The sequence below is a fragment of the Perognathus longimembris genome, chromosome 28 (assembly GCF_023159225.1).
Source record: "Perognathus longimembris pacificus isolate PPM17 chromosome 28, ASM2315922v1, whole genome shotgun sequence".
Taxonomy (NCBI): Eukaryota; Metazoa; Chordata; class Mammalia; order Rodentia; family Heteromyidae; genus Perognathus; species Perognathus longimembris.
The window spans coordinates 16,163,878-16,235,966 of record NC_063188.1 but is presented as its reverse complement, the minus strand read 5'-3'; the positions used below and the strand labels follow the sequence as shown (position 1 = coordinate 16,235,966).

The following is a 72,089-nucleotide window of genomic DNA, read 5'->3' as shown; positions in this document are numbered from 1 at the left end:
AGAACAACTTTCTAGAGCTAAGGAAGTTTGCAGAACATGTAAATAAAAATATTTTCTAAATTGTATAAAATACTTTGGAGATAAATAAAATACTGAAGTCCTAACAGAAAGCTGTTTAATAAAAGCAATCATTCAGCACCACGAGACAAGGTCTATTCATAATAGATAAGCTCTATTGTGATTTGTTTTCCCCGTACACATCACAGAGAAAATATCCAGTATTGTGATTACCAAGGTAATTTGTCTTAAGGCTAATAGGTGGTTGGAGAAAAGGATGTTTGGTTGTGTTCCATTCGACAGGGGCCAAAAGGTTCTGTTTGTCCTATATAACATTTATAAAGGTGGTACTGATCTAATAATCCTCAACTGAGGATCCCTGTAACATCAGAAAATGATTTGTATTGTTGGATATAACCAGTGGGATTCTAGATAATAGTGGAGATGACTACCTATGCATTACTCCCTGGCCTGAAAAGACCAGGGTCCTGGATTCCAATTTGATCTTAAGACAGTCACCAGCTTTCCTAAGTTTCCTCACTTATAAAATGTCAAAGCTACAGTAGAGTCCTTGTCTGGCCTTCATATCCCTTTTACCTTTTTCTTCTTCTATACTTTTTCAATACAAATTAAAATTTCTCTAGTACATCTGGATCTTTTCCTATTGTAACAATGTTAAATGATATGAAAATCTCTTTTCAGCTGTCTACTTCACAGCTCTTCCAAGGCAGAAATTATGTTTGTGTGTCATTTTCCAGATGATTGCAATGTGTTTATAAACATAAAGATGTGTATAATTTTGTGGATGGTTATTTTGAAAATAAATTATATAAACTGTATGCATTTTTCTGCAAGTTGAGTTTTCATTCAACAGTATGTCTTGGGGATGTTTTCTTGTGACACATATAAATGCATCTGATTTCTTTTTAATTGCCCTATTTAGCTAGTTTCAAGTAGTAAATGTTTAACTTGTTTACAAATCAGTTACAATTCTGCATGGGACAGCCATGGGATGGATCTTCTTGTAGGCATGGACTTGTTTGTCTTGAGGGTGTACTCTTTTATTTGGAATTGCTAGGTTTTAATATTTCAGTTTTATAAACCATCGTAAAATTTCTCTTTAAACTGCTAAGATAGCTTTATTTCTACTTTATCAATCCTTGATGTGATCATACTTGTTGACTCATTGTTCCTTAGGGAAAATAGATCTCTGGCTACTTCTAAGATTGAGTATTTTCTCCTATGCTATTGTCTGTTTGGTTTTCCTTTCTGTTGGTAGGTACCTCGCTCATATCCCCTGCCCATTGACTTTTATAGATTGTTTACCTTTTTAGTACTGGTAAGAAACATTACTTTTTGTATTCATACATCTGTGTCCATAAATGTAAAATGGTATCTAAATTGCAATTGTTATTTTAGAATGCAAATTTATTTTTTATCTTTGCCTATAGTGAATATTGTACAAGTGAAAAATTCTTGATCCTATCAAATTTATTCCATTTTTTCTTTTGAGTATTCTGTAAAAATCTTTCTCTTCCCTTAAACTTTCCCCAGTGTATCTTCTAAGAAATAGCGTTGCTTTTTCAAAATCTGTTTAATCCAGCACAACAATGTTCATCATAGCACAATTTGTCATTGCTAAAATATGGAGCCAACCCAGATGCCCCTCAGTAGACGAATGGATCAGGAAAATGTGGTACATATACATATACGGAATTTTATGCCTCTATCTGAAAGAATGATATTGCCCCACTCCTAAGGGAATGGAAGGACTTGGAAAAAATTATACTAAGTGAAGTGAGCCAGACCCAAAGAAACATGGACTGTATGGTTTCCCTCATAGGAAATAATTAGTACAGGTTTAGGCAAGTCATAGCAGAGCATCACAAGGCCCAATAGCTATACCCTTATGATCACATAAGATGATGTTAAGTGAAATAAAATCCATGTTATGGAAACGACTGTTATATCACTGTTGTAATTACTTTCAACATGCGATGTGAAGCCGTAGCTTCTATTGTTGATGATCCTCTTGTATCCCCTGCCTGTGGTTGTCCCTGCACTATCACTGTATCTCATCTGAGTACCCTGGATACTGTATATACTTTTATTAGAACTAGGGAAGGAAAAGGGAAAGGGAATATCAAAATCAAGAGACAAAGGATAAAAAGACAAACAACCCCAAAAGCAATACTTACAAAACCAATTGGTGTAAACCAACTGAACAACTCATGGGGGGAGACGGAAAGGGGGAGGGGGAGGGAGGAAAAAAGAGAGGAGGTAACAAATTGTACAAGATATGTTCCCACTGTCTTACATATGAAACTGTAACCCCTCTGAACATCACTTTGACAAAAAATAAATAATTATTCAGAAAAAATTATTTTTGTTTATATTGTTAGGTATGATGTGTGTCCTAGTCTCTGTGCATCTCTATCTTTTTTGTTTGTGTTCATATTCATGTATTTGTATGCCTATATACACTACACACAGATACACACATATTTTTTTCTTCTAGGTGGCTATGCTCTAACAATATTAAGTAACAGATTTTCTTCTCCCCCATTAATTTGAAATGCTCCAAATACTGAATTCATATGTTGAAATTCCTCTCGGACAAATCTAGTTTAGGACCTTATGCTCAGTTTCATTGATCTCTTTATTTTTATATCAATACTGTACACTAAATAGCTGTTGGTTTCAGACATGTTTTGATATCTTGTAGAACAAATTTTCGTTGCTTGTTTTCTGCCTACATTTGTCTGGGCCATTTCCATAGTTTTTATTTTTAGATGAATTTCAGAATCAGCTCCAAATCTTAAAAATGGTCCACCTATAGTTTGCTTGTAATTATATTTACTTTATGTAATAATTTGGGCAGAAATGACATTTCTGTAATTGTGATGAATTCCATCAATAAGCATCATAAGTCTCTTGATTTATTCATTCTTCTTTCAATACCTTCAGTAAAGTTTAGAATATCTTTAGATACACATTTAAATATGTCTTAGAATTTTTAATATGATTTATAATATTTCTTCCTAAGTGTTTCATCATTTTTCTTATTGTGAGTGAGCTATCTTTCTTATTGCATTTTCTAATCCGTTGCTTTATAGTATTCATTAAACAAATATTATTTGATTTTTCACAATGTGCCACACATTGTATTTGATCCTAGGAATGAAAAGGTATAAACACTTTTGCTCAATGAAAAACATACTAGCTTTTTTTTTCCTGTTCGTAATATTTATATTGGTTACTCATTTTCTCTGTATCACAAGTTGTCTTGGACTTCCAGCACAATGTTGGATAAAAGCAAATATAATGGTTATCCTTTTATGGAAAAGTTTGTTTCATCATTAAATGTGATGTTTGTTCCATATTTATGATAGGTCACAAATGAAAGGATTTACATAAAACTTTCATTACTAAAAGCAGTGTTAAATAGGTGGATGAAAAATGTTCAGATAGTTTTTGAAAATCCTACGGAGCCTAAAGTTTTACAGAGTCACTCCAATCAATGAATTTCTAACCATACAGTGCTTCTGATTATATTGATAGTGCTACATGGTTCTACATATTCATTATTACATGTATTAAATGTTAATTGCATTTGAAATTTTTTGGTGGTACTGGAGTTTGAAACTAGAGCCTTGAGCTTAAGTCGAGGTCTCATAACTAAATGATGGCTGATCCTAATTTTTGCTGGCAATTTTTCAGATAGATGCTCACTTCCTGTTCAAGTGTTATCTATCTGTTAGTCTTCCCAGGCATGTACTGCCTGTACTTCATTGACAAGCTCTTGATGAGCCTTTTCCTCTGCCTTGGGTGATCATGATCTGGGATCCTCCAAATCTCAATTCTTCCAAGTAGCTATGAATACATGCACATGCCACCACTTTTAACTGTTTAATATGCTTACATTATTTATGATTTCTCATGGAAGAAATGCAGTAATAGATTAGTGGAGACATATAGTAAACTCTAAGATAGAAATCATACTCCTAAAACAACAACTTGAACTTTAGCAAAAGAGAAAGGAAAAGGGTGAAAGTCCTTGAAATTGGTACCCGATTCAAGTAGTCATTGAGGTAAAATCAACAAGAAGAATATAACTTGAGAAATAATGCACGTCAACCTTGAGCTCAATCTATTAAATGAAAAAGTAATGTTTTATTAAATCTAAGATAAGCTCTGCTAGAATAGTGTGTATCAAGTTGTGAATATCAAATTTCATGAAGTAATTTGAGGGCATTTATTGAGGTGATTATAAAATTTTTATCTTTTAATCTCTTAATGTAGTGAATAGCATTAATAAGTCCCTTAATATTAAACCATATTTATTTCATGAGAAAAGCCTTATTGGTCATGACTCATAGTTTATTTTTCTTTTAATACATTGCTGGATTTGAATTGCTAATATTCTATTTAGTATTCTGCATCTATCTTCATAAGTAAGATTGGTTCTCTAGTTTTCATTTTTCTGCTATATTTGTCCAAGTTTTGGAATAAAAATTATGCAAGACTTGCAAAATGAGGTGAGGATATTTCCTTCTTTCTCTATGCCCCCAAATATTTCATGGAGTATGAGAATTTGTTCTTTGATTTGTGATTTGTTTGTGATTTGTGATGTGTTCTTTGATTTGTTCTTTGATGAGATTTGTTCTTTGATGATACGGTAGAACTTGCTGTCTAAATTATGCCCTGTGCCTTTTTGAAGGGGGTATATCTATGACTACTTTCCTTGTGGTAAGTTCAGGTGTTCTACCTCTCCTTGAGTCAATTTTAGCAATTAATTTTTTCTGTAGAAGAATTCATTACTGATTTTCAAAACTGTATCATATACAACATTATTCATCCATATACATAGATATTTTAACTATTGATAGAAACATTATTTATACACTGTATCTAACTTTTGGCAGTACTGGGATTTGAACTCACAACTTTGCCCATGTCAGGCAAGTGCTCTAACACTTGAGCCATACCTCTTACGCGGGTACTAATACCTTCTATCTGATTTTATTGCTCAGATTTGCACAAAGCTTTATGTATTTTAGTGCCTTTGAAAATTGTTCTAGATTTTTCTGGATTCAATTTACATACTCCTTCCTGTTAGATTTTATACTGTCTAAATTTTGGCAGTATATGCTTTTATTGATGAGTTAACCTTGTTCTTTCCCTAACATTTTTGAGCTTTCTAATAAATTTATTTAAGTTATTTTTTTGCCATTTTGGCAATGTTCTACTTACTATACAATGCTCTCTTGCCTATTTCTAACTACTTTTAGGTTTTAGTTTTTTTGCATTTACATAAATTTAATTTTCTTATATTTAAGTAGTTGTATAAAGAGATTTCTAATAATACAACATGAGTATAATGCATCTTGATTAGTATAACTCCATCATTCTTCCCATCTATCCCAAACCCCGTGTATCTCCTTGACTTACCTGATTCCATTTTCACATTAAGCAGTATGACCATTTTTACTCACCATTTCTCTCTCCATTTGTCCACATCAAATTTAGTGTGGATGTTTTCTTTGATCTAGATGCTGAGAACAAACTTTGAAAACAATTATGCTGAAATCCATTAACTATTTCTGGTTAATTATTACTAATTTATAATTATAGTGAAGTGTTCAGACACATGGCCTGAAAGTTGTATGCTTTTCAGAATTTACTGAAATTTGTTGTTATTCTGTAACTTTATGAATAATTATAGTCAAATTCTGGCCTCTGCTTATATATCTGTAAGTTGGATGGGCTCATAATTACACATTGAACTAGTAAATCAACTCATTGTGTTTTTCACATTTCTTCACCTTTATTCCTACTTTCTACTTGATTTTCTACTGAATTTATATTGTAAATTACCAAATTCTTCTTGTTTTCATATCCATATTTACTTTATTTCCAAATTGTGTTTTCCTGACTAGCTAATGACTTGCATATACTTGTAATGGATTATCCCAAGATGAAATAACCCCTTTTAAACTTTGTTGTTGTTTTATTTCTTTCATATTAATAGTTTTATATTTACATTATTTTTATATGTATTTTGCTCATGTATTTTTCTCATTTTATTTATTTCCATGTATTCCTCTTTTAAGTAGGTTAAATCTTGTTTATTTGTCCAGTGTCAGATTATCTCTAATTTAGGAAATTCAGTTTATTTTGATTTTGTTTCTTTTTATGAGGATCTCTACTTTCTGTTTTATCTTTTTGATTACCATAATTCTTGTCTTTTTTTTAATCCTCCTAGCAATATACCTGAGCATGGTAGTGTCCTGTATTAAATTATTTATTTATACAAAAGTAAATGCAAAGTAATGAGCTTGTTATGCGAGTGCTTTGCTCTTTGAGATACATTCCAACTTAAACTTGAAAAAAATTATTGTGAAGGTGATGTACAGAGGGGTTACAGTTACATATGTAAGGTAGTACATTTCTTGTCATTTTTCTCCCACCTTTCTTCCTCTCCAATTTCTGCCCCCCTTTTATACAGTTAATTTCTAACATTGTTTTGTGAGTATCTCTGTTGCACTGGTTCACCTATTAACTTTGATTTCACCATTTTGATGTTCCCCTTCCCTTCCCTAATTCAGAAAAACATACATAAAATACCCAGGGTACAAAAATCAAATACAGTGACAACAGGGGCTAAACCACAGGAAAGATAAACAAAAAAAGGAAATAATTACACATAGTACATTAAAAATAACAACAACAATGATAAAACCTCTTGTTTCCGTAACTGCAAGTTCATTTCGCTTACCATCATCTTATGTGATCATAGGTACATAGCAATTGAGGTATTGTGTTCATCTGTTAGAACTATCTTAGACATTTACTAATAATTACCCATGAGGGAAACCACAGAGTCTATGTTTCTTTGGGTCTGGCTCACTTCACTTAGTATGATTTTATTTCAGGTCTTTCCATTTCCTTATGAATGGTGCAATGTCATTCTTTCTGATAGAAGCATAGAATTCCATTGTGTATATATACCACATTTTCTTGATCGATTCATCTACTGAGGGGCATCTGGGTTGGTTCCATATTTTAGCTATGGTAAATAAATAATGCTGAAATGAACATGGTTGTGCTGGTAGCTTTAGTATGCCCTTGTTTGGGATCCATTGGGTAAATGCCCAAAAGTGGGGCTGCTGGATCATAGGGGAGCTATGATTACCCTTTTGATGAACCTCCATTTTGCTTTCTAGAGTGGTTGAACAAGTTTACACTCCCACCAACAGTGTAGTAGGCTTCCCTTTTGGCCACATCCCCACCAGCATCTGTTGTTATTAGGTGAAATCTCAATGTTGTTTTGATTTGCATTTCTTTTATGGCCAGATATCTTGATAATTTCTTCATGTGCCTATCCTCATTTCCTCTTAGGGGAAATCTCTCTTCAAATTTTTAGCGTGCTTATTAATGGGGCAGTTGTTTTTTGAGGACTTGTTTTGGGGAACTTAATTTTTTAAGTTATAAGTATATTTCAGATATGAGGCCCTTGTCTGTTGTATGGCTAGTAAAGATCTTCTTCCACACTTTGGGTTTTCTATTTATCTTGCCAGCGATTTCCTTTGCCATGCAGAAGCTCTGCAGTTTTATGCAATCCCATTTGTTCAACCTTCCTTTGATTTGTTTTGTTTCTAGGTTTTTATTAAGAAAGTTTTGACCTGTGTCAAGCAGCCATAGTGTTTCTCCTATTTTCTTCTATCCTGCAATGTTTTCAGGGTATCTGCTTTTCCTTCAAGGCCTTTGATTCATTTGGAATTGATTTTGGTGCAAGGTGGTAAACAAAGGAAATAACTTTAGTCTTTTACAGATGTTTAACCAATTTTGCCAGCACCATGTATTTAAGAAGATGTCTTTTTTCCATCCTATTTTTGGCTCCCTTATCAAGCATTAGGTAGCCATACGTCTGTGGGTTCATTTCTGGATCTTCAATTCTATTCCCTTAGTCCTTAGGTCTGTTCTTGTGCCAATACTGAGAAGTTTTTTTTTTTTATTATTATTACTATAGCTTTGCACTAGAGTTTAAAGTTTGGTATTGGTACTCCTCCATTCCTGCTAAGGATTGTTTATGCTATTTGGGGTCATATGAATTTTTGGATTGCTTCCTTTATTTCATTAATGAATGGTGTTGGGATATTGATTTATATTGCATTGAATTTGTAGATAGCCTTTGGCAATATTGCCATTTTCATGATGTTAATCCTCCCAATCCAGGATCATGGGAGGTTTTTCCACTTCCTTAGTTCTACTTTAATTTCCTTTTTCAGGTTTTAAAGTCTTCATCATAAAGGTTTTTCCCTTCTTTGTTTAAGTTTCTTCCTAGTGTTTTTTTTTTTTTTTGAGGCTACTACAAAAGAGTTGCTTTCCTGTTTCCATCTTGCTCTTCACATTGTTGGCATACAGAAAAGCCATTGATTTTTGAGGATTAGTTTTATATCCTGCTACTTTGCCAAAGTTTGGGATCAGCTCAAGTAACTTGGAAGTAGAGTCCATGGTGTTCTTTAAATACAGGATCATGTCATCTGCAAAAAGAGAGAGGCTGAGATCTGAGGATCATGATTCAAAGCAAGCCCAGGCAGGAAAGTCTGTGAGACTCATCTCCAATTCACCACCAGAAAACTGGAAGTGATGCCGTGACTCAAGCAGTAGAGTGCTAGCCTTAAGCTGAAGAGCTCAGTGACAGTGCCTAGGCCTAGAGTTCAAGCCCCATGACTGACAACCCCCCCCCCCCCCCCGCCAAAACATAGAGCTCCCCTATGACCCAGCAATCCCCCTCCTGGGCATTTACCCAAAGGATCACAAACAAGGCCATACTCTAGCTACCACCACAGTCATGTTCATTGCAGCATTATTTACCATAGCTAGGATATGAAACCAACCCAGATGCCCCTCAGTAGATAAATGGATCAAGAAGATGTGGTATATATACGCAATGGAGTTCTATGATTCCATCAGGAAGAAAGGCATTGCCTCATTCATAAGGAAATGGAAAGTCCTACAAAAGAATTGTATTAAGTGAAGTAAGCCAGATACAAAGAAAAGTAGGTTGCATGATTTCCCTCATTTGTAAGAAGTAGCATATGTGTATGATTTTCTTAACAGGGGATCTCAATAACCCAATTGTTTAGTACATTGGACCATATATAATGCAGTCTATCAACTGGATTCCAAGATACAGAAACAAGAGGTTCTTTTTTAAAATTGAATTTTATTGTCAAGGTGATGTAGAGGGGTCACAGTAAGGTAAGGTCCTACATAAGGTGGTAAGTACATTTCTTGTCAAACTTGTTTCTTTGTCCTTCATTTTTCTCCCACCTTCCCTTATCCCTAATCCCCCTAACCCAAGTTGTATAGTTAATTTCCAACATATTATCTTATATCAGTTGATTGATTCACCTTTTATCCTTTGTTTCACCATTTTGATGTTTCCCTTCCCTTTCCTAATTCAGATAAACATATATGCAATACTTAGGGTACCAAAATAAAATACAGTGACAACAGGGGCTAAACCATAGGGAGGAAAAATGAAAAAAAAAATCATCTTACTATGTCCTGTACATAGGTTTTTATTTCTTTCTTGTTCTTTCATTTCTTTTAGTTTTCTGTACCTTGTGTCTTATATATAAGATTATTCCACCATGGAAAGGGAAAGAGAATCACAGAAACAGTAAGACAAAGGATGAACTAATGCAACAATGATACTCACTTGACACTAGGTTGGATATGAACCTTATACCTTGAGTGGGGGATATAGGAAGGACTAAGTGGGATAAAATGAAGGATGGGGTAACTGTTTAAAAACAAATGTAATCATTACCTTACTTATGTAACTGTCACTCCTCTGCTAATCACCTTTCAATAAAGATTTTAAAAAAGAAATACTACAAGACCAAAAAGGAATTTAAACTAATTTTGTCATGTAAACATAGCTTAAGTTCTCTGGATATTTGATTAAAATTTTTATTGTTATTATTAAGGTGATGTACATTGGGGTTACTATTTTATGTCAGGAAAAGAGTACATTTCTTTGGGGGCAGTGTCACCCTTTCCTTTGCTCTCCCTCATCATTTGTTTTATTTTATTACAATTCAATCATCAGCACTTCAGTGAAAAAAAAATCAGTTGGTGAAATTATTGTCTTTGCATGTCTGACAAAAATATCTTCTGCTTTCAATATTTCTCACCCCCAACTAAATTTTAGTCATATTCTTATCTCCATTATGTTTTTCTCATAAATTTGAAGCAAATGTATTACTTCTTATCACTTAGTATTATCAATGAGCAGTGTAGCAGTGTAGTACTTGCATTCCTGGGTCGGCAGCCTGTTCATTGCTTCAGACATTTTCATAAATTGCACTTTATAAAATTTAACCATTATTTGGGCACTTGTGGCTCATGTCTGTAATCCTAACTACTCAGGAGGCTGATATCTGAAGATTATGGTTGGAGGCCAGCCTGGGCAGGAAAGTCTGGGATACTCATTTCCAATTAACTACCAAAAAAGGAGGAAGTGGAGCTGTGATAAAGCACTAACTTTGAGTAAAAAAGCTCAGGGACAGCACTCAGGTCCAGAGTTCAAACTGGCACAAAAAATTTAACCAGTATATATCTCAGGTATGACTGTCTTTTAAAATAGTTTCTAATTTCTTGTTGTTACATAGTAAAATCACGCATATTTATAGAGTGTACTATGACATTTTACCACATTAATATATGTATAATATCACTCAGGTAATTGCTTTCCATATCAATTCAGAAATGTATCATTTCTTTGTTTTGGAAATATTAGGTTATCTTTTAAATGATTTTTCCAACAGAGTGGTATGTAATTGCTATCTTTCTCCAACTGTCAGAAATTTTACTCTTTTTTTTAATTCTTTAAGTAGTTGTACAAAGAAGCTGACTTTTTAAAAAAGCAGTTTATGAATAAAACATATCTTGATTAGTGTCACTCAGAAATTTTATTCTTAATTTCTTCTCTTCCTCCTCCTCCTCCTCCTCCTCCTCCTCCTCCTCCTCCTCCTCCTCCTCCTCCTCCTCCTCCTCCTCCTCCTCCTCTTCCTCTTCCTCCTCCTCTTCATCCTCCTTCTCCTCCTCGTTCTTCTCCCTTGTTCTTCATCCTTTCTTTCTCATCCTTTTTGTCACCTTTCTTTATATTACTGGAGTTTGAACTGAGGGCCTAATATTTTCAAAGCAGGCACTTGACCACTTGAACCACACACACCCATGCTAGATAGACCTTGCTTGTTCTAGTAATTTTTGTATACTCTTAACTGAGAATACATTAATAACATATTTCATTGTGGTTCCATACATGAGTAAGGTGTACTTTGAAGAGCCCCAATTCATAATCCTTATACCTATACCTGTCATGTAGCTGAGATTACAGATATTTACCATTACATCTGGAATGTTTATTGAGCTGAAATCTTCCTGAAGTTTTGTGATTGTTAACCTCAAACTGGTTTCTTCTTCCCAATGTCTACTTCCTTAGTATCTGTGATTGTAGCTGTGATTGTAGGTGTAAGCCACTGTGCGGTCTTCTTTGTCTTCCTTTAAACTCCTATTAGTGTTTCTTGCCGTGTTTGTTCTGATTATTGTTTGGTGATTCCATCTCATAATACTGTTTTTCTCTGAATGTTTGTAGATTCTTAGTTATTGCTTACTTCAGGTTTTGAGATTCTCTGCTTGTTGGTGTTATGCTTTTATCATTGTCCGCACACATTCCTCAAAAGTTTGACAAAAATGAAAGCATGTGGCTCAGTGGAGTGTGAAAGTAGTTGTATTGTGGGCATTGTGGCTTCCTCTTCGTTTTGGTTGTGACCAACCACTGGGAGTCTGTGTATTGCTTTTCTCACTGAAATATTCATAGTGATTGTTCTAACATGGAAAAAAAAACCAATTATGCTACCTACTACCTGACAGAGGTAGGTAAAATGTGTTATGTTAATGATAGGATATTTCACACAAAGCTATTTTTTTCCCATTCAGAGTCATGACTACCTTATTCAACCACTCTTAATCCTTACTATTTATGTTTAATTTTCTCCCCTGATCCTTTTTTGTGGTACTGAGGTTTGAAATCAAGGCCTCACTACTTCTAGGCAGGCACTCTACTACTTGGGCCACATCTCCAGCGTTTTACTCCTTCAGTAATTTTTTGAGATAAGTTTCCTGCTTACTGCCTGAGGCAGCCTAGACCAACATCCTCCTATTTTATACTTCCTGTCATACCTGAAATTACAGGCACATATTACCATGTCCAGCCTTTCATGTTGAGATGAGAGTCTTGTAAGATTTTTTGCCTGATTGCTGCCTCCCTAGTAGCTGGGATTACAGGCATGGGCCACAGGTGCCTGACTTCTCAATTAACCTTATTCTCTGTCCAATTGTGATTCAAACAGATTCCTCAAAATTTAAAATACCTAAATATACTCCTTTTTTTCAATTTCTGGGTTGGATTTGTTCATTTCAAATATATTTATTGCCATGTATGAAAATTTGGGGGCTGGAGAGGAAACCAAATATATGAACGTAAAGTCATTCTTAGTCACTTTCTATAGGAGTAACCAGCTGTTGCTATACTTTCTTGCTTCTGAGAAACACCTCTAATACTGAAACTACTTTCTAAGAAGTGCTTCATAAAAACTGTGAACTTGTGCACAAAATTTAACAACTCATAAATCAATTACTTATGAGGAATATCCTAGGTTCAAAGGGAGTGTTTCTAATAGACTTAAAGAAAAACTAAATTGCAGTCACTCTTAAGGTTTTGTGATGTTGAACAACTAAACACAGACATGGTGAAGAATGTACCAATTCTTTAGACAACTCTGAAAGCTGATTATCTTCATATAATATTGACTTAAGGAACCTATATTTTAAGCTTGTGTTTAAGAGTATTTTTTAAAGGTAGGTTAAATATTAATACTCATAAACATCCAGATTTTAAAATTTCAAACCTTTCTACAAACCTGAAATCCTATATTCAAGATCAGAGAGGACTTCAGGCCTAGAGGGCAAAGAATTTTTAATGGAGTCAGTGTATTGGAAGTGGTACTGGTCAGGGAGTTTGGTGGAGGTGGAGAGCATGTTTTCCAGTCTCAGGGAAGCCTCATTAAAAGATAGGTGATTTGCAGCTGAAAATTTCAGATTCGGTATAAAATTAACATATGTGCCTGATGGGTTCTTATCTAATAAAACTGAGAATGGATGCTTGGTATCCTGAAGGCAAAACAACTTAATAAAATGAATCTACAGTGCTGTGAGTGCTTAGGTGCTCCAAGACCTCAATGATGTATTTTTCATTAAGTGACTGGATAAATATAATTTTCTCTGTTAGAAATGATGAGTCCTTGCTTTAATTTACTGAAATTAGAAATAAAGAGCTTAATGACTCATCGATATTGAGAGACAAAAGAGAGGATATTGGTTTTATGAAGAGAAACCATGTTAGTATCTACTGTTCTTGAACCAAGAGGGCTCTTCAAGAACTTTCATTCTTCTCACACTTCTTTCCTCTAATTTGAGGAGCTAGACAAACTCTGTACTGCCTAATTAACTTTTCAAATGTATGCTGTTCTCCCTGAGATAGGAAAAGGGGAGCCAAGACAAAGTGCAACTTTTGTATTTATGCATTGTTTTGTAGAATAATTTCAGTCAAGAAAAGTATAGAGCTAAAGGCAGGCCAGCCTGGCCTATGTTTGATGAATGGGAGAGGGTTAACTAACAAGCACTTGCTTAGAGTAACATGAAGAGGACATCAGGATAGAGCTTTTAATCTCAAAGCATGAATTTCATAGGTCTGTTTCTTTTACCATAAATTTCCACCCTTAACTAGTCATTCAGTCTATTGGAAAAATTGCAAGTCTCCTTTCAATATGTAAAAATCCTAAGAATGTAAATTGTGCATGTCTCATAAGCCCTCTCAAATTCCTAAGTCAGAGAGACTTGCCTTGTCACTTGCCTTAAGTATGTTTTTAAACTCTCCTAACCATGATGTGCCAGTATGTCAAATGAAGATGAAAAATCTCTCCCCTCATAGGTTGGTAGATTAAAGGAGAAAAGGACCCAGAAACATGCCTTTCAAGCAAGCCACATGTTCTTACCTTCTTTGACTTGACCGGTATTGGTCACCTGAGGAGGAAGATGGGTAGGTGGGGTACAGAAATGGGTGTCAAATGATTTAGGGGTGTAGTATAGTGTCCAGGCAGGAGAGAACAAGATACAGAAAGGCCAAATCTGACTTAAGAATTATATTTTGGCCTGAAGTTTCTACAGAACCAAAGGCCTAGAGAGAAAGTACAATGACAGATCAAGCTTCTTAAATAAGCATGACAGCTCAGAAGAGGTGTATGGGGGTTAGCCTTGGCCTTCAACTTAGCAAAAGGGGATTCATTTATTAGTTATAGGATATTGAACAGGTTACTAATCTTGCTGAGCCTCAGTTTCTTCCTCTGTCAAATTAAGAGGGTAATCATGCCTTCCTATGAGTTGTTTTTAGATTTTAATGACTTACTATGCAATAGTGGGAAAAAAGGAAGTACTCAGTAAATGTAGCTTGTTCATCATCATTGTGTTTGTCATTGACATCATCATCATCATCATCATCATCATCATCATCACCTATGGCTGTTAAACTATTTGAAAGTTCTAGATGAATCTGATGAAAGTTGAAGTTTTTGTACTATTACCATAGGTTTTGCTTCATGGTCTTTTAGGCCTAGTGGTACTTCCTACCCGAGTCCAAGGCCCTCTTTTCCTTTGTGATCTTTCCTCTTTGCCTTTTCCTAATCTCTGTTTTCTGGGCATCTGTGTGAGAGAGCACAACAGTAACACACTAAGATATGAAGGGGTATTACTTCAAATATGGTACCTTCCATATAATTTACACTTTTAATAAGGGCAGTCCCTTAATTTCAGAGTCCATTAGTTATTTCATTCCCTTCAACTCTAGGGATAGATTAGCAATAAATAAGTGGCTCATGTACAGAATTTTATGGTGCATTTTTCATACAAAGTAGGAAATGAAAAACAGCTTGTGCTAGAAGAAGCTCAGACCAAAGTGACCAGGCCATGTGAAGAATGACCTGGGCCTAAGGAGAGAAAGTCTAATAAACTAAGAAAATGACTTTCCTAACCCCCATTGCTCATTGACGTCAAGCCACAAAGTTCCTGAGTCCAGGAGCTGAACATGCTAGCAAGTTTACCTGTTTATGTCCTTAGATTTTGTGTTTCCTTTCAGGCAAGCAAAATGTAGTAGAGGGAGTTTAGCAATATATATTTCACACTTCCCAAATCATCTGGGTATATCTTAATTTATTGTACTTTTCCCCTCTAATGTACTTTTAATCAGGTTAATGTTATGTTTGAGGTCAAGAGAGGATGTGAAGGTATGTTGGGCTCTACAATCAGTTTATTAGGTTTTTCATTTCTTTGTTAGTAGGTAACCCAGGCTGCTCTCAATCTCCTGATTCTCCTGTCTCAGCTACCTGCGTGCTGTGTATGCACTGGCCATATCTGACTGGCTGTTAGGCTCTTCAAAGAAAATTATAATATCCAAAGGCTCATTTAAGCTAAAATTCTCGGAAACACTTTAAAGAAATTACCCTTTAACTGACTCATGTGATCTTACCTAATTTAAATGGCCTCCTAGAACTATGTCGAATGAGCCTACAGCACTTAGATTGCTGAGGTGCTGAGAGAGGTGAGTGGGATGATGTATTTGGTGATTAAGCAGCTTGGCACATTAAAGTACCATTGTTAGAACATGAGTAGTAAATGACCTTCTGTGTGCTCCCTTTTTACTGCCCTTTTTCTCAGCTGTCCCTCTCTTGCACTCTGATAACCTGTGCTTCTTTTTATCCTTCCTCTCAAAATCTTGTTTTCAAAGACATGTATGCTGTTGTGGTTGTTGGCGGCAGCGGCGGCGGCGGCGGCGGCGGCGGTGGTGGTGGTGGTGGTGGTGGTGGTGGTGGTGGTGTGTGTGTGTGTGTTTTACATTGAATCAGACACCAAAAATGCATACTGTGATATGAATGAAGAAACCTTGCTTGACAAGATATTTGCATTTTAATAAAAGGAGCAAAATCCTAAAGATAGAATTTCAAGGACTAATAATTATGGAGTAGGGGGCTTCTTAGCCAGATGGAGATTTATTGTTATGTCTCTTTTACTATGTGCTGGTAATATGTAATTAGCCTCTCGTCACATCTACCTGGTCTTTTCAATCATGCAACTCAGATAAGAGGTTACAGGGACTAAGCAGGAGCTGATAAGATCAGGTTCCCACTGGGTTAGCAAAATGCTTAGTAATATGTGGAATATATATATGTGTGTGCGTAATATATATATATATATATGCAATGTATTATCTTTAAGCAAGCTTTGTTCACCAACAGAGGAAGCTGAAACAATTTCTAGAATTCATTTTATATCTGATTGGCAATCATTTTTTTCTTTTGGTGAGTCATGGGGCTTGAACTCTGGGCCTGGGCACTGTCCCTGAGCTCTTCAGATCAAGGCTAACACTCTACCACTTTTGAGCCACAGTGCCACTTCTGGTTTTCTGGTGGCAAACTGGAGATCAGCGTCTCACGGACTTTCCTGCCTGGGCTGGCTTTGAACTGTGATCCTCAGATCTCAGCCTCCTGAGTAGCTAGACATGAGCCACCAGCGCCTGGCTTGGCCAACATTCTTATGTGCCAGGAAAAGTGTTAAATGTTGGGTTACAATAATTAATAAAGTATTGGCTTATTTCTTGGAAGAACTCAGAGATTAGTAGAAGAGATAAGTAAATGTTACAAAATATGAAGTGATCGGACAACTAACAACTTGAAAAAAAAATTAATCCCTACAAGACCCCTTACTCCAAAATAATTAACAATCGGAGTGCTTTTAAAGGGAAAAGAAAACAGAGTGCAAAATTCCAATCTTGCAATCTTTCTCACTAAGAAAATCAAGAGACAAAAAACAAGCTAAGAATATATGACAATGGGATAATGTTAAAAATATACCAGAAGAAGTTACAATTCATAAGCTGAAAGACCGTAGAAATTAAATAGTTTTTAACAGAAAGATAAATATGAATGTCCAGCGGACATAGAATTTCTGGTCAAATTTGCTTTAAGTTTAAAAATTGCTTAAAGACAAATAAAAATATTTACATGAGTTTCTCTTACCAGACCTAAAACATGAGAAAGTTTCATAAAACATAATGTTCTAGAGGGACACAGTAACTGTCAGGCAGAGTCAGTAAAATTAGGAACTATAGTTTTTGGAGGACAATTTGACATATTTCTCAAGATTGTAAAAAGCCATATCCTTCAGCTGAACGATTCCAATTCCAAGAATTTATCCTAAGGGCATATTCGTATAAACAAGTAAATATGCATGAAAAAGAGGATGTTCATTGCAACATTGTTTCTAATAGTAAAGAGTATCAAAGCAAAGCAGCAAAGGATGTGAGAAACCAAGATAACAGAAAAAACCAAAAGTATAATCCCCTCAATACACATGTATATGTTTGTATGTAATAGAGGAAGGGCTTCAAGATATATGGAAGGAGAAACGCAAAGTACCGAATAGTAATGTTTCTATATGTGTGAAAACAATATGTACAAGCATTATTATATATGCATATTATATATGCATAAAATAATTCTGGAAAAATACACCAGAAGCTGTTAGTAGAGTTACCTCTGGGATTAATCCTGCAGTGGGAAGGATATGGAAATATTAAATTATATACTTCATAATTATGTCCACTCTACATTTTAAATATTTGCATGTATTGCTATTTAAGGTATTCTAATTCAAAAATGATTTTATATATAAGAAAAATACAAACATGCCACCTATAACTATACATAGTGTGTGTAATATAGGCATTATTATACAGATAGAAAGCTACACCAGCACAGAGACTATTCTAACAGCACAAGGGATGTTCCTTTAAGCTAACTGTATAACTATTAGTGAGGTGGAGGGCTGTGTTTGCTGGGAGCAATTGCCCAACAATTAAGAATTCAAAGGGAAAAATAGCTCCAAGTCTTATCTCAGGAAGAGAACACTATATACAGAATTGGTTTGAATTGGGATGGGGTGGGAATGTTAGGATGACTAGTGAGAATATTCAATGTTAAACGTACATATAGAGGCTGAAGATTGTGAACTGCTTTGCCTGTAATGTTAACTGCATTAGACTAAAGTCACAGGAACTAGTTTTCTTGAAAATGATGAACTAAAAGATTCACACTGTGGTGTAAATGAATCAAAACAGGTATTTGCATTTTAATAAAGGACAGAATGTTCCAAAGGTCCGATTTCAAGCATTAGTAATTAAGAAGGAGGAATTTCCCTCATGTCTCTCAAGTCACACATTTATGAGAAGATGACACACCTGGTTGTCTGAGTACCAGACTGTTCTACTCAGTGGGGAACCTGCCACCCTACTGGAGGTGAGGGAGGATTCTATTTTCCAGTGGCCCCCTGGACCACGTGTGGTAATAAGTATCTAGGGAGAACTGTAGCTCCCATAGTAACCTGTCCGTTGTGTCCAAAATCCTGCAGACATTTGCTAGGGTACTTAGAGGCAAACAGGCTCAATTCCTTTTCCTCCATTGCCACCACATAGTACACAAGAAAGTACCTAGACTTTAGAAGCAGATTGATTGTGCTTTTCATATTGGCTTTGTCACTTGCTAATTCTCTGACTGTGGACAGTCACTTACTGTTTCTATGTTGCAGGTCCCTTATAGGGATATGTAGAATCTGCATATTAAGCACTTGGCACAATGTATGACCTACAAGAAATGACTGGTAACTATTAGCCTTTATAATCATGGTTACTCCCTCTTCCAATGTGCCCAGTAAGGGTACTACAAGCTTGCATCTGTAGGTTATCATCCATTCTTATCTATGAGTCCTCTCCAGATTTTGTTCTCTTCTTCTGAGTTTACCAAATACTATTAGGATTATAATTCCTTCTTCCTAGGGACCCATCATGGATCACTTTTTCCTTTTATTATTATTATTATTATTATTATTATTATTATTATTATTATTATAGCAGTTACTCATTTCACGCCCCCTATTCCTGGAGCTCTAAGCACAGAAACAGTGGGACAGAGGATGAACGAATTCAGCAGTGATACTAGACACTATGTTGAAAATGAACTATACAACTTGGGGGGGTAGGATGTTGGGAGGGAAAAGAGGGGGAGAAAATGAGGGAAGAGGTGACATGGCTCACAAAGAAATGCACTCATTCCCTGGCTGCAACCTGTAACTGCAACCCCTTTGTATATCACCTTTACAGTATAAATAAATAAATTAAAGACCTAACCTCATGCTATTTGTACATCATACCTTCTCCAGGCCCTACCACTGGAGGGAGCCACAGAGCTGACACACCTTGTCCTTCCAGCTCTGCCTTGCTTCCTTGTATCAGGTACAAACAAGGGGCCAAAAAAGGACAAAATGAAAAGCTTTCCCATCTCTGCCATTCCTGTGCTCACCAAGGCCTCAGGGTCTCTTATAGTCAGGATACTGCATCCTCTGCTCCTTCATTTCCTCGGTAGAGTAATCAAAGCAAGTTCCACCAGCACATATAAGTGAGTGAGCTCAAGTTTTCCCAGAAAGCAGAGGACCCGGGGGAAGGGGAAGGTTATAAAACCCCTTAGCTGTGTCTGCAATCTCTGAACAACAGGATCCAGAAATTCTGAGAAGGTGTGAACATGAGAGAACAAGAGTCACTTTCTCTTCCATACACCACGCTGAGCACAGTTCATTCTCACTGCATTATTAATTGAGCAGTCCTACTATTCACTACCTGCAGACAAGGATACTGTGGTTGGGAGAGATTAAGGGGCTTGTGCGAGGTCACAGGCTTGTCTGACTAGAAGACAGGACCTTTCATCCGTACCCTAGGCCTCAGCTTAAAGAACAAAAATATATCCTTGAAGTTGAGCAGCCCAAGGCAGAGAGAGCTCAAGGTTATTTCTATTCATACCTCAGTGGTTATCTCAGGTTGTGATCTTTGGGATTTTTCTTCTTTGTTTTCCTTCTAAATTTGTTGTGACTTTGTAGTGTTTAATGTTTAGTTTGCAGTCCGTTTCTTTTGCACCTCATGAGTGATTTTTAATGTGGTGAGACAAGTCTATAAAATGTAATTGAAGTCATCATCTAGTGAATGCCTACTGCATAGTAGGTGCTTTACATCAATCTGAGATTTCCCCTTACACCCACTCACTGGATTGAGAACTATCATTATTATATTCACTTTTGAATGAAAAAAGATTTGAGTTTCAGTGAATTTTAATGATTTATCCAAAGATCTGCAAGAGGTAAGTGGCAAAGTGGATGATTTCAATCTGGAGCTTCAAGTCTCCCTCACAACACAGTCATGCTCTTCACAATTCCCTAACACCGAGTCTTTCTGTGCTGTGTTGGCACAAGTATTTGTGAATTGCTTTTGGTCAGACAAGAAAAAAGGAAAAGATCATTACGTGTTAGCCTTTGGGAAGAGGATGAATTGGGGCAGTTTAACACAGAGCTCCAAAAACATTGAGAGCCTAGGGAAGAGAGAGGGGAATTGTAAGATTAAGAAATCCTCAGGGCTGGGGATATAGCCTAGTGGCAAGAGTGCCTGCCTCGGATACACAAGGCCCTAGGTTCGATTCCCCAGCACCACATATACAGAAAACAGCCAGAAGCGGCGCTGTGGCTCAAGTGGCAGAGTGCTAGCCTTGAGCGGGAAGAAGCCAGGGACAGTGCTCAGGCCCTGAGTCCAAGGCCCAGGACTGGCCAAAAAAAATAAAAAAATAAAAGAAATCCTCATCCCCAGAACTTAGTGTTTTAGTTGGTTGACTCTTCAACCGCTAAGTCATTCAAGGACTTTTAAGGAGATTTGCTTATTTACTTTACACATTTCTTGCTAATGCTTTCTTTGATTTTTAAATTGATCTAAAAACATAAAATTTGTACATATTGATATGATATAATTTTTCAATACCTGTATATATTGCACAATATTAAATATATCTATCCCTTCATTTTATCAGGTTAACCATATCAATGTCTTCAAACACCATTTCTTCTTTTACCTCCTCCTCCTCCTCCTCCTCCTCCTCCTCCTCCTCCTCCTCCTCCTCCTCCTCCTCCTCCTCCTCCTCTCCCTCCCCCTTTTTCTTCTTCTTTCTGCAGGTCCTGGGGTGCTGTCCTTGAGCTTCTTTGTGCTCAAGGCTACTTCTCTACCACTTGAGCCACAACACCACTTGTGATTTTTTATCTATTGGAGATACAAGTCTCACAGACTTTTCTGCCCAAGCTGGCTTTACACCATGGTCCTCAGATTCTCAGTCTCCTGAGTACCTAGCTAGGATTACAGGGATGCGCCTCTGCTGCCTGGCTTAACAAATACATATAATGTGTCTTAAAAAGCTAAAAGAGCTTTATTTTGATTTTGTTTGTAGTTTTTTGGATAAATACCCAAAAGTGGGGTTGCTGGGTCATAGGGGAGTTCTACATTTAGCCTTCTGAGGAATCTCCATACTGCTCGCCAGAGTGGCTGAACCAGTTTACATTCCCACCAACAATGAATTAGGGTTCCCTTTTGGCCACATCCCCTCCAACAACTGTTATTGTTAGTTTCATTGATATATGACATTCTTACTGGGGTGAGATGGAATCTCAATGTTGTTTTGATTTGCATTTCCTTTATGGCCAGTGATGTAGAGCACTTTTTCATATGTCTCTTGGCCATTCTCATTTCCTCATCAGAGAAGTCTCTTTGTAGGTCTTTAGTAAAGCCACCAGCACAACAATGTTCATTGCAGCGCAATTTGTCATAGCGAGAATCTGGAACCAACCCAGATGCCCCTCCGTAGACGAATGGATCAGAAAAATGTGGTACATATACACAATGGAATTTTATGCCTCTATCAGAAAGAATGACATTGTTCCATTTGTAAGGAAATGGAAGGACTTGGAAAAAATTAGACTAAGTGAAGTGAGCCAGACCCAAAGAAACATGGACTCTATGGTCTCCCTTATTGGGACTAATTAGCACAGGTTTAGGCAAGTCACAGCAGAGGATCACAAGAGCCCAATAGCTATACCCTTATGATCACATAAGATGATGCTAAGTGAAATGAACTCCATTTTATGAAAATGATTGTTATATCAGAGTTGAAACTACTTTCAACATCCCATGTGTATCTGTAGTTTCTACTATTGATGATGTTCGTGTATCACCTTCTTGTGATTGTATCTACACTATCTCTGTAATCTTATCTGAGTGTATGGGAAACAGTGTGTACTGGTATTAGAATTAGGAAATTCAAAGGAAATACCAAAATTGAGAGACAAAGGGTAAAATACGAGAAACAACCACAAAAGCAATACTTGCAAAACTGTTTGGTGTAAGTGAACTGAACACCTCAGGGGGGGACAGAGGGAGGGGGGAGGGGGGTATGAGGGACAAGGTAACAAACAGTACAAGAAATGTAACCAATGCCTAACATGTGAAACTGTAACCTCTCTGTACATCAGTTTTATAATAAAAAACTTAAAAAAAAACAAAAATATATAACCCATAAAAACAAAAAAAGCTAAAAGAGCCAAACACCAGTGTCTCATACCTGTAATTCTAGCTCCTGAAAAGTCTGAGATCTGAGGATGTAGGTGCAAAGTCAGCCTGGGTAGAAAAGTTCATGAAACTCTTATTTCCAATTAATCACCAAAAAGCCCAAAGCGGAGACATAGCTCAAGTGTTAGAGTACCAGGTTTGAGTTAAAAAGCTGAAGGTTAGTGCCCAGGCCTTGAGTTCAAACCCCAGTACTGGCTCCCAAATAGAACAAAACATAATTGTTATGTGCAACATTATTTTTTCTCTCTCTGCCTATTAGGATGACAGAATGAACTAGTTTGGGAAGAACTGTGTAGGTTTGCAGGGGGCAAGGAGCAGGTCCAAGCTAGCGTTCAGAGGAGAGAAATGAAATCTCATTTCACCTTTATCTTCATGAGGTTCTCCGGAAAGGAATGAGTCACTGCCAATTCCTCTGCTGGACCTGTGCTGAAAAGACTTTAGGAACCACAAATTCACCTTAGGAGATCTTCCTCTTTAAATGCTTTTGTGTGTGTATGGCCGGTGTGTGAAGGGGAGGCAATTCATGAAAGTTAACTGTCGTGTTGTAGAGCAGTCAGTAGCACAATAATGGTGACCGGATTACTAGGTCTCAAAGTGGTTCTTTTTTCTGCTGCCCCAACTGGTTGTCAGGTCTGGTGCCAGCAAGAACTGCTGCTGAGGAGGAATCTTACCTAGAACTTTTTTTTGGCAACTGCCGCCATCCAGTCTGCTCTTTGTTCCTCTTTGAGCTTGGCCTCATTTGGCTGTTCTCCCTCTGGTATGCCTCTAGCTGGGGTGCCAGCCAACTTGGTGCCCTTCACACACCACACCGGCACATCGATATGCTGCCTCCCTTTGCTTAGCTGCCAGGGAGGATTTCTATCAGGATTGCTCAACTAAGAAATGCTAAGCTCCATACAATTTCAACCCTTGCTGTCGATAACTGTCTTCTTCATTACTACTGTGATCTATAACCTGGCTATTTCTACAGCACTTTCTAAATTATTGTGCAAGGATGATGTGATATAAAATGACCCACTGGGATAAAGGGGAGTTTTTATTGCTACAAAGGTACTTGTAAACTAACCTACCTCTCATGCCTGTCACTGTTCTAGCCTTTCAATTATTTTAGAAGATAAAAGCAGCAAAAGCAAAAGTAACTCTAAAAATCAGCAACATTGAGATATAGTCTCTTAAGCCCACTGATAATTCTAGTATCCTTAGTCAGCAGTATTTTACCAAAAGGAATGAATTTATGCATAGACCTGTAGTAGATAGGTGGGAACGTACCTTTCAGCACTTATATGAACCAAGGAATGGCTTTTGAGCCCTCCTGAAGAGAAAAAAGTAGCAAAGAAAAAGAAAAGCTACATGGCTTTAGATGAGTGTCCTCAACTCTTCTGAGCATGGAGATAATCCAAGAAGCTTGACTAATACTGAAACCCCATATTGCAACTCTTAATACTGTAATTCATTTAATCTGGAGGAGAGATGTATATATATTTTTTAAAAGTTCTTCAGTGATTGCTAGGTATAGCTAAGGTTCTGAAACCTTGTTTCAGATTCATACATTCCCCTGCAAATGAAACCATATCATTCTTCCATTATATGTGTATAAGTATATAGACATATATATGTATATACACATATAAGTATATATACACATATATACATATAAATATATACATATATGATATATACGTATACATATATGCATATACTTATGCATATGTAAGTATTAGCATATATGTATATGTGGTATGCACCACTTATGCATTTTTTACTTGTTAACTTTTTTTATGTTCCAATAAAACTATTTACACGAACGGGTGACCAGTCCGTAGCTTGCAGACCCTTGATAGATCATCCAAAGGCAAAAAGCAGTTCTCACTGGTTGACTTGAAGCCAAAAGTGGTGAGGGTGGCTCCCTGACTAGACCCTTCAGGTATCCCAATATTGTGACAACACCAAACTTGATGGTAACACTACTCATTTTTTAAAAATCCATTTTAGTGGCCTCATTGTAAATTGTAATGCAGTAAACATGAGTGTGCAGATACCTTTGTTGTATCTTGACATGCAATCTTTTGGATAAATGCCCAGGTAATCCAGGCTCAGAAAGATAAGGGACACGTGTTTCCTCTCATCTGTGGATTTTAGACACAAAATGCAAGTCCCCCCCCCCCCCCCGCCAGGGGCACATGCATATATACACAATCGAGTTGAATGAAGTAAAAAAGAAATAAAATTCCAGGTTTTAAATCCTTTGACTAATTGACAGTTTAACGGGATGGATAACAGGAAGCTGAAACATAGTTTGAATGAAGGAGGTAGTGGGAGGGGAAAGACGAATGAAAAAAGGAATGATGGATAAATGCAGTTATTCAGTGTACTTACATGAAAAGGAAGTGGGAAATTTGGTGTGATAGGTTACAGAAGAGGTAGGTGAGATGCGGGAGAATGATGGAAGGGGTGACTATGACACTGCACACATAAGTGGGCATATTAAACTGTTACCCTTTTGTACCGCCATTTGAAAAGTAAAAATAAAATTAATTAATTAATTAATGAAACCTTGTTCCACAAAGTATGGTCTGTATACCAATGGCACAGATATTACCAGGGAACTTATAAGAAATAGAAAAGTTTAGGCCCTGTCCCAGAGCTATTAAGTGAGCCTGCATTGTAATGGAGCGCCTTGCTGATTTACATGCACATCAAAGATCAAACCTTTCTTTGGAAAGAACACATTTGCATAGTAAGCCATCTTGCCCAATTGGCATTCTGGGTTTTTATAAAACTGACACATATACTCTATGACTTCAATTGCAGGTTAGAGATTCTGTCTCCATCTAACATACATTACACCTTCCACCTCAGAAAAAGGAAAAAAGGAAAGGTAGCTAGCTTGTCTGCTATCACTGTTTCTTTCTGGCTTTTCTTGTAAGCTTGGATAGATTGTTGGTAGCCTTCAAGAGTTGTAGATAAGAAGAAAGGTGACAAAATATTAAATAAAGCAATTCCTTTTCCCAATAAAGCAAGAGCAGTCTGCAAATGCTAGTAGCCTGGTGAGTTTGACGTAGGTCTCCAGCAAACTTCTAGGCTGGATATTAAGAAGATGATTTCTGAGTCCTTAGAAAGACATTCACTAATCACTAGGAAGCAGCATGGGTTCATTAGGAAGAAGTCATGCCAGACCAGGCTCATTTCCTTCTGGATTGGCTGACAAGAAGAAGGTGCAAAAACCATTTACCTGGGCTTCAGAGATCTTGACAATCACTTCTGTGATGACAAGACAGAGGAGTATGGATATGTGAATGTTTAACTTATAGCATGGTCATATGCAGAAAATATGAACTTAATGAATTATTGTTAACCCAGGAAGACATTTGGATGTGGATATAATATTAACCTAATTTGGAAGCATGGAAGTATATTTGTGTACATTGTACAACAGAAACCAATAGCATGTATTGTTATCACCACATTTTATACATGAGACTTTTCTAATTCTGAAGCATCTTCACATTTTGTTTGATCCTCATAATTTACAAAATTAAAATATACCTACTTTATACACATGAAAACTGAGGTTAGAAGGTTTGGTACTTTTCCATGAGTCAAATAGTTTCTGAAATTGAACTAAAAATATAAAACTACAAAAATATAATTATTACCTAATGTAGTTGATACAAATTAGAAATTGTCTACCATCTCTAAAATTAACTGCATAAACTCAGAATGAAGCCATGATGTACTAAAACTTCTTGGATAGGTATGGAGTTACCAGTTAACCTAAAAATTCATGTGAATTCACTTAATATGAATGTAATCTGGTAGCCAAATATGCTACTGAGGCCACCGCTAAATTAAGGGAAGTATAATGTCCATCATATTGGAGGTGATAGCTCTGAAATTAGAGTACCTCTAAAATATCGTTTCACTCTAGTGACTAAATTTGAAGAAATTAAGACATTTTACTTGGAAAATTAGAGTCAAGGAAGAATTTCGTGCTGCACATTTTCTGTGGACCAATAGAGAAGGAAGCTAGAAGTAGGAAGAAGTAGCTTTCAAGACATTTAACAATTTCCTCACCATTATAGGCACCTGATAATTGAAGGGGCATCCATTCCTTACAGATAGTGAGCTTCCATACAAGTGCCCTTAGAACAGTTCAAATACAGATTTTATGTTACAGAGATTTTATGTTGTAGAATGTTCATGCATTATCTAAATCTATGATTCCTTCACTCTGTCTAGATAAATATGGTCAAACCCAAATTGGGGGTCAAGATGGAACACATAATCCTGCAAATTAAAGAGACATTGGCTAGTTTGGACAACTTGCCCATCACTTACCACTTTTATAGGATTTGTCTCATGTTCAAAATTACTTCTGGCTCCTACTGAATGTTCTCCTAATCTATCATTTCAAGTGGATTGTTCTTGAACCTTTTGTATGTAGTACTGAAGATGGCCTTCTGAAATTACAAGGGATGTTACCACAAAAGTTATCCATGATAGGCCAATAACACATGTTGTGGCTTGAGGTTCCCCACAAATCCTTACCACAACCAGCTGAAAACATGACTCAAGCCAGAATACCATAGAGTTCATTGCCACATGAAATCATAGTTCTGGCGAAAGGCCCATTGATGGCAGGGGGGAAGGGCTTCAGGGAGCATCTTTTTTTTCCCTGTCTTTCTCTCTAAGCTTACTGCTACCACTCACTGAGTTTTCTTTCTAGAGACTGCCCCAGAATAAGGACTCTACATTGTCACAGCTTTTTCCTCAGCTATATAATCCTTTTACCTCTACAGGAAGGGAAGTTGAATTTGATCTACAACAGAGAGGAGAGGCATACACTCCTGGGATGGAAGAAAGAGTTAAAAGTGAGTTTGAGATCAAACATAAGTACTCTTTCTTCATTAACTTAAAGCTTCTGTAGATATGGAAAGAAAATGGGAAAAGATGAATAAATGACTGCATTCCTACAGGAAGGCTGGGGGTTTAGCATTGGCAAGTGGACAGTGAATTCAGCCCAGGCCCCTCCTTCCCTTGAGAGTGCAAGGTCAGGATCTGACAGAAACCTGAGATGGCATAGCTTAGTGGTTACAAACACAAACTCTGGAGCCAGACTGCCTGGGTCCAAACCCTGTCCCTAACACTTGCAAGCCATATGACCTACTAGCTTGCTTAACTTCTCTGTGTCTTCATTTCTTCTGTTGTAAGGAATGTGAGTGAAGATAGTACCTATTTCATAGATTTGTTGTAAGGATTAAAATTTTAAGTAAATGCAAAGGACTAGAACAGATCGTAGTATATGAGTGCTGTTTAAGAAAACCAATAAACATACAAAAAGGCAGTCGGTTGTGTATTTAAATTGGGTGTGTATAACCATGTTCTAGGTACTGTATTACTTGAAGTTTAGTAGCAGAGTCTGACTTTGGAAGCAGAAAGATTTGAATTCTGCTTATACCTTTGTCCTCAGCTATGAGCTCAAAGCCTCTCTTTTCTCATGTGTAAAATAGGAATAATAGCAAGAGGGTTATTATAGGGTTGCTGTTAAGAATAAATGATCATAGAGTCTATAGGTATGACATATCAAAGGGGACCCACTAAATGAAAATATAGATTTTTGTGAACAAGGACTTATAAAACAGGAACAAATGTTGAGTCTTAAATTTTAGTTGAAACGCAATTGCCAAATAATATATTGTACTAATGAGTAAGGGACAAGAACGAATTGAGTTGGCAAGAGCTTATATGCAAAACAGCTGTGGGTTTTAGTTGACCATAAGTTGACTGTGAGTCAACAGTGTGATCTGCTTGCCCAAGGACTAATGAAATTTTGGATGGCAGAAATAGAACTGCTGAGTTGTATGTCCTACATAATTAAGAAGAGTGAGGAAAGGAGTAGGTTTGGATGGATAAGTGAAAATGTTGAAAAGAGTTACATTGATCAAGATGCATTGTATTCATAAATTGTTTTGTTAAGGGGAAATTCCTTTGTAAAACTACTTAAAGATAATTTTGATGTAATTTTTTTTTTTGCCAGTCCTGGGGCTTGAACTCAGGGCCTGAGCACTGTCCCTGGCTTCTTTTTGTTCAAGGCTAGCACTCCGCCACTTGAGTTACAGCGCCACTTCTGGCCATTTTCTATATATGTGGTGCTGAGGAATTGAACCTAGGGCTTCATGTATATGAGGCAAGCACTCTTGCCACTAAGCCATATTCCCAGCCCTGATGTAAAATTTTTTAAAGATTGAAATCATTATGAGGCACTAAACAAATAATAAAAAGAAACTGTAGTGGAATCCTCCAAAACCTTAAAAGCAAAAGAAATGGTGAGCTGAGATTTGAGGAAGCAATTGTTTCACTCACTGTCTTCTGTACGCTGAGCACATCAGATCATTGCAGATGTATAGGCCTGTATCCTGCATAAAGAATTTGTGGAAGGACAATGACCAACTAACTCACTGACAAACTATGCAACAGTGGTAACCTAGATACTGAGAGGCATTGGAAAACTCTTTCTTGGGGATGAGGTGAAAATAGTTCAGGGAGGCAAATACCAAGGCAACATTTAAAACAGTTGTATCTTCTAATGGAACTGGTCACAGAACACACCCTACGCTCAATCTGTCAGCAAGTCCTGTTGGCTCTTTTCTCAAATTATATCAATAACCATTTCTCATTGCCTCTTCTGCTACTGTCTTGGCTTAAGCCAACTTCTCTTTCTGGGATCATTGCAACAGCTTCCTTGTAGATCTGTTTCCACCCTGGCACCTTGCACGAAGCTGGCTGGATGGCTTTATTTAAATCTATCTTCAGTGGCTTCCTATTTCATTTAGCATGTAAGTTAGTCCTTACAAAGGTCTACAAGGTCTTTCTTGGCTCTTATCCCACTACCTGTCAGACTTCATCGCCTTCTCTCTTCCTTGCTTACTCTGCTCAATCACATTAATCTCCATTCTCAGCTAGTCAGTCTCCTGTCTCAGGGCTTTTGCACTTGCTTCTCCTTCTGACAAAGACCCATATTACCTAGATGTTCACATGGCCTCTTCCTTCAGGTCTCTTAAATTATAACTCAAATGTCACCTCAAAGAGATCTTTTCAGTCATCTATCCTTTTAAAATTACAATAATCTGTCTATAAAATGTACATGCTTTCTCTGCTTTATATTATAGCATTTATCACCACATAATAATATTCCATATATTTTATTATTCATTAATATGATAGGTAATTTCTTAAACAACTACACATTTTAAGTAATAATAATTCACCACTGATTACTAAATAATTCATATCTGTTCCCTACAGTAGAAAGGCAGGGATGGTTCCATTCACTCCTGTTTCCAGTGTCCATGAGAGTGTCTGTCATATTCAAGCCAGTCAATAAATGTTCATAAGATACCAGTTATATAAGATGTATAAAAGTACGGTTCTGGTTGAATCTGGTAATGTGTGAGGTAGACATCAACTCTATTATCTCTGGAACCTAGACAATTTCTCATTAACAGCATGAATATATTTGTAAGTGAATATTGCCTGAATTCTCATAGCACCACTGAGTGAGATTTAGCGGAATCAAGAAGGATAAACCCCATTTCTAAATTTTGTAGGACTCTCATGTGTAAGGAGTGGATTTAGTCTGTGTTTCAATTTGAGCCCAAATTATATCCAATGAACATGATGAAAATACACACAGGCAGATATACGATCAATAGACCAATTTCCAATTTGAGATTCTCAAGTTGTTTCATGAAATGGTAAGCTCTATATACTTGGATATGTACAGGAAGAGGCTGTGTATTTGTCAGTTTGGCTATAGAGGGGATCCTGTACTAGATGGGGAATTACATCACAATACCATGAGAATCTTTGTAGCTCTGAGATTCTAGAGCCAAAGATGCATAAACCTAAAAATTAGAGGCAATTTGCATTTCTGAAACATGGATAAGGTCTTTGACTTTTTTTTTTCCAGAATCTCAGACACAAATTCCCTTGTCAAAGGTTCATTCCACCCTAATTGTGATTCCATTTTCCAGAAATTACCTGATGCTGGGTGGATGATTAGAGGCCAGCCAGGGGTAAAGGTACTGATTCCCATGGCAACCAGGTTGAAAAAGCATGCCATGTGGAGAATTGTCAGCAACAAGGTACGTTTGCATTATAAATAGATATGTAATTCATTGAGATAGTTTGTGACGACTTCTGAATTATAAATAGATCCTTAATTCATTGACATAACTCTGACAGTGAGTAGGAAAATTAAATCCCAAGGCTATTCTTTGTCTTTAAGTATTTCACTGTTAATTGACAACTATTTTCTTCCTTTTAATACAGGGAGAACTTGGTTCTCTAAGTGAAAAAAATGGTATATGTAAGTGTTTTTAGAAAGCCAACTAACAGTCCAGTGTCACAATATTTTTTACCATTTGGTTTTCACAAATTGTCTCACAAAAAGTCTATTTATTAGGTTTTTCTCTGATTACACATGAGTGCCTGTTTGAACCTTTTTGACACACAAGACCCCTGTTCACGTTTGCATTTCACAAGAGTCTTTTTCCGTTTGTCTTTTCTTCATCCTGCTTTTCTAACTTGCATGCTTTTCTAAATTCTGTCTTTGGCTCTGGGATGTCCAATTTCCCTTCTTCTTGGTTAAGAGCTAAAGCAATAAAGTGATCACTTGCTAATTTTTGATGATCTATCATTAGCCTTGACAATAAACACTCTGAAACATATAAAGATCAGAAACCCAAATCCAACCTGATGAAAGGACTTTTATTCTAAAACCAAGGACCAATGATGGGCTTCCTTCCAGTGTTCAAAATGCACAGCTTGATGGCTGGTTAGGGATACAGAGTTTGAAGGGAGAGTGGTGTGCACCACAAAGCAACAATTAGCTTTGCCTAAATTCAAATGTAAAAGCACTTTTGAAATGCAATTTTTAGAAATGCTATAAGAAATCAGTATAAGCGACTAATAAAATCTCATCAAATGGAAATCAAAGTGGAACTTAGTACTTCTACATTCCAAAGAGCTTAATACAAATTAGCCTATAATACCCAGAGTGTTTCATTTTGTAAGGATAAAGGAAATGGGATGCATTTTTCCCCATTAACTTAGTGGGTAAATAAGCTTCCAAATGCACGAATATAGGAGTTGCTTTTGAAAGTTTATTGTAGCCAGGGATAGATAAGTCACTGTGGGCTGAACTCTTACATAGCATCCTATAGAAGTGTTTGCTTAGAGTTAAACAGTTCTGGGAAGACAGAATCATGAGTTAAGGGATCATGACCTCTTCTAGGACCCATGGACCAATTCTTAAGAGGTCCTGAACAAAGTTTAAGGAGCTAAGTAAGCCTCGCTCCCCAATTCAACATCCTTAATAAATGCTGAATCCTCACACATGGGGGCAAAGTGCATATTAACTAATGGGAAAAGGTCCTGGGCTGAGACTAGGAGCCAACTCCCATTTGGGATCCTGGAAGAGAACACTAGGAGGTTCCATGTTCCAAATCACATTGGCTTACTCACTCTGTGATCCCATCATTTGACGCCCTTAAGTTTGGGAAAATGAGGCTGTCTTTCAGCAAAGAGCAAACAATCGACTGTTATCAACCATTCATATTTAGGACTGAATTAATTTATCTACTTTGATTGCTCCTAAGGGATAGAAAACATACTTTCCATGTATCAAAATTCTGAGGGTTTCTTGCTGTACAATGAATCTAAAAGTAACATGGTGAAGGAAAAAAAATGTAACTTCAACATTTGTTCTCTTCAGGCTCAATTTGAACAGAAAATTATCAATATTCCTTCATTGACTCCATAATAAAATGGAAAGAGGATAAAAATACTTCTCTATTCAGTGACCTTATCACAAGCCAAATAGCAAAGAGCTGTTGTGGAACCCTCCTTCCTCTCTCACCCCATCCTTAAACTTGGTTGTTATAGTAGTAGCTTTGTATCTTCATCTTTGACCACGAAGGTCAGCTTCAAAACACCAGCACTGTTAAGTTGTAAGTAGGCTTAGTAGACTGATAGAAGACCACTGCCATCACTTTTGCATTTAAATAGTGAATAGTCTCTTTATTCAGAAGAATACATTTTAATAGAATTTCATGCACCAGTAAATCAGCACTGTGAGGAGTTATAGGGGTGAGGAACCTCGCTCCAGGAAACATCTATCCTAGTAGAGCGTGTGACTCTCAGAATCCCATTGACACAACTCAGGTGGTTAGAAGCCAAGAAGCAGTAGATAGAGCTAATTCTCAGGGCAAGCAGTCAGAATCCCAGGTCTCTGAGGGCAAAGGCAGAAGAGGAAAGCTTTTTGTAAAGCAGCTTATTATACTGGGACTGACAGCTCCATTGCAATTCCCTGAGAGGTTGAGGAGGGAGAGTTGGTAGTGGTGCCCATTTCTCCTTCTTGGTTACACTCTTCAAGGACGATGGTCTGGTCCCTTCCATCTGTGTCAGAGTCCCTGTGTAAAAAGAAATCCAGGTTCATCAACATGAAAACAGATTGCATGGTGGAGTTCAGAGGCTAGAGGAGGATGTGTACCATTGTTTTCCTAATAGCCCTTGATTTTCAGGAGGATGAGATGAACATTTACCTGGTTCGAAGTCGAGGCCACTTCTTCCACTCTATGGCTAGCACCACCCCCAAGGCTACCACAACCACTACAATCAGGCTGCTTCGGACAATGTTGCCCACAGTACACTCTTGAGCAGCAGGCCCTGTGGTATATGAAAGAGCAGAATCCAAGGTTAGTGTGTCACTGTTCCTCTTGATCTCATCCCAGTCACAGTGGTCTCCTCGGGGGCACATGGGAGCCATCTCTGGGGTCCCAGATATATTAAGCCAGCACCCTTCATGGAGTTTTTATCTACTCACCTGCTGCCCCTACCAGCTCCAGGGGATCACTAGGCTCTGACCAGATATCAGGGTAGGCCTGGAGACGGTAGCTGCAGCTATAGTTTCCAATGCCTTTTCCTTCTACATTGTTGATGACAAAATCCCCATCCTCTGAGAACTGCTGAGGCGCTTCTTCTCCCTCATGTTCTAATACAAATTCCACACCAGGCAAGGGTCCTCGGCACTGAAGGGTGATGTCCTTCCCAAGTTTGAACATGGTGCTGGGCCAAGCCGACAGAGAGGGTTTGGGGGGCTTGTCTGTAACCAGAAAGAAACAGTTAAACCAAATGGCTTTAAACCTAGCCCTCTACCTCCTTACTATTAACTGCTAAAACGTTACCCAAATCTACATGCATATTGAAGTGCCCAGGACCTCTTACCAGTCACCCATATCTCCAAGGTGTCACTGTGATTGGAAGCTGCAAAAGGAGCAGAGTCCAAATAATAAACACAGCTGTAGATGCCAGAATCTTCACTCCTCACCACTGGCATCCAGAAGTCAGCCCTATACCCATTAGGCCTCTGGTGTTCTATTGGCTGGTGAGTCCCCTGCTTCAATAGGACAAATGTGGAATCTGGCATTTCTCCTTGGCATTGAAGAGTCATATTTTCTCCAGGGGCCACCATGGGAGCAGGTTGGGCTAATAAGCTGGGCTTCGGGAGTAAGCCTGGAAAAAATTAACACCTGGTCAGTGAGAAGAGGGCAATCTTCCGTGCATCACTCATGGAGCCATTGATCCATAAGAAGAAAGACAATGGCTTGCCCCTGTGAGCTATGTAAAAGCTATAGCTAACAAGCCATTCTATTCCCTCCTTTTCTCACTCCCATGTCCACTTCAGAGTATCAATCTCTTACCTGTAACGATGAGTTCCAAGGTGTTGCTAAGCTGAATCTTGATAGGGCTGGTCCAGTCAGGGTGGTAGCAGCAGCTATAACTCCCTATGCTAGCACCAGAAATATTGGTGATGGGGAACGCTCCCTCAGTACTGGTTGAGCCCCAGAGCTGCATTGAAGTATTTTCTCCTTGTTTGTATAAAATGTACCCTACGCCATGTACTGGCCCTTGGCACCAGAGAGTAACATTCTGTCCCATATGGACCACAGAACTGGGCTCAGCAAACAGCCATGGTTTGGGGAATGTGTCTGGAAAGAGAACAAATATGGATAATGGTGACTATGGAAACTTGTCATTTTCCAGATCAACTCTTTTTTTTCTAGACATAATGATTCTTCCCCATGGTTTAGCTTAATCTTCTAAGAGTAATTACTACCACCACCCCTTAGCTCTTGCTCCATTTCCTTATCCCAGACTTAGTTGCTCTTACCAGTCACCCAGATCATTAGGGGCGTACTGAGAGACGAGCCTCTGTTTGACATGGTTGTCTCATAATAGATACAGCTGTAATTCCCATAGTTCTCAGCTTCAACTGAGTAAAGGAGGAAGTCAACTGAGTCCTCAGAGGCACTCTGGAGTTGTAAGGGCATTTGAGTTCCTTCGCGTAGCAGAGCAAACCTCATGCCCTGGAAAAGCCCCTGACAATGCAGGGTCACTTTTGTCCCAGGAAGCACCACAGGACCCGGCTGTGCCAGGAGAGTGGGTTTGGGGTAGTATTCTGAAATGATAAGAGATCACAATGTAAGAGAAGATACTCCCCCAACACTCTGCAAGTAACTTTCCTAATAATAACGTTTCCTTATAATATGATTATAAGAAACAATATATTTCATTGTAGAAAATTTGAAAAAAAAATCGAGTAAAAATCCCCAAGAAAACACAATGGTACTAACCCAAAGAAAAGTATTTTTATATATTTATATTTCCCCTATATTTTGTTCTTGCTTGCTCTTGTAGCTATAACTATTTATATAATTAAGACCCTATTGTCCTCCCAGTTGGACAGTCTAATATGTTTCACTTAACTTTATATTATAAACACTTCCCTATGACGTTAAATAGCCTTTGAAAAACTGCCATTTGTAATGGCTGCCTAACATGTAGCTGACGTTTCAAGGTTTTCTCCTGTTCTCTGAGGTCCATCCAACCCACCAATCTCTGACAGTCTGTCTAAAGAAAGAGTGGACATTGACCCTAAAGCTCAAGGCCAAGGTAGAAAGATTTCAGAAACAGAGCAACTTGAACTTGGCTCTTGGATTGGACACCCCGATCTGCCTCAATTCTTTTCCTGGAAATGAATTCCTTCCCTCCCCCACATCTTTGTCCCCTGCTTCTGTAATAATATGAGCAGCTGTCCCACATGGGCTGTTCACCATGTGCCAGACACTGTCCTAAGCACTTTAAAATGAGCATTTCCTAGCCCTTTCAGAGTCCATACCACCTCCACCAGGATGTCCCCCTTCCTAACCTGTTACTACAAGCTCCACAGTGTCGCTGGGCTGAGACCAGATATCAAAGCCATAATAACGGCAGCTGTAGTTTCCTCCATCAGCAAAGCCCACTGAAAGGATCAGAAAGTGAATTGCACTTGTGCCTGGATATGTCCAAGACTGGTCACTGGATGCTATTTCATTGCCATCTTTGTACAGAATAAAGCTCATGTGTTGCTGGGGGGTGGAGCAGTTGAAAGTCACTCGGGCACCAGGCATGACCACAGGGCTGGCCTGTGTCTTGAAGAAGGGCTTTGGGTACATTTCTAGAAAGGGAGGAAAACAACAATAGCAGAAAGCCAAATTAAGAAAACAAAGCAGCCAAATGGGGCAAATGTTTGGTTCTAGGACAGGACTAGTAGCAGGCACTTTCAGAAATCTTGCAGGAGGACTTCTCACCCTCCTCCCTCATTGCCTCTGGGTGAATTCTGTCACTGGGACACAAAGCGGATGCAATGAAAGGGTGAACTGTCACTGGGGCTCTCTCTGCTGATCCTGTAAACCTATTTGCCCATTTGGATTAGAACAGGAAATGGTACCTGCTCTACCTCCCTTTAAGATGGGCTCTATAGTTAAGTGAGATAATTGATGGGAAAACAACTAGAAAAATTAAATCACCCTCTACAAACCCAAGCTATTAATAACGATTATGGCTATTAATATCGTGCAGCCAGAGGCCCTGCCTGGCACTCCCAGCGCCACGCCTGCCTGGCTCTAAGATTGGACACAGGCTCCTAGGACCAGCAGCAAAGTTTGTGGACAGGAGAGGAGTGTTTGACAGGGGCTTTGCCTTCCCCTCCTCCCACACACCCTCTTTTAAGCTCTACCTTTTATGACCAGCTCCAGGGGCTCACTGGGCTCAGACCACTTGACGGGGCTCTTTTCAGTGTGCGTGCGGCAGCTGTAATTGCCTTCGTCTTTATCCTCCATTCTTTGGATAGTAAAGTAGGCTTCTCTCCCAACGGCACCAAGTTGCTGGACAGGTTCCTGCTCTCCCTCCTTGTACAGAGCGAACTCCATGCCTGCCAGCCATCCTTTGCACCGGATTTGCAGTTCCTGACCCAGCACTGGCGGGGGAGCCGAAATAACAGGTTTGGGGAGGATGTCTGCAAAATCAAATTCATGAAGTTGCCAAGGAATTAAAAGTTTAGAAGTGCCCAGATGGGACACTCAGAGTGACTTCGTCAGGAAAAGAAGAAAAAAATAAATCTATCCTGACTGTGAAGTCTGCTCTCCCTGCCACCCCTCCCCCAGCCCTGCGCCCCTCTGGACTCCCAGCATTTTGGAGTCCCAGAGGAACAGCAGAGCACCCCAGACAGGACCCTCTGTCCTCTGCCGTTTCTTACCTCTCCCCACCAGCTCAAGTGCTTCACTGGGCTCAGACACAGCCATCTCCTCCCATGAATGGCAGTGGTAACTCCCGGTGTGGCTCTGGGTCAGGGCGCCAAGTGGGAAGGCAGCTCGGACCTGCTCAGAGGCAGGACGAGTTGCGATCCAACCCGTCCCGTCCTTCAGCAACACAAACTCCTTAGTAGAGCCAGAAGGGCTTCTGCACCAGAGGGTTAAGTTCTTCCACGGGGCCAGAGGGAAGTTCGTTTCTGCCCACAGCTCAGGCTTGGGGGTTGGTGTGATTATTTCTAGAAACAGCAAGGTTCATGAAGTCATTCTCTGAGCTCTCCCTTCTTTCCTTTCTCTTGAGTCTCTCCCCCCCAGCCCACTCCCCCCCCCAAAAAAAAAACACTGTCCCTTTCAATTCAAATACCCCTTTCCTTCCTTGCTTCCTTTTCTCAGGTACTGGGGCAAGAGAGAAGCAGATGTTTGAGCTGAGAGAGAGAGAGAGAGAGAGAGAAAGTGCAACCCCCCCTTTTTTTTTGGAGGGGGCGGGTTGCAGGCAAAAACGTAGAGTTGGAAGCTGAATTTTGCCAACAGTTTTAGCAAGTGCCCCTTCCTGGCTGTCCTTTCCTCTCAACCAGTCACTCTCACTGTCACTCTAGTTATTTCAGATCTCCAGAGAGGAATGTCCCAGGCTGGAACAGGAAAAACTCACCAGTCTCTTCTGTCGAGACACCACTGCACAGTCCTGCAAAAGAAAATGCTGCCAGTGCTCTGCCCCGTCCTCGACAGGCCTCTACCCCAGCCTTCTGCCCAGGTCCCTTCTCGAACCCTCTTGTACTCACCACAGCAGAGAATGGCCGTGACTATGAAGAGCATGGTGACCTCTTGAGCTGTTCCCAGCAACCAGGCTTCTCTAGCAAGACCAGAAAAGAGAGAAGAGAAGTTGCTGGGATTAAGGGGAGGGTGGAGAGAAGGGGGCGGCAATTTATGTCATTGGCTTGCTCACTACCCAATCAGGATTGGGTATAGCCAGGATAATGGGATCTAATCTTTTCTGACATCGATGACTTTTCCTTTTGAGGACCTAGCCACCTAGAAACTTCTTGCTCTTTCATGACCCCTCCCATTCCCCCAGCCTATATCATATGTCAGTTTCCCATGGCTCCTGATTAGGCTGTTGCTGGAAGTGAGATGTCAAATGTGAAAACGCTTGGATATCTGTAGCTCTTAGAACTCCTGGAACTCAGTGTGATAGGCAGCTCTGAGTGGTGGGTGTGAGTGTGGAGTATTTCTCCTTCATCAAGATTAAGTTTGGAAGCAGTTGTTATTTTGGCAGTGTGGGTCCTCAGACCGACCTGCCTAACCTGCCTTTGTTATGGAAGTGTTGCCTAGGCAGCCATGATGAACTACCAGAAGACTGTCAATGCTAAACTAAGCTTGTCGGAGTGGGATTTCCCCTCCCCTGACCCAGATTATGACTACAAATGTGCAGCAGCTTTGGGGTATGGTTCCTATGGAATTAGATGCTACTGATAAATGATTCTTTAGTAATGCATGTGTAGAAGACAAACTCAATAACATATTTAAGGTCTAAAATCCACTTCACAGTTTTTGGTTAGAAAACACGGATCCTATACCATTGTCCCCACTTGTCAGGAAAACATGCTTTTTAAGTTGCTTTCTCAAAGATCTGCCTTCCTCTCTCTGTCTCACTTTCTCTTTCTCTCTCTGAACACCACCCCCCGCCCCCCCAGCTGGGCTGGGCCATGTGTTACTACACTTTTTTCTAAACCCTGCTTTGGAAGTTACTCTAATACTTATGGGACACAACACAAAATCTGAAACAAACTGAACTTGGACCCCATTGAAACTTTTTGAAAAAAGGGTGAGGTGTATTGTTTTAGAAGCCTTAGGTGCCCTCCCCCCAAGCATTCTGTCCCTCAGACCCCAGTGGAAAACACAGACACACATCATCATAGTCATCATCCATTGTGTATTGAATATTCGGAAACACACAAAGGTGGCAGAAGAGCACAGCCAGAAGCAAGGGGTGGGGAAAGTAGGCAAAGCATTCAGGACATGAGGCTTCCATTAGGTTAGGAGCTGTCATTTTTCTTGTCCTTCCTAAGTGGAATAGCCTAAGACAAACCAGGAGGATCAGGGAGAAACGTGGATAACCCAGAGCACACCAAAAGATCAAAGGAAATGGCAGGAGGGTCTGTTTGGTTTGTCATTTTCTGAGTCAGAGGAAACCGTCTGATTCTTGGTTCCATCCATTGCCTCATCAGGATAAGACTCTATTCCCAGGATGATCTGCACAGGAGGTTGAACGCCAGAGTGGCAGGGAGACAGGTTTCTAAAGCAATTAGGCTGAACCACAAAGCTCTCTAGCTCTTGAGCTGGAGGTAAGGGCAAAAAGTTGTGATGGGAGTTGGATAAAGACGTTAGAAACAGCATAGCACAGCTTCTTACAGGAGAACAAATACAGAGCAGTTAGTGGGGAGGGGAGGGGACAGCAATCAAGCCTGAGGGATAGGGTGATATGGAGGAAAGGGGAAAGGTGTTAGCACTCTTGGAGGGGTAGGGTCAGTCAACGTGCTTCTGATTACTTCTGTAGCCTCTGGGAATTACGCATTTCTCCACCCTCTGGCTTGGGTGATGACCCTTCTGTGAGGTAAAAAGAGAGATATCTGCATTGAAAATATCTTGTTTGTAAGCCTAGAGGGGTGAGGGGAATACATAGGGTGTTACCCCCATAGCTTGTCTCAACCAGAGAGTGACCCATTCCTGAGACTTAAAGCACAGACTCAGTTAGCTGGAGAAAGAGGGAGCTGGAATGAGACAGTTACCTGATTCTGAGTCTCCGACACCTCCACCTTATCCACAGCACTATCACCAGCAAGGAAACGAACTGCATGATTAGGGACATCCTGATGGCTTCATTCAGAACATAATTCCAGTTGAGCAATCCTGTGGCCAGAGAAGACCAGAAACAGGGGGCCGGATGGGGGACAGGGCAGGTGAGTACATTTATGGGCTAAGAAGCTAGTTGCTGAGATGGCTTCTATTGGGAAGGGGAGGTGGAAGTGACCTTCCTTTTTCTGGAGCATGGGAGTCCTGACAGGATTGTGCTTACTGTTATAAGGTGATTGTCTGATCACCCCAGGGGGAGAGCTCCCAAAACCAAGGGTCCTAATTTCCCAGCTCCTAAATCCCCCTCCCATATCTTTCTGGGCACAGCTTTGGGACCTCCAGATCACGGGATAACCATATCACATTCTTGTGAGGGGTTAGCACCTTACCTGTTGGCCCCAATAGCTTCAGAGGCTCACTGCGATGTGCCCAGATATTAGGGTGTGCCTCAACACGGTAGCTGCAACTGTAGGTCCCTGTTCCTTTCCCTTCAGTATTAGTGACGATGAAATCTCCATCCACTGAGAATTTTTGGAATGTTCCCCGTTCTTCCCATTCCAGAGAAAATTCAAGTACTGGATGAGCTACTCGGCATTGAATGGTGATGGTCTTTCCTAGCTTGAACACAGTGCTGGGCCAAGCTGACAGGAAAGGTTTGGGGGGTTTATCTGAAACCAATCCAGAGATCAGACTAAGAAATGACCTTGCATCCAGTACTCTCTCCTCCACCAAATGTTTCTGAGCTCTCCATTTGGTCTTCACTTGCTTTTCACTCCAAGGCTGGCGATCCATTACACTCCTTTGCTCTCTCCATGCGGCTCTTCAGATTTCTAAATCCTAATTTCAACTGGTAAGACCACAAATTCATAAGCTCCTGGAGGAGAAGAATTTTCCTACAAGCCACAGCAGGGCTGAGCCATGCTTAGAGCTAGGGCTTGAGGAACAACCCTGAGAAACATGTTCTCCAAAGGATTTGGAGAAAGTTCTATAACACTCTCCTAGTGCTTTACCCTAAAGAGTACTAAGGGTTACTAGCTTCTTCTTAGAATACTGTAATGATGAAAAACAAATAGGATTATGATAAGAATAGTTTTAGTACTTGCCTACAACCGTAAGATCCACAGTGTTGTGTGTTGCCATCTTAATAGAGGTCTTCCAGGTGAGGAAATAGTGGCAGCTATAGACGCCAGCATCATTGTAGGTCACATTACTGAGGAAGAATGATTTGCTGTCACTGATACTGGAGGCATCCAAAAATTGAAGTGGTTTGTCTTCTCCTTTCTTGTAGAGAGCTAGCCCCACTCCATCCACTGGTCCTCGGCACCGCAGGCTCACGTTCTGACCCATTTGGACCACAGGACTAGGCCGAGCAAGTAGCCAGGTCTTGGGAAAAGTATCTAGGACGAGACCCAAAATATGGTCCGACTTTCCCCTCCTACTAGTTAGCGTTCTTTCCCTCTACCTCCTCCAGCCTACTTTGGTGAATCCCTCCATGAGCCCCTCCCTAATCCCCCCCCCCAAGGTACAAACTCCATTCTTAGCTCAGGCTACATGATAAGATTCCCCAGGGAGACCCAAAGGGAGTTTGCTATCCTTACCCTCTAAAATATATTCCATGTCATACCCCTCTCTTACCGGTTACCCAGATTTTCAGGACATCACTAAGGAGTGAACCTCTGTATGAGCCATCATAGTAAAAACAGAGGTAATGTCCAGTATCACTGATCTTCAGAGACTGGAAGAAGAAAAAGGCCTCATTTTTTATTGATTTCTTGTGGTAAAAGGAACTCTCCAAGTCTTCAACTCTCATTAAAGCAAAAGTCATTCCATAGATTGGCCCTTGGCACCGGAGACTCAGGCTTTCTCCAGGTGCCATCATGGGCCCAGGATAGGCTGTGAGAGTTGGTTTAGGGTAGAGTCCTAGAAAGGGAAAAAATCCTGAAGTTAGAGGTAAGATGATTGCTCTCTGTTCTATTTTTTAAATTTTCTTTGTTCTTTGGACAAAGAATAGTAGTTGAAAATTACCCTTTTCTCCCTCATTCTTTCTTGGATTTCTGCCTTCTCTAGCAAGTAATCAAGGATAGGTTCATTTATGTTACTTCCCTCTCCCTGGACTGAGATCTAGCCAAGTGTAAGTGTGTGTCTAAGTGGAATATCTACACTCATAATTTCCAGTATTTTCAGGAAGGACAGATGTAAGTTTTTATCAGCCTGAAAAACTAAACCTCTATGAATAAGTTTGATTCCATCTTGGAAGCATTGCAATATTAAAGGAGAGCATTTGAATGCATTCATCTCACTTAAAACCCTATTTCCATCATGAACTTGGAGGCCAATAAGAAGGGCTTGGCTAACAAGTCATTAAGCCAGTGAAATGTCTGTTAATAAGATCCCATCTTCATTTTTCTAGATTGCTCCTCTAAGATGAGTGTACTCTAAAAATGAGGTCAACCTTCACCCACATATGGTTCCTTCTTACCCCTATTCCAAACTCAGGAATAGCCACCCATCCACTGTGAAGCATGTAGGATTCACCAGACATCACATAGGTCTAGGGGTAAGGGTAAGAAAGACAGTCTCTTCCAGCAGAAACTTATGAACTAGAGGAGAATACTGGAGATCGGATAACTACAGAAGTGTGTGTTGGTGAAATCTATGCTGGAAGGGTATGTGTGCAATAAGCATCCATACACGCAAGTCCAACAGGCAGTCCTTTTTTCTTTAATCCTCAACAAAAAGCTACACTAACAAATTAGTATCTGCCATTTATCGAGAACTTATATGCCAGGCACTGTACATATATGATACTTAGAAAAATCCTCACAACAACCCTGTGAGGTAGGCATTATTCTTAGACCCATTTTGCACATCAGGAAACTGAGGCACAGAGAGACATTATACAATAGGTTGGATAGATATTGTTATCCTGTGTGAGGAGGAACCCAAAATGTAGAGAAGTCAAGTACTTGCTAAAGCTCATACAGAGAGGCAGTGTCAGAGGGAGAACTAAAAACTGGGGTTACTTTCTGTAGCACCACAGTTTTTTGAGCTTGATGGAAGGACTGTTGTAAGTCTGGATAATGCCATTTAGAAACATCCAGGCCATGGCGGGGGAGCGCTGAGGTTGGAGTATGTGTCTGGCATTTGAATATTGGGGAGGAGAGACGTTTTTCTGTGTTTACAGCTTGGTGCTGTGTTTTCTGGCTCTACCCAAGTAGTTTATCAAGCCATTTGAAAACTGCGACCTGTTACTTTCTTTGTTATTGGTTTTTGTTTGTTTGTAGTGGTTATTTTTGCTTTTCATCACCTGCACAAAATATCAACCCCACACCTCAAAATAATAATCATAAGTAAAATACATTTAAAAAATCCAAAATCAGTTGAAGATTGCAATGGCAGTGCCTGGCACATATTAGGTGCTCAATAAATATTTATTGAACAAATGAATGAGTGATATCCAACAACTTAAGAACAACAACGTTACAATGAGATAAAGCGCCAGACAGTTGCCTGGGCTTACTCACTAACCAAATGCTTAGCTCCCATATATTTGCCTTGAGGCATGTGTGATTCTAATTTACATTCAGGGCCTAAGACCTGGCTGAGGAAAGCAAAGCACAAAACACAAAACCCTAGCTCAACGAGCCATGATCCCAGGGATAATAATTGTCAGATGCCAGCAGCCATGGCCACACCCACCTGCTACAACCAGCTTCAGTGGGTTGCTGGGCTCTGACCACAGTGTAGGGAGCATCTGGATGTGAGTGCGGCAGATATAAACCCCTTCATTCTCAGGTGCCATGTTGTCAATGGAGAATATGGCCATTGTTCCAGTTGGGACTTGGTAATCCAGTGGCTCTGAATATCCCTCCTTGAACAGCATGAACACCAAATCTTGCAACCAGCCATGGCAGAGGATGTTAACACTACATCCAGGAAGAGGAGGGGTTTCAGCCTGGATCCAGAAGATGGGCTTGGGCAGCTGGCCTGGAAGGAAAAGATGAACTGGAATTAGTTTGAATTAGAACAATGCTGCCCAGATTGCAGCAGTGGAGAGCTCTGCTTGAAATGGCTTCCCTGTATGATTCTCATTTGTCATCCTACTTCTCATGCTTCTGTTTCAGAATCTATATCCTCACTGTGCAATCCTAATACAAAAAGAACACATACTTCTTAAGTGTAGAATACATACATGCAAGAATGAATGAATGAAACAACTCTGCCTTGGGAAGGCAACTTTGAGACAAGAGCTGGGGCATATTCTCACGTTATCTGTATCTCTGTCTTCTTACCTGGTGCCTCTAATTCTAGCACTTTACTCGGCTTTGACCAGGTTGTCTCCTTCCAATAGCAGCATCTGTAAAGACCTGTATTGGACTCAGTGAGGGCACCTAAGAAGAATGACACTTGGAAGGTCTTGTGGGAAGGACGGATCCAGGTCATCTGTGTGGTATCCTTCAGCAGCAGGAACTTGCTTGATGTCCGAGAGGGGCTTCTGCACCAAAGGGTGATGTTCTCCCAAGGGGCCTGGGGATAGTTGGACTCGATCCACAGCTCCGGTTGGGATTCCATTGCTGTCATTCCCAAAGATCACAAAGATATGAGCAGTCCAGCCCTCTCCCTCCCACCATACCCCCACGAGGTACTTTAAATCAGCCCTCAGCCAGAGCTTTCCTTTTGCCTTCCCGAAGGGAGATGAGTGTCTACTCATGTGGGGTATGGGAGAGGGACCCCAAAACATTTATTTAGGAATCTGAATGATAAATGAGCTGGAAACTAATGTGCAAATTTAGCTCCTCCATCTGAGATAAATCTCACCACTCTTCCTGGAAAACTAAGTCATGAAAGGAGAAGCACCCTAGTCTGTGGCTGGGAACTCAAGGTGGTTATATTTCAGGTCATGTAGGCAGGACAGTGTATTGGATCATTCAGGAAGGAAGATATGTGAAGGGGCAGAATTCACTTACCTGTGTAGGTCATGCTCAGACTCAGCCCTGAAAAGAGAGCTTATGGTGAAGGGAGTCCCCCTCCTCCCTCCTTGCCCTTCAACCTTAACTACCCTCCCCTTCCTCCCAAGGAGCCCACTCTGATAGAGTGACTTCACTGTCACCCCTTTGTTATACTCACGAATGCAAAAGAGCAGGAGAATGAATGTCCGAAGCATGGTGGCTACCTCCCCTGGTCTGTCCAGGGTCACAGGGCCTCTGGAACTGGATGTGCACTTGGAAGCTTGAAGTGTTTTGCTCCTCAGCAGGTGGTGGGATCTAAAAGAAGAACTGTTCTTACTTGGGGACTTGTTCCTGCTCCTTAAAGTTCAGTTGACATCACTAAACTGCACTTGACAAGCCTACATTCCATTCCCGCATAGGCACACACAGCCGTACAAAGCCACCTGCTACTTCCTCTTTGGGCCCCAGATACTTATTCCTTATTTCCCGACTCAAGGTCATTGCTGGCTGTTATTTAAGGTGTCCTTTCTTTTGAAATATCTACGAATCCCTAGGATCACCAAGGTTCAGAAGGTGACCTAAGCCAAGCCTGCAGAATTGGGAAGTAGAGGAATCATTTTCTCAGATCCTCTATACAACACACACCTACACCCTCCAACAACTTAGCAAAGGAAACATTATCATCCTCCTTTTGTTGATGAGGAAAATGTAGTGTTGAGAGAAGATATAATCTAAAGATATTATTAAAGGCAAAATTCAAATCTGTTTAACTAAATGTACTCTAAAACTAATTCAACTTCTACCCTTGTCCTCCTTCATTCCCCCTCACTTTTCCTATGTGAGACTATGAAGACTTGATTTTCCATGAGGTGCTTCAGATCTGCATGACACTTTGACTCCAGAACGTCAATACTCCATCTCACGTAGGTATTGGAGAATCAAGCTGTTTACATTTAATTAATATAAGGCATATATGATTCATTGACTACCCATCACATGAAACTAGCTTTGTTTGGAGTCAAGGAATATAGAAAAAATATATTTGAGATCAGAGAGGGTTTTGATTTTCCAGAAAGTCACTCTTAACTATAGGCCCTCAACATATGTAAGGTGGATCCCTGAGCTTTTATGCACCCTCCAAGGAGTCTGTTGCTAAGGGAAAGTGTGTGCTCCCCACACCAACTCAGGCTAAGTCTCCTCCACTAAACCTCTGTTACGAAGGTGAAATCCTGGCTGACTCCAGGTATGTGACCTTATCTCAGTAGAGAGCGGAAGAGGCAGCACCCAGAAGAGAGAAAGGGGCTGATTTTGCTTCTTCAAAATAATGCTAACCACCCCAGGGTGAATAGTCAGCCTGATAGAGGAGCAAAAAGGAATGAAAATTCATTTTGAAAACCTCTGGGCTATGGTGGTGGACAGTGAGCTATCCAAGAAGAACTGAACTCCATTTTGTATATCTTACTTTGTATTGGAGGATACTTATATTTTTCTTTTTCCCCTCTCCAAACTTTTCTTATCTGTTAACTGAAAGAATAACATGGACCCAACACTGCTGTGTCAGATGAGAGAGAATAAATGTACAGAGACAGGAACTTAAAGAACAATTCGTGTAAAAAGGTGGTTTTTTTCCTCCTTTTTTTTTTTTTTTTGCAAAAGGAGCATTCAAGTGGCCTAGGATCCTAACGACAGTCTTCCCATCTCAGTTCCTTCTGCCTCTTGTCCCCACTCCTCTCAGTGCCTGGCCAAGGCTTGGATGCCACCCTGTTGCTTTGTTCCCCTGAGGCAATGGGCCAAATCTATTGGGGAAAGCTGGGGTTTTCTGCCAAGGGGAAGGTTCAACCTGGGATTCCAACCAGGAAATGCCATCTGAGGTTCCAGCCTTACCACATGGACCCCCCCCCCCCACACACACAAAAAGCAGGATCTTTTACCCCTGGGGGCCAAGGGAAGTCATGAAAACTAGCTTTCCCAGTACAGCTGACCATACCTCAATCACTAAGGAAATTATATCATTTATATCGGGTCCAAATGATGAATCTGATGCCCTGGGAACGTGGGAATAGCTCTGAGCTTCAGGCTAATTGGTCACGCCCACCCCCACTCTCAACTTGGGCTGTCGAGCCATTTTGCCCCCCCCCCCACCCCGCCCCACTTCATCCCAAGCACTTTCCCCACCCTTAGGCAGCTCGCCGCAGTGCTTTTGAGGGTGACATACCCGAAATGTCTAGTGGCTCGCCCCCTGCATAGCTTTGAGGGCTCTAGTAATTAAAGGGGTTGGGCTCGGCTGGGGTGCCTGGTACACGCTCCGCTGAGGGCTTGGAGGGAAGACTGAGAAGAGAAAGGGAAGGTATCTAACAGTGCCTAGAGATTGTCAGCCGAGGCAGTACTGGGATTCGGGGAGAGAAGGAGAAGGCAAGGATGGAGGGGGTAGGAGGACAGATTGGGCAGCAGTTTGATTTTACAGCAATTAAGGACAACAGGAAGACTCTTTTAGGGTTTTGCTTAGGGTCTGGTGGCTAGTAATTAGTCTTCAGCCACTGGACTTATGCGCTCATTTGCAGGTACTTACGGTAGTTGAAGGCCCGCTCCGATGTTGGAGATTCTCCAGTGAGCTCCTCCAGATGCAGCAAACTGCCCCGGCATGAGAAGAGCTGTCTAAGGCCAGCCTCTCGGGCTCCGAGCCCCGCCTCCCTCGCTCCCCCGCCCGCCCGTGGGCCCGCCCCTACCTCCTCCCCTCCTTTGCCAGGCTCTGGGAGCCCACCTACATCAACTCTGCCTAGCACCTGCAGTCCTCTGACGAGCAGGATTTCTACGCCCCTCCCAACTCCCCGCCTCTCTCCTGGCTCCCGGCAGAGACGGTGGGCCAAACTCCCCTGCCCCCTGCCTGTAGCTCAGTTTCATTGGGTCACTGTATCCTAGAGGGACAGCTCTTAAGACAGCCAAAGCTGTAGATCTTCCTCTCCCAATGCCTTTAAAGGGATCTCAGTTCTTCCTCTGCTCATTCTTTGCCCACCATAGTTTAAATGCCTACTATGTGACTCCACCTCTGGCCATGTATTATTTCTAGTCTTCATATTAATCCTGGAAGAGAACTGGTTCTTCTGTCCCTTTTACAGATAAGAAAACTGTAGCGAACACACAGTTAAATAAGTTGGCTTGTCTTCCAAGTTCAGCTTGAGATATAGGCTAGGCTTTAGAGACACATAGATTGAGATTTGAATTCAGGTTCCACATTCAATAGCTGTGTGACCTTAAACAAGTGACTTGAATGCTCTGAGTCACATTTGCTCCTAAAGAAAACAGCAGAACTGAGACTACAAGACTTTAATGGGTTAATTCAAGTAAAAATCAAAGCGCAGTAGGGGTGGCACACAGTAGATGGACAGTAAATGGTAGATGCCACTACTGCTGCTGCTTCTACAAGTATTGTTAACCTGTAAAGCCTTCTTCACCCACCTAACAGGGGCATGATTTTGACAATGTGGATCATGGTGCAGTGTTTGTTGACCACAGGAGATGTTTTTCTGTTTTTTTTTTTTTTTTTTTTTTTTAAATTTTAACTCACTGCCTTACTATGCAGCCTGGACTGATCTCCAATTTGTGATACACCTGTCTCAGCCTTCAGAGTGCTTGAATTACAAGCACACATCACCAGGATACTATGAAAGACTTTTTAAAATAATATTTTATGAGTGAGACAAGACCCAAAGCTTTTGATTTATGAAATGTGATGGGAATTAAAGACAAATTGTTAAGGTATAGTCAATGTTTCTTTATCCATTTTTTTTCATAAGAGTTTACAAGTGGGCTGGGAATACGGCCTAGTGGTAGAGTGCTTGCCTCGTATACATGAAGCCCTGGGTTCGATTCCTCAGCACCACATATATAGAAAAAGCTGAAAGTGGGCGCTGTGGCTCAAGTGGTAGAGTGCTAGCCTTGAGCAAAAAGAAGCCAGGGACAGTGCTCAGGCACTGAGTTCAAGCCCCACGACTGGCAACAAAACAAAACAAACAAAAAAAAGAGTTTACAAGTTATCTAATAAAACAGGTGAATTCAAGAAGAAACTATGTAAAAAATAAAACATTAGTATTATGTTGTTATTGTTCTTATTGCTGTGTGTATGCTGCTACTGAGTCTTAAACTCATTCATGGCTTCTTGCTTTCAGCTGACATTCTACAACTTGAGCTATGCCCTGAAACTAGATTTTTTGAGCACTGTCCCTGGCTTCTTTTTGCTCAAGGTGAACACTCTACCACTTTAGCCACAGCGCCACTTCTGTCCTTTTCTATACATGTGGTGCTGAGGAATCGAACTTTTTTGTGAGTCAATTGGAGAAAGAGTGTCATGTATTTTTTCTGTCCAAGCTGGCTTTGAACGCCAATCATCAGATCTCAGCCCCCTGAGTAGCTAGGATTACAGGCTATGGAAGCCTGAGAAGGTCCTGAGGCTGTGTGGGTGAGAATCACACTTGCTCCAGCCTTTTGCTCTGGTACATTACAGAGTCTTGAAGGAACTTGTTATTCCAGGCTTCAAAAGCACTGGTACAAGCCAGTGCTTCTTAATAGGCCAATTGAATATCATATCTTCATGTATCATGTTTTATCAGTTGTGGCTTCCTCTCACTTCCAACCTGCTTGTACACAGCATTTTAAATATCAAATAGTTACATGATGATTAAAAGTCACATAAATATAAATGCTCATTTTCAGGCAGGTCATCTGACCTCTTCAACCCCCCTTTTCTTATTTTTGTAATGGTTACTAATAATTTCACTTATTAAGGGGTGACATGGCTCCAAAAGAAATGCACCCATTAACTGACTTATGAAATGGTAACCCGGGCTGGGAATATGGCCTAGTTGTAAAAGTGCTTGCCTCATATACACGAGGCCCTGGGTTCGATTAATCAGCACCACATATATTTATATAGAAAAAGCCAGAAGTGGCGCTGTGGCTCAAGTGGCAGAGTGCTAGCCTTGAGCAAAAAGAAACCAGGGACAGTGCTCAGGCCCTGAGTTCAAGCCCCAGGACTGGAAAAAAACACAAAACAAAAGAAATGGTAATCCCTCTATACATCACATTAATAATAACAACTAAAAATAATTGTACTTATTCCCCTGAAGGGTCTGGAGTAAGATTGGGAAAGATTTCCTCATGTGGAAACCACTAGATAGAGGCTAGCACACAGCAAGGAGCCCTTAGTACATTTGTTGTGGATGTCTTTGTGGCAGGCTTTGTTCTGTTTGCTGACGATTCCGAGAGGATGACGTTTCTCCTCTTAAAGAGTCTGTAGTGTGAGGATGACTCGTGACAGAGAATGAGTAGGAGGCAGCCAGAGCAGGAGCCCTAACACTCAGAGGACCGCAATAGAACAGACCAGCAAGAAAGGCCTGGCAGTCTGTGTTTAGAAAACAAGAAACAGTTGGCCCTTGCTGTGTGCCTCAGCCAGGGCAATAGTAGCAAAGGAGAGGAGAAGAATGTTTAAAAAGCTATTGAAGGAAATAAAATGGATCAAACATGATGCTTATTTGGAATGTGGTCATAATAGCTAATGCCTCTGAGAGTAGAAACAAGCATGCTGATTTTATTTAACATTTATAGAAAAATCATTGGGATCATAGGAGGCAATAAGTGCTTTATGACTCTTAACTCATTTAATCTCCATAGAAACAATGGAGAAGCTATCACTATCAGCTCCATTTTACAGAAGGAAAAACTGAAACACGTAACCATGAAGCAAACTGCCTGAGACTCCCTCTGAGGCAGCAAATGACAGAGCAAAGATTCAAATCTTGGCACTATTTATAGAACTCTATAGTCAAAGCATATGCTGCCTTTGCAATGGATAATTAAGATGGAAAAAAATGAAAATGAAAAAAAATTGAAAGTACCCCCTCTACAGATGGGAAAACACTTCTGGAATTAGAAAAGCAACAATAGAACACACTGATAATAATGTGGAAAGAAGTCAACAAGGTATATATCCCTCAATTGTTGGAAAGTTGTTGAGGAAAAACTTGGTGCTCTTAGACTAGCATCCTAAATCTAGAGCCCAGAATCGCCGTGGTTTGGCTGTGGGAAGCTTGACATGTTCTGGGGCTGTGTGGCTGAGAATACGACTTTCTATAGCCTTTTGCTCTGGGACATTACAGTCTTGAAGGAACTTGTTATTTAGGCTTCAAAGAAGCCTGTCATTCAAACTATGGCTGGCGGTTGAAATGCCAGAAGCTTCATCTCTAAGCTACTTTGGTTGGTTTTGGACCTTGCAGCTCACAGAAAGAGAAACATTGTGTACACAACAACCCTGAGGAAATCTTGAACATTGCAAAGTGTTACAAAGCTAGCAGAGGCCATTGACTTTGCTCATGTTGCTCCATCAGCAATCCAGAAGGCCTGTGGCTTTGTAACTCTGAATCTCTGTCTCTGTCTGTCTGTCTGTCTGTCTGCCTCCCTCCCTCTCTCCCTCCCCCCTCCCTCCCACCATCCCCCCCTCTTTCACACACACACACATACACACACACACACACACACACACACACACACACACATCTCAGGGAGCCTGGGCTTCTCTTCTGGTTTATTACTCTAGAGTTGGTGACATTAAACACCTTGTTTGAAGGGAGTATTTTGATTATGACAAATCTTCCTGATGGCCAGTCCTCCCTCTCACTTCATTCTCTGCACTGTCTTTGATCTGGTGGAATGGTATGGGGACTCCAACCTTCACAGTCTTCTTCTAAAGTGGTAAGACCGGAAAATATTTCTGAGTCAATGTTTTCCTACTTTCAGTCCTTGAGAACTGGGGATGGAAAAAAAAACCCCACAGCTTTTATTGAGCACCTACTACATCTTTTGAGTTATTGAATGTAGAGCATAGAGGTGAGACAAAACTGATCTGTAAGATAGTATTTTCTGAGACCCAGAGGCTCTTATCCTAGACAGAATCAAAGAGCAGCTCTTTTCTACAGCTGGAGTGGAGAGCAGAGGAGCTGGGGGAGGAGGCGTAGGCTAGTCTGCAGAAGCTTTCTCCATACATAATCAAACACAGAATAAGAAGATGAGGTTGATTTTTTTCTTATGTAAATCTATCTTGTCCTATCCCCAGGAAGAAAGATAGGGTAGAATACCTCTTCCTAGCCAACTCTGGTTCAGAAAAGCAGAATGTGTGTCTGTTACCTCCATTCAGCATTCAGTGACTTGATAGCAGTAGATTGAAATTGCTTGTGGCCAGAAGATTTTTACCACTTAAGAAGTAAATGCCACTAATCAGTCCTTCCATCCACTGTTCCCACAAAACTATTTAAAATATTGACTAGCAAATCATTTTCATACGTTTTTATAGGTTAGTATATTGAATTTCACTGTTAAACAGGAATGTTTCCAAACTACTCAAAGAATCTTGATCACTATTACATACTCTCCAGGGAGTTATGATATGAGCACCATGTTTCAGGCTTCCTGCTCCTACCTCATTGTGGTGGCAAGCCAGCTGAACAACATATCAGATCTCTGGAAAGTTCCTTGTTTTCAAAGGTTGATAATATATTTTAATATTGTTGTCAACTCTCCAGTCAAACATGGCCACATCTTTTTCTGCCACTGCTATGCTAGAATAGTGAGAAGACTGGGTCATATAAGGTAGGCTACAACAATGATAAAGGAGATGGCAAGTTAGGTGATGAAGATAGTGGAAAAATAACCTCACAGACCCTGGGTTTCAACTGAACTTTTGTGAAATGCTTCAATTATTAAGGGCAAAATTTGGGGCACTAAGTCACTGGCAAAAATCATAAGTGAACATGTTTTCACTACTGTGCAGAGAGCTTTCTAGAATAAATCAAATGCCACTGACAACCCAGAACTGAAATGTATTTAATCAAAACACTCATTGTGAGCTGTAAGGCATTAGAGGCCTATGCGATCAGGCTTCTGGGTGCCTATTACAAAGCAAATTAATAGTGTTATCACCTAGGTGAATTTAACTTAAGGTTAATGGGTACAGAGAAGGAGGTTTGGTTGTGTTCCAATCTAGCAAGGCCATAAGGTTCTGTTCAATCTATGTACCATTTACCAAGAACATAAGCTACGGATCCACCAGACCCAAGTGACAATCCTCAGGGCATCACAAGTATCTTTTTCTTACATGAGAATCTGTACTTTAGAGTGTATACTGGATAGGGGGCCGGGTCCTCACACAAGCCTACAAATTCAGGAAGATTCTTTCTTGATTGGTTGGTTGGTTTGTCAGTCGTGAGGCTTGAACTTGGGGCCTGGCCACTGTCCTTCATCTCTTCTGCTCAAAACTAGCACTCTACCACTTTGTGCCACAGCCCCATGTCTGCAAAATCTGGAGGTTGACTAGGTGCTTTACCTGTGCTGTACAAAGTTGGTGGATCCAGAAAGAAAGCAGGTAGGCTCAGCCCTACTGCCTAGACCAGGTAGTTAGAGGGTTCTAGGACCAATTTAGATATGGCTCAGGCAAGATATGTAGAAATGTCAATGTCAAGGGTCTTTCTGATTTAGTCTGTCTTGCCTCCATTGTGTCAAAAATGTAGGCATTTTACTGGGGTTGGGAAGGAACAGGAATGGAATGTCACTCAGGAATGCCCAACTGGGTTTTTCTATTTACTTTTAATCATTTGTCCAAAGTATAGAGGTCAACAATTGAGTTCTTTTATCCCATTTATTGTATGATTAACCAATTCTATAATTAAATTTAGAGATGTCTAAATTACAAAAGCAGCACAAATTAAAAATTTCAAAACAGTTACTGTAACATAATCCACTGTTTACAATCTGTTTATAAAAATATCACTTTACAGACCGTCAATTTAATGTGTATGTACCTCTTGGAATTCTGGTTTTGTATCTTGGAATATGGTCAAATTTTCTCAAATATCCATGTGCCCTTGACAGAGGCTAGAGACAGGCTTTCTATAAAGAAACCTACTAGTTTTATTTGGTTGATTGACAATAAAATTATTTATATTCTTTTTTTGATCTATACTTCATTGTTTCTATGTCACTTGTTTTGATTTTATCTTTCAATATTTATATCATTGTTCTCATCATCTTCCCGTCCTTTACCATTATCTTTAAAAACTTTTTCTCATCTTCCGTTCCCACAAAGTACTTGTGTATATGTGTATGAAGGCATGCATATATGCATACACCTCTAGGCTATGTATATGTGTTTGTGTATAAATATATGTATATATGCATAGTGGTAATTATAAGTCAGGGCAGCGTTATATTTTTACTTTCTTTTCTTCTAATCAGTCTGGTAAAAATACAGTCTTAAAACAAAACAAGATCTACCATATCGTAAGAAACTTGGCTTTAAGTCAATTAGTGACTTATCCCCAAGAGAACCTTTTCTTTGGGCCACAGCTACATTCAGTAAAGCCAATACCTTATGTCTTACATGGACAAGTGCCGTAATGTGATCTTAACTGTCAAAGACTTGGTCTTTCAACTTCAAATTGGAAAGTTGGCTTGAATGGATGGGTCACTTTGGATTTCAGAACCAGAAACTTCATCTGCAGAATTTTTTCCCCTCCATCTTATCTCCATTGTTACAATCACATAGTCAGCTGTCAGTTGTCTTTATCTTCTTAGTGATTTTTCTTTCATGTTTAAGAACTTTACAATTATGTTCCTGAGATTTGGGGGAGGGGGGGTTCTGCAAATTCTCTGTGTACAGAAGATGAAATTTGTGTTTAGCTTTGGAAAGTTTTTTTTTATGTTCATTTTTCTAAGAATGGTTTCAAGTCTGCTTTTATTTTCAACATGAAATCCTATTTGTTTTAAATTTTTGCCTTTAGAAACTGAAGCTCAGTTTTGTCCTCATTTTACTCATTCTCTCTTCCATGGTATTTGTCAATTTTCTGCTCTCAGGGTTACTTTCAGTCCCTTAACCTCCTCTCTTCAGTGCCTTGTAGTCTTTGATGTGCTTTGCCTGTGTGCTTTTGAAAATGTCCCCTGGTTCTGCATCATTTTTATGGTGGTAAATATCAGCTCCCACATATTGGCTCTTCCTCTGGGTTCTGCCTGCTACTCCTTGAGCCAGCCTAGCTCTTGAACTTTCTGAACTCCCTTGTTCCTTCTTGGCATCACAGTACTTCTTGCTTGCTACTAAACTTGTTTTCATCATTTTCTTTTAAGCTTAGGTAGTTTGAGTTTTCTTTTTTTTTCCTCTTTGTTTTGTAGGTGAGGATTCAGTTGGCTTGGAAATATTTCTGGAGCTTAACAATTGAGTTTGGACATAGCTGCTCTCTCTTTCTCTCTGTCCTCTCTCCTAGAAACTCAAGAGCTCAGGGATTTTAATTAAAATGCAAGACCCATTTTAAGCTGAAATCCTCAAAAATCCTGTAGGAAATTAAGGTATAATCAACTGGTGCACTCTCTCTAATAGCATCAGAGGTAAGAGTTTCATAATCACATGCACTAAATAAAAGAAAAAAAGCCTAAGTGCATAAGTGAAAAACAAAATGCACAGCAAATATGTAAGTATACTAAATACCTGAATACCCAAATATAGAAACATAAAAATGATGTAAATATATAGATACATACACATGGAAACAAATGTGTACATAAAAGGAGCTGCATGTGTTTACAATATTGAACTTCTGAATATTTCTTCTGATAAGACAACTAGGTATATTAAAATTAAAAAGCAGAACATGAGAGGAGCTCACACAAAAGTTTGTTTAGAGGGATTTGACTTTTTGTCAGAGGGCTTAAATTTCACCCCTGACAGAACCACTTACTAGCTATTTCACTGTGTAACATTTGGCAAGCAACTTAAAGTTATTAAAGTCTCCATCTCCTCATCAGTCAATTGAGTATTCAAAAACTGTGAGCTAAATCTGAATATAGAGCTCTTATTTGTAACAATCTAATCTTTTATCTCTCTCTTTACAGTGTATTAGATCAGTGAAGGCAGAGGCAAGACAATGAGGACTGTGACATCTGACTACATTTCCAATGAATATACTTGGGTCCCACAGCATAGTCATTTTTTGGGAGGGGGGGTTGAACTAAAAACTTGGGTGCTTTCCCCTTAGTTTTTTTAAATATATATCCCTCAAGGCTAGCACTCTACCACTTGAGCCAGCTCCACTTTCAGCCTTTTTCTGTGGTTAATTGTATGTAAGGCTGTCACAGACTTTCCTCTCTGAGTGGCTTTGAACCACAATCTTTAGATCCCAGTCTGCTCAGTAGCTACGATTACACATATGAGCCACTGGTGCTGGACTAATTTTTTTCCAGTTGTAAGGCTTGAACTCTGGAACTGAGCACTGTCCCTGAGTTCCTTTTGCTCAACGCTAACACTCTATCACTTGAGCCACAGCACCACTTCTGGCTTTTTCTGTCATTTATTTGGAGATAAGACTCACAGACTTTCCTGTCTGGGCTGGCTTTGAACCATGATCCTCAGATCTTAGCCTGCTGAGTATCTAGGATTAAAGGTGTGAGCCACCATTGCCTGATGTTTTTTTTTGTAATTTTAAACAATTAAAAATAAGCCTTCAGTTTGGTGATACTCAAACTTTGTAGAAAGAAAGTTGAGGAAACACACTCAGTCTTCAAGGTTATGATCTGGGGCTGTAAATGAAGGTGTATGGTGAGCATGTGCAAAGCTCTGGGTTCTACAGTGGCACCAAAAAGGAAAACAAAATGGTTGGGAACTAGTAAAAGATATACACGTGTTTTTACAGCTATGGATAATATAATGCAGATCCTGGTAAACTCTGGAAGGTAGAACATCTGGGAGCATAAAGGGGAATGTTTAATTCTGATTTATAACACTTAAGAGTTCTTCATTCAAGTCCATAAACAGAAGAATTCCTGAACCATTGAGTGTAAGACAGGTGCCTATAAGGTTGCATTTCCAAAATGTCTTCCTTATTCACTTGATGTTTTCCTGGCATTGCATCATGTGAGTCATTGTTTGGGGAACACATGTCAAAGAATCTTAAACTATGTGGTGAGAATGACTGAAAATGGGGCCAGTAGACAGACAGAAACCAGGACAGTAAAATTGCATATTTGTGCTAAATTGAAAGAAAGGCTGCTAAGCCAGCAGAAGTCCATTTTCTCTAACTTCTAATGCTCTCGCTGGTGTTAGTTACGCTATCCTGGGCACAGATATTTAGGACTAGGACTCAGAGGCCACTTCTTAAGCTGCCTAACAGTTCACCTGTTCTTTGAATTCAGGTTTCTACTAGTTCAGGTTTCTGTTTCAAAAGAAAACAAAAACTAGAGATAGGAAAGTTTACAATTGCAGTCACACATGATTAAAGACCCATCTATGAAAATATTGGCCTTTTGCAGAGGTCCAATAATTCTTAGACTCTAGTTTATAAAAGCAGCTAACTATTAAGGGAGTTTTGAAGAGGACAGTGTAGAAAGGAAGATAGTATGAAGGGAAAGACAAAATTAGTTCTGATAAATTCAAATTCAAAAGGTGATTTCATCAAATCCTCATATGAATTCTCAGAAATACTCAGAATTGTTGTGGAAAATTAATATAAGCACCTGATGGGATTTGCCTAATAAACTTTGAACAGGTGTTTGGTACCTCTGCTTTCAAAACAGTTAAAAATAGTCTTCGATACTTAGAATGTTTTGGTACTGTGAGGTCTTAGACAAACAGAACTTTTTTCATTTAGTTATTTATTAAAAATGTTTATTGCAAACCACTTAGCTTTTAGTTTGGAGAATGCATCAGTACACAAGGCAGAAAAAACTCCCAACATATTATTCAATGAATATTTTTAACCAAGTGTTTGGGAAGATATAATTCTATTGCTAAAGATAAATAATTTTGTGCAAACTATGACAATTTAATTTTTGGGTATTACTTAATAATACATGGATTGATTGGAATGTCGATGCCTCTGAAGAGATTTGTGGATGACACGATTATATTTTCCTTTCCCTGAACCTCTTTCTTTGAAACCCAGTGAATAAATAGGGTCAGAGTGTAGGAAAAAGCTTATCGAATGCCATCTACATATTCAAAAAGGACCACAGAGAAAGGTTTGGCATAGATATTAAAATTCTTTTCATTAACTATGTGACCTTTATCTACAGAAGTTTTCTCCTTAATATTTTTAACAATATCTCCAAAACTTTGGATAGTATAATCAAGTAGGGAAATTTGTACTGCTAAGGAAATCTACATTACAATTGCAGTTCGGCACTATGATGTTAAAAATACATATTAACTAATGGAAATAGTACTGGGCACTAATTAAAGTATCCAAATGACTTGCCATTATTAATAACCCTGGATTTCAACAAGGAGCACTTGCTGTGGAAGTTCTGTGACTATCCTGGGCACAGCATGACAATATTTTTAAAATATGTACACCCATGAAAGAATCCCACTTGAAATAGCTGTATGATGGCGCCAAAAAGTTACCAAGTAGAACTTAGTACAGGCTGAAAATGACCTGGGAATTTATTCTTATTACTTCTAATTAAACTAATAAGCAGTCTAAATTTTACTTAAAATATACAAAAGTCTTAGTAAAACATTTTTGTTAAATTTCAGGAAGGACCTGGAAATGTTCAGTGCACAAAGATGAGTAAAGAATATAGAAGAAAGGACAAATGAATGCAAAACTCTCCATGAATATGTTAACGAGGAAATGATTGCCAGCTTAATTTACAACTATTTTAGAAATTAGTATAGACACATTAACAAATAAAAGAATTAAAAGTCTAATGTGCTAAAGTTTGATAACGAAAAATAAAGGATAACACTCTCATGGAAGTTTAGTAAAGAATAATATTTTTTTCCAGCTGAGAGGATCAGTGAGCACACTGTAGTTAAGGTCACTTATGAACTGAAGTCTGAGGTAAGATTGGATTAATCAAGCAGCTGTAAATACTGCTTGGTGAGTTCTCCAAGAATACAGAGGGTGACCTATTTAGCTAGGTAGTTCCTCGGCCTGATACAAAAATGATTCTAAATATAACTTATTATTAAATGTTTACCATCTTCCAGACACCATGTTAACTATTTTTACATATTGTGATACTTATCTTCACAGCATCTTCATACAATACTTATAACAACAGCAGTAGCAATAACATTTGTATTCAACAAATGCTGATTAAGAGTCGAGCATTGCTTGAAAAGCCTTTGATCACAATTAGCATCCCTTTCTTATAAATGAGAATACTGAGGCTCAGGATGGTTAAGCATCTAACCTAGGAACAAGGAGGTTATATAGAGGGAGATGTACAATTTGCACCCTAAATCATCTGATACCCAAACATGTGGTATTATGGCTCAGTATTGATTATTTCAAATACATCATTAAAAATGGAAGGAGGAAGGAAGAGATACATTGTAAAACCAAAAGCCATCAAATCCACAAACTCTGGGGGAGAGCAAGACTGAGATAAGGGCAAGAGAAAGAAGGGTGTGGAATGTCAGATGGCCAAAATGTGACTGTATTTTGTTTTATTATTTAAAATTGTTATTGTAAAGATGATATACAGAGAAGTTACAGTTACATAAGCCAGTTAATGAGTACATTTCTTTTTGAACAGTGTCACCTCTTCCTTCACTGTGACTGGATTTTAAATAGAAGTCTACTCTTCATCAGAAAGAATATTTTATCATTTGTGAGGAAATGGAAAGAATTGGGAAAATACATTAAGTAAGCTTAGACCCAAAAGAAACATAAGTTGCATTGTTTCCTTCACTTATCGTAACTAGGATATGTCTATAAAAATCTACAAGTAACCCTGATGTACCCCGGGTATTGTATGTACATTTATTGGAAGTAGGGAAGGGAAGGGGAACATCAAAATGGAGAGACAAAGGGTAAAAGGCAAACCAATGCAACAACAATACTTACAAAACTGTATGCTGTAAACCAACTGTACAACATGGGGCAGAGGAGGGAATTGGGGAGGGAGAAAGGTGGGAGAAAAATGAGGGAGGAGGTATCACGTTTGATAAGAAATGTACTCACTGCCTTACGTATGAAACTGTAACCTCTCTGTACATCACTTTGATCATAAATAAATCAATTAAAAAATTTTAAAAAATCTACAAGTGAACACACTGGATGATAAGCAAAACACTGGGACATGATAAATTATACAGGTCTCTAGACATTCACACAGTGAGATCAAAGGAGGATATACTTATGAAAGGATCACAAAGGCTCAGTGGCTACATGCATATGATCATATAAAATGATATTTATCGAAATGAACTACAAGAAATGAAAACAAAAGATTTTTTTACTTTTGTTTCTATTTTGTTTTCTATACATTTTGTCATGTTTGTAAGTTTATCTGTTTTGGGGGATAGTAAGGGTGAAGTACAGAAATGGTGAGACAAAGGGTGAACAAATACAACAATGGTACTCACTAGACACTATGTTGAAAATGAACTACACAACTTGTGGTGGGGGATGGGAGGAAAACTGGGAGAGAGTAAGGGAAAGAGTGACACTGTTCAAAATGAAATGTACTCATTACCTGATTTATGTAACTGTAACCCCTCTGTACATCACCTTTACATTAATAATAAAAATAAAATTAAAAAGTATAAAGATTTTTCTTCTGTAAAAATGGGCTGCTATGACAGTATGAACACATGATGCTAAGTGAAATGAACTCCATGTTATGGAAACGAAACAAGTGTTATAGCATTGTTGTAATTATTTTCAACCTGCCATGTGAAACACTACCTTTTTTTTTTTTCTCTCGTATTTCCTTCCCGTGGTTTTACCCCAGCTATCAATGTATCTGATCTTAGAACCCTCGATACTGAATTTACGTGTATTAGAACTAGGGAAGGGAAAGGGAATACCAAAATAAAGAGACAAAGGATAAAAAGACAAACCATTCCGAAAGCAATACTTACAAAACCATTTAGCGTAAACCAACTATACAACTCATGAGGGGATGGAGGAGAGAGGGAAAGGGGAAAGGAGGGAGGGGGGAGAATGAGGGAGGAGGTAATAAGTTGGATAAGAAATGTACTCACTGCCTTACATATGAAACTGTAACCCCTCTGCACTTCACTTTGACAATAAAGTAAAAGAAAAAGAAGTATTTAAGTGGAAAAAAATGAGCTATCATGTATTGGATTTAAAAAATTATTTTATGACACATTTGAGAAATGTTATGGTGTTTTTAAAGTAAATACCTCATAAAGGTGTCCTAGAAAACACTTCAAAAAAACCCACAAAATGGTCACGATGTTTATTTTTTTATGTGATGGGTAATTATTGGTGATGTTTTTTTTAATCCTTGTTCTTTTGACTCTGACAACAAATACTCTATAATTTCAGAAAGAGCTTTTTTTAAATGTAGGTCATATTTTAGGGCAGATTTTTTTCTTTCCTTTATTATTTATTAGCATTTATTAGCTGTATAAGGAGATTTCATTTTGACATATTCATTCCTTACAATTCTCCTAATTAGATTCACCCTTTCTGTCATCCGACTCCTCCTTTCTCACCCCTTCTTAAAACAATTAGGAAGCTAGATCAGAAAAACATATACAGGAATATATACATATTACAGGAATATATATATTTATATATATTATGGGACTGTTTGAGTGGAATGGGGAGAGACAGGACAGAAAAGGAACTATTAGAAGATAGATAACATAAAAATGTATCTCTGTGTGAGATGGCAAAATAAAACTTACAGAACACTTGCTGAATGTTAAGAAGAATTGGTAAGGAAGTAAAACCTGTATGCGAGTAAGAGGGCAGTTTTTTTAAAATCAAATTTTGACATGATCAGAAAATACACATCCAAATATTTAGGAGTTAAATGATTATATTTTCAATTCATTCTTAAATGGATCTAAATATTTTATAGAGAAACAAAGGTATAAGATAGATGCATAGATAGATAGATAGATACATAGATCAATACAGAAAGAGAGAGACAGGGGTGGGGGAGAATCTTGAGCATTTGATGGAAAGATATACCAGAGGAACTTTCCTTAAAAGCATGACACTACACTAGGTTGAATAGGTAAAGCAAAAGAGCAAAGAGAATAGGAGGGAAATGATGTGTGTATAAAATCTATAGTTTCATTCATGTACACATATTGCAATTTTATAAACAATAATTTGAATAAGAAAATCTCTCTTTCTCCCATAGCACTTCTGTTGATTTTACTGTTTTTCCTACAGTTGTCAATTGTAACAAAAGAAACCTAGTTCTAAGTGAAATGAGGAGAATAAGGTTGGAGGGGGAGAATGTAGTCAAGAACTCTCTGAAAGAGAGTGTGTGTATATATAGAGTATTCATAAACTGCTTTGTTGACTGTCAACTCCTTTGTACAACTGTTTTTAATAAAAAAAACATTTAACAAGCAACCTAGTTCTACTTTGAACAACTGGTCTTGTTATTTACAATATGAAGTCAAAAGCTAGCTTCTGTCCAACTTCTTAAATGCTATCTTGAAAAGATCAAATCTCTGTGGTGTCATCATTTTACTGATGAGTTAAATTGACTTGAATAGTTCATCGCATACTTGGTGCAGTGCTTTTAGGGAGTGATGTGGAGAGAATGGTTGGACTAATGGAATAATCCATCCTAAAGGTGAAGTTTTTAATTAAAGAAGGAGGAACAGAAACAGGAGAAACAAGAGGAGGGGGATGGGAGGAAGAAAGAGGGGAGAAAGGGAGGCAGAGAGGGAGGAAGAGCAAAAAAGTTTTGAAGGCTTTGGGGAATTGCTTTTAGTTCTGGACTCAGTTTCTGTTAGGTCAGATCTGATAAATGTAATTATTTTTACTATACCTTTTTCCATGCATACACCATTGATTCTTTTATTTTACAGTGCTCATAGGTCCTTTTTGCTCATGTACCTTTGTAACAATGCAGCAAAATAGTCTGGCTACATGGAACCAATGCTTATTTTGTTAGGTGGCTTAGGGTACAACATGTAATTACAGAAAAACTGTCTGCATTCAGCCTGAATGTTGATATACCACATGTAATTTAGTCATTACAATCGGTAATGGGCATAACAACTTATGATACTTCTAAAAAATTATTGAATAGTATTCTTAGCAGTTATAAAGGAGTAAGCATAAACTGAAAAGGACTGGAGCTACACTAATTATGTATCCTAACATTGAGATAGTTCCCTTAGAGTTTGGGGAGAGAAACAAAAGCTAACAGCAACCCACATTTTCTCTAAAAATGAGACAACCTTTTTGTGATTTTATACATCCATCTCCTTATCACTTGATGGCATCTGGTTGAAATCATTCAAATGGAAAACATCAATATCAACTATGACTCATGTTTATCACAAGATAATACAGTTAAATTGGGTTTTCTTTTAAAATAATTTTAATTCTAGCTCTCTATAATGTGTGTTTTCCAAGGTTTAAAAAAGCAGAAAGTACACATAAACACTAAGTAAAATGTAAAATTTTTCTGAAATACATTAACCACCCCATTTATATAACAAATACCATGTTTGTTTGTGGCTGTCTCCACATTAAGCTAGATAAGTAAATAGGAAAATGAAGGGAGTTTGAAGGTTTTTGTAGCATTGCACCATTTTAGGAGGCTGGGGACAGTTGGAGCATATGCCTCTTTCGTCTCATCTTCTGTGGAAACAGACAACCCAATGAATAATTGAAATCTACTGTTTTATCAACAGGTTACTTTGAGGACATTTATATTTTAAAGATGGATTTTGAAACTCTAAATGCTCTTGAATGCTTAATTATCTGTGCTTTCATTCTGAAAAAAAAATAGAATGAAAACAAAAGAAAAGAGGCCATTTACTTAACGACCAAATTGATGAGCATTATTTTCAATAACCTCTTAAATAAGCTTAAAAAGGAATCAAAAATAATTTTTAGAATGTCCATAAAAACAGAATATGAATGTAAAATCTTGCATTTGGGTCTGAAACAAACAAGCAGAGGATGAGATGTGGCTAAGTAACAATACACATAAAAAAAAATTTAGGGCTTTTCAGGGACTGTAAGCTCAATATTATTCAGTTGTGTGTTGTGGCTGCCCCGAAAACCAAATCCATCTTCATCTGCATTAATAGAAAGATAGAATTGGAAACAAGGGAGTGCTGGTGAAGTGTAGCTCTGTGCCTGGCAAACCACTATTTGAAGTATTGCATGAAAATAGAAGGCTGAGTGTTATATTTGGGTAGCATCTCCGAGCTCCAGTGCAGCTAGGAGGGAAAAAGCAGGTTGCCAGTATAGACACCATGCTGCTTGGTTGAGGGACTGCTGAGAGAACTGGGGTTACTTAGCTTGGAAATAAGAATTCTTGAGGAGGAAGAGGCAAAAATTGTCTTTACATCCTCCCTGCCATTAATCTCTTTCCCTACCATCTTCTCTCTGTTTTGTCTTCTGCTCACTCTTTTTTTCCCTCTTCTTTCTTCCTAAAGCAGTTCATCAAAATAATGACATTCTAATTGTTTGATGCTAATATTATTTCCATGTATACCCTAAATATCACACTTGCTGGAAGCCTCCTTTTGATTTTCTCCCTTACTCTTGGGCTTCCTCGGTCATAGCCAGCAAGATGGAGTCACAGTAAGCCTACTTCCTCCCCACCCCACCACCAACCCCCCCCACCGCACTCATGTCCCTGGGAAAGGAAACAGAGTATGAATTAACCAGTACAGACCCTTAAGCCAAGGTCTTGTGAAAAATGGCCTAGGTACAAAAGAAGCAATTCTAATAAAGCTGTGAAATGAACTGCTTTGGTCCCCCTAATGCTCACTGGAATTAGGCATGGGAATTTGAGCACAGCTTCTCATGGGTGGGCTAAAAGTGCACCTGTAACACTAATCTTGGATGCTTAAGCATCAGGTTCCTATTTAACTAAGAAAAAAGAAAAGACGAGTTTGTTAATATAAAAGTTTGAACAAAGAGCATCAGCATCTGAATGATTAAACGTATTTCAGAGGGCTGAAAAACTAATGACTCTAATTTGTCAAAACAGGAGTTTGAATGGGGGCAGGAAGGGCTGGCAGTGGTATGCAGGGTAGGAATCAACGACTTCATACTTTAAAGCAAAACATAAAAGCTTAAGCAAAACATAAAAGCTCCATCCGGCTGAAATTCTCAGAATCACTATAGGAAATTAGGTGTAATTGACTGATGTGATCTCATGTAATAGAAATGGGAGTGAATGTTTAGTATCCTCACAGTTAAGACAAGTAAATAAAATGAGTTGGCAGTGCATAAAATGCTTATGGTGTGTAATAGTTCATGCAAATTGGCCACATCTTTCATTTAAACATTTTGCAAACATAAACTTCTATGCTAGAAGATAACAGATGGAAGGAAAGAGGAAAGTGAGGAGAACATTTCAAATATGAGATGAAAAAGAAAAGAAAGAACAAAAGTGATCCCAAGAGGGGGAAGTGTATAAAAAGGAAGAGAAGGAGAAGAAAGGTTAAGAAATAGATTAAAAACAATTTTTCATCGCGATATAGGTGAAGCATGAGTAGTTACTATTTCATATTAAAATAAATTTAAATAAGCAAATAAAGAAAACAGAAGGCAGAGAAATGTAAATATTCAAATGACTAAAAATTATACTTGTATTCCCGAAAATCTCCAACAAAGTAAAATATCACAATTTTTTTCCAAGTTGTGATAAAAATAACAATATCCTTCTAATAGTGCCCATGGATAGTGGATATATGGCTCAAGTGGTACAGCACTAGCCTTAAGTATAAAAGCTAAGGAAGAGCACCCTGATGGAGTTCGAGCCCCAGGACACGCACTCACTCACACACACACACACACACACACACACACACACACACACACTAGTGTCCATGAACCATCTTTGATGAGGGAGAAGAAGAAAAAATGAGTCCTGATGGGTTGATGGACAAGTAGTCTCCCAGGACTCAGTCATCTCATGCCAAATATCTTCAGAGGATAAACAGGCACTCTACCAGTGCTATCAAATGTCCACTGCAATGTTATTCATGAAAGAACTGAACTAAAAACATTTCATATGTCTATCAACTGTTGAGTGGATAAATTGTATTGCATTCAATTTATAGAATATTACTCAGCAAAAAATTAAAAGTTATAAAGGGTAGGAAAGAGCCAGGCATGCAGTGGCTCATACTTGTAACCTTAGCTACTCAGGCGGTTGATATCTGAGGACCAGGGTTTGAAGCCAGCCTGGGCAGGAAACTCAGTAAGACTCTTTATCTCTAATTAGCTACTTAGAAAAAGTTAGAAATGGTGCTGTGGCTCAAGTGATAGAGCATTAGCCTGGAGCACAAAGAGGCTCAGGGATAGCACCCAGGCCCTGAGTTCAAGCCCCAGAACTGACAAAGAAAAAAATGGGTTAGGAAAGACAAACTATGATGCATTTAGCAACATTAGTGAATCTCAAAAAATGATAATAAGCGAAGGAGTAGAAGCAAAAGGTCTGTATTATATTGATTCTGTGTTTATGACATTCTACAGAAGGCCAACTACAGGTCTGGGGAAAACAAATTGGTGATGATGATCAAGGTCAAGATGGGGAGAAAAGGATTGCTGCCATGGGAAATGATGGAACTTTTGAAGGTAAAGAAATGTTTATCTTGCTTGTAGATATGTTTACATGCATATGTACATTTTTTTAAAGTTTCATAAATGTTTACAGTTATACCTTAATAACATTAATGAAAAGAAAGAATGTAATCACCAAAACATGGTTCAAGGTTAACTTTACTTCTGTTCTTCTCGTACTAAGAGAAGCAATATGTGGAGAGAGGTGTCCAATACATAAACTGAAAGATGCTTCTTTACAGAAATCTTCATTGCCTGTTTATCAGGGTAAACTACTTCACATTGGCAAAGTCCTCCATAATCAGCCCTGTGTTGCTTCTCCAACCTTAACCACCAAACATTCTGTCACTCTCAGGCAGCCTTCCTCACCTCAATCAACATGCCCTTCTTATATAGTGTGGTGCACACAGTCATTTTAACTCTATTTGTTCTTGCTTGATACTAGCTTCTATACATTTTCTGATGTGTTTTAACTTCATTCACTATGCCAAGTAAAGTGATGAAAACTGGACATATATGACAAAGTCCAACTCAGCAAGTCTATTTTTATGTCTATCTTACCTTCACAAGCAGTTAAGCAACTTATTACACTTTACTTTGAAAAGGGCCACATGATAGGGGAAAAGGCAGGCTATTAATGCCACAGAAGAAGGAACCCAATCTCAAACTTGGAAAGAGACTGCACAGGAATGGTTTCTGCAGGGAAATCATGTCTAGGTGGAGACTTGAAAAATACTTGTGGGCTTTCCAGACAAAGGAAAAGGACTAGGTTGGAGGAAAGTCTGGAGAGAAGCAAGAACCTGGAAAAGGAAGTGAAGATTTCATATGATTTAAGAATGCCAGAATCCTAAAGGATCAAAGAAGTGACTGATGATGGTGGATAGAGAGGCATAAGCCAAATAATGAAGAGCTTTCTGCACCATTATCAAGGAGTGTGAAATTTATTTTAGAGTAATGAAGTACCGACGAAAAGGTCTGAATGGAAGAGTGCTACCTTCATCTTGGAGGTAAGAAAGGTCATTCCATTTACACTGTGGAGAATGAGTAAGATAATGAGAGGCAAGGGAGACAGTTAATGTTATGTTTTTCCAAGTACATTGGAAGTGGCCAGTGTAATAGTGAAAAATGCTTAAAAGGTAAAAGTAAAATTGTCATCATCGACCAATAGATTTGATGGTTTGAATGGAGAAAAGAGGTGGTAATCAAGGATAATTTTCTGGTTTCTGCTTAAAAAAACAACAGTATTCACAGTGGTACTGGTCACTGAGATCAGAACACAGAGAAAATGATAAATGCTATTTCAATCTTGGACACAGCAGCGTCTCTTTTCTCCCCATATCGATTCTTGCCCATATTAACCTTCCTTATGTAAAATTCAAGATCCTGGTATATTTCTTTGTGCCTTAATGTTCTTGTAGGTGAGTGAAAATCTTTTCGGGAGTGGGGGGTGGGGACTCCTTTCTGAGATTTCTATCATCTCACAGGCTCTCTCCAATGCTAAGCATACTATGAATTCTCAAAAACACAAATCAATTGAGTACCAGAATGGGTCATAATCACTAATGAAGATGGTTAATGATAAAGAATATCTCCAATACAAACAACAAATAGCACAGGAATGCTTGCCATACCTCAGTTAAGCCAATTTGAAAATTAAATTTCCTATGGAACCCAATAGAATTACTTAATATTTAAATGATAACTATTGATAAACTATTTTACAGATAAGACAAGATAATCTTTTAAGGATCTTCAGAATGATACTATTTGAGAATCTTCAAGTTGAGAGCTCCCTCCAAAGTTTTCTAGTCTAAACTCCAGCTGATTCTAGGTATTCGTGGTATAAGATCTCTATTGTGGTCATCTGACTGGTGTTTATACACATTCTCTCTCTCTCTCTCTCTCTCTCTCTCTCTCTCACTGTGTGTGTGTGTGTGTGTGTGTGTGTGTGTGTGTGTGTGTGTGTGTGCTGCTACTAGAACTTGAACTCAGGAACTGGGTATAGTCCCCTAGCTTTTTCCCTCAAGGCTGGTACTCTGACACTTGACCCACAGTTCCACTTTTTTTTTCTGGCTAATTGGAGATAAGAATCTCACCGGCTTTCCTGCCCCAGTTGGGTTCAAACTGTTAATCACAGATTGCAGCTTCCTGAGTAGCTAGGACTACAGACATGAACCGCTAGAGCCCCGCACTTCCATAGTCTCAAATGACAGGGACCTCACTTTCTCAAGTCAAATTATTCCATGTTCAGATGGTTCTGATCCACTGTTCTTCCTTATAATTAATTTTGTTTTCAAAAGTGAAATGAGTCATTTAGGTATTATGCACCCACATGTTTAAAAACATAGTGTAATCTTTTTAATTTTTTCCACCCCATACGTCTCATATTCTACCAGTAGATATAGCAATTCTTTACATAGTTTAATTTTACATTCCTTACCCATCCCACCCACTCATCTACTGTGTACTTGTTATTTATAATCTTCATGTATTTTGGCTGCTAGAAATGAGAAAAGTATTTCAGGACTCATCTCCCAGTGACAAAGAACAACAAGATTACCCTCCTTCATTTTGGATATTCCATATATATATATATATATATATATATATATATATATATATATAATCTCTGAGCATCTTTTTATCCATAATTGTAAATATATATATTGAATGAGTGCTAATTCTAAATTTTATGATTTTATATGTTGTGCTCCTAAGCTATAAGCTATAGAAAACAAGTGAAATCTTCAAAGTTGAGATCACTTTTCTTGTGATCAAATTTTAAACTCATTTGCCTTTCTATGAGATGTAAAAATGATTGCACCTGTCACAGTAATTATCATGTCATATTTATCATGGAGTTTACTATGGAGTGCAAGTGTGTATCCTACTAAAATTCATATAGCATAACTGCAGTTTTCTTTTGTCTCTTTCAAAGTTCAAATCACATGTACATTATCCTTTTTAATACTGTCCCATAGTTTTCATATATTTGTTAATTTCCCCTTTTCTATCAGAGTCACTAGGAGTTGCTTCCTGGCTTTTACTCTGAGAATACAAAAGAATTTCTAAAGGAAAAGCACACAGAAATATGATTGAAGCCCCCGGGAGTTTCTTACTCTTGTATTAGTTTACACAATCTCCAGAAATTTTCATAATTGCTACTGAACTTAATACTCCTATTACTTATAGCTTGTAAAATCTTACTAACATCTCCATGCAAACAGAGCCTTTGTGGTGTTGGATTGTTCTTTTACCTCCATGTTTCCAGTGCAAGGAAAGCCATTGATTTTCTATTCACTATACAGAATTTTCATACATGTATATAATGTACTTCAGCCACATTTACCCTCTTATTCACCCTCTCTATTACCTCTTCCTTCCTATTGATATCTATGCCCTCAACAGAGTTTGTCTACTTTTCTGTAATTTATGTTTTGCATCTTCCAAGGAATATCAATTATACAACAGAGCTCCATTTTACACTTAGACGTATTACAATTTAGTCAAATCAATATCCTCTCTTTCTTTCTCTTTCTCCACCCACCATCTCCCCATTGTTCAACAACATTCTATATTTTCATGCTCTCTTCATACACAGGCACAATGTATTTCAGTATTACACACCTTCCCAAACTGTTCTTTTTATACTAGCAATAAAATAAAATACCATAATATAAATATAAATATGGAGGGATATGATTTGTGCACTAAAAACTACTGAAATTGTTAGAATAAGTAAAGAACACCTAAATAAAAAGAAGATGTCTGTTCAGAGATCAAAAGGCTGTATATATATTCCTGAGGCATGAACTCAGAATTTGGGCTCTGTCCCTGAGCCTCTCTGTGCTCAAGCCTAGTGCTCTACTACTTAAGCTAAATCACCACTTGTGGGTTTTTCTGAGTAATAATAGTAATATTGATAAGATTCTCAAGGACTTTTCTTCTCAGGCTGGCTTCGAACCGTGATCCTCAGATTTCAGCCTCCTGGGTAGCTAGGATTACAGGCCACCAATGCCTGAACCAAAAGACAATATTTTTTGGCCACTCCCAGGGCTTGAACTCAGGGCGTTGAGCACTGTCCCTGGCTTCCTTTTTGCTCAAGGTGCTATAGCACTCTATCACTTGAGCCACAGCACTACTTCCGACTTTTTCTGCTTATGTGGTGCTGAGGAATTGAACTCAGGGCTTCATGCATGCTAGGTAAGCACTCTACCACTAAGGCACATTCCCAGCCCCCAAAAGACAATATTTTTAAGACAACAGTATTGTGAAGTGGAGGGAAAGAAGGGATGCTGAATAGTCAAGAAACTCATTCAGCAGTGCTTGGAAAGGTGAAGGGTGGGGTAGGAGTAGGAATGGGAATACAATGAAAGAGGTAAATTTGTTCAAAGTACTCTATGTGCATGTATAGAAACATGCCAATGAAACCCTTTCATAAATGCATACTAATTCAAAAAGTGGTACACTAATGTAACACAATTACTATTAAAACTCCAATAACCTTTTTATTGGTAGAAATCAGAAACGTTATCCCAAAATTGGTATGGAATTTCAAGGGATCCTGAATAATGAAAATACTTGTAAAATATAAGAACAAAGTTTGAGTATTCATAATTTGCGCTTTCAGAGCTACTTAAAATCAGCATAATACAGAATTTATGCATAGAATTACAGAATACTAGAAAAGAATAGACAATCCAGAGCTATCCATAAATTTGTGTTCACCTGATTTTTTTTTTTTTTTTTTTTTTGGCCAGTCCTGGGCCTTGGACTCAGGGCCTGAGCACTGTCCCTGGCTTCTTCCCGCTCAAGGCTAGCACTCCACCACTTGAGCCACAGCGCCGCTTCTGGCCATTTTCTGTATATGTGGTGCTGGGGAATCGAACCTAGGGCCTCGTGTATCCGAGGCAGGCACTCTTGCCACTAGGCTATATCCCCAGCCCCAATTCACCTGATTTTTAACAGATGTGTGAACCCAATTCATTGGGGGAAACAGTAGCTTTTTAAGTAAATGGTGCTGGGATGACAAGATATTCACGTCTAATAGGATGAAAGTGGACCTTATATTATATATAAAACTAACTCAAAATAATTTGAATGTCTAATAAGAGAGAAACCTCTAAGCTCTTCAAAAATGAATGGGGGTAAATATTCATGATCTTTCGTATAATAATGGCTTCTTAAATTTGACAGCAAAACTATATGCATCAAGAATAGATACATTAGCTTAATTAATACTAGAATCTTTTATGATCAACAGACTAAGAAAGTGAAATGAAAACTTCCATTATATTTACAAATCATATATTACATAAGGCATATATATAGAACATATAAATGTTAAATAGTGAAATCACAA

The 72,089-nt window shown here is 38.9% G+C and overlaps 1 protein-coding gene across 1 annotated transcript; it reads right to left on the bottom strand.

Annotated features, from left to right (window-relative positions):
* Positions 1–32,749: 32,749 nt before the first annotated feature.
* On the bottom strand, positions 32,750–45,373 carry Igsf1 (immunoglobulin superfamily member 1). Its single transcript, XM_048335927.1, has 18 exons — positions 45,315–45,373; positions 44,502–44,794; positions 43,909–44,196; positions 41,845–42,129; positions 41,313–41,606; positions 40,599–40,850; positions 40,146–40,266; positions 38,139–38,209; positions 38,009–38,041; positions 37,308–37,598; positions 36,789–37,067; positions 35,940–36,227; positions 34,902–35,189; positions 34,432–34,719; positions 33,956–34,243; positions 33,555–33,833; positions 33,274–33,397; positions 32,750–33,141 (listed from the first exon to the last, which is right to left on the bottom strand). Exons 1-18 carry the CDS (start codon positions 45,371–45,373, stop codon positions 33,006–33,008), a joined length of 3,957 nt encoding a protein of 1,318 aa, XP_048191884.1. The 3' UTR covers positions 32,750–33,005.
* Positions 45,374–72,089: the final 26,716 nt, after the last annotated feature.

Coding starts and splice junctions, on each gene's coding strand:
- Igsf1 (XM_048335927.1), bottom strand. CDS start 45,373: ATGCTTCGGACATTCATTCTCCTGCTCTTTTGCATTCGTGAGTATAAC. Junction 38,210..40,145: donor TGTCGGAGACTCAGAATCAG/GTAACTGTCTCA, acceptor TGGTCTTGCTAG/AGAAGCCTGGTTGCTGGGAA. Junction 33,142..33,273: donor TGGCCTCGACTTCGAACCAG/GTAAATGTTCAT, acceptor CTTTTTACACAG/GGACTCTGACACAGATGGAA.